The sequence below is a fragment of the Anguilla anguilla genome, chromosome 18 (genome assembly GCF_013347855.1).
Source record: "Anguilla anguilla isolate fAngAng1 chromosome 18, fAngAng1.pri, whole genome shotgun sequence".
Lineage (NCBI taxonomy): Eukaryota > Metazoa > Chordata > Actinopteri > Anguilliformes > Anguillidae > Anguilla > Anguilla anguilla.
The window spans coordinates 26,641,079-26,704,540 of NC_049218.1; the positions used below are offsets into that span (position 1 = coordinate 26,641,079).

At 45.6% G+C, this 63,462-nt stretch overlaps 1 protein-coding gene and 1 long non-coding RNA gene across 3 annotated transcripts; one reads left to right on the forward strand and one right to left on the reverse strand.

Annotated features, from left to right (window-relative positions):
* Nucleotides 1–15,960: 15,960 nt before the first annotated feature.
* On the reverse strand, nt 15,961–16,781 carry LOC118218305. The gene is made up of 2 exons (XR_004763396.1): nt 16,699–16,781; nt 15,961–16,432 (listed from the first exon to the last, which is right to left on the reverse strand). It is a non-coding gene; the product is annotated as an uncharacterized LOC118218305 (long non-coding RNA).
* A 13,288-nt stretch (nt 16,782–30,069) lies between these two features.
* On the forward strand, nt 30,070–60,582 carry sptlc3 (serine palmitoyltransferase, long chain base subunit 3). Of its 2 annotated transcripts, none has more exons than XM_035400886.1 (12): nt 30,070–30,319; nt 32,953–33,156; nt 34,444–34,598; nt 35,014–35,162; nt 42,405–42,529; nt 43,829–43,922; nt 48,133–48,238; nt 49,139–49,358; nt 51,264–51,390; nt 55,811–55,946; nt 58,626–58,755; nt 59,677–60,582. In XM_035400886.1, the coding sequence occupies exons 1-12, from the start codon at nt 30,209–30,211 to the stop codon at nt 59,788–59,790; spliced, it is 1,671 nt and encodes a 556-aa protein (XP_035256777.1). In that variant the 5' UTR covers nt 30,070–30,208; the 3' UTR covers nt 59,791–60,582. The 2 variants fall into 2 exon arrangements, with proteins under 2 accessions (XP_035256777.1, XP_035256778.1); XM_035400887.1 differs by having other exon boundaries at nt 32,956–33,156.
* Nucleotides 60,583–63,462: the final 2,880 nt, after the last annotated feature.

The following is a 63,462-nucleotide window of genomic DNA, read 5'->3' on the forward strand; positions in this document are numbered from 1 at the left end:
GGGTGGAGCCTATTCCATTACTATAACATAATGAGACAAATGAGAGACATTCTACACTGTATTAGAATAGGATATTTTCAACTTGAGTGAAGGTCAAAATGTAAACGATATTTGACAATATTTCGACAGAATGGTAATTTTTCATTCCTATTTTCCCTTAAAACATAAATGGGCATTGTATATTGATTTCTAAGGACTCAGACACAGAGGGCAGATCTGTGCAGATTTACCATGACACCAGCCATCTAGATTTCACAGGCAGCTTTTAGGGAACCATGCCTTGCATTTCAAATCCCTTCTTACATTCTTGGAGAAAAGAACAGATCATAAATTACATCTCCTGGACAGGTAGCTTCTCTGCAGAGGGTTATCCGATTTGTAATGGAAAGTGCCATCCAATTTATTTTGTCATAATGTGGGTGGTTATGTATGAAGTTAATAATGTCTTCTGAATCATGTTGCATTTATTTATCCTGTCAAGGGCTTAATTTCCACTTTAAAGCTTTTGAATTATTTTGTTGTTTTAAGCCGAGCGGCAGTGGAAACTGATTCATATTCAGCATTTTCACGGGAATCGTGCAAACCGTCAGATTAATTTAATCAGGCTCTAATGACTGATCACACAGAACAAAATTTAAGAGGTGCCGCTGATTTGGAAAGAATTGCATGAAAGAATAAAAGCTTTATTTGTGCTTCTTACGAGACAGGAAAATGACCTGTGCTATTCACGGTCATTTAGAAAGAGCTTAGACATAAGATCATACCTACGATTGCCAACAAGAACATTCCACCCCTGCCACCACCAAGCTACCTTACAATTTACAAGTTTTTGCAACCTGGTCAGGGATACAAAGGACACGAGACCAGGTTGCAAATACAGCTGGCCAACTTCCAAAGGGACTGGTTTACGTCAGCGCACACGATGAAGGCTATTTTAGATACAGCCTTCATCGACATTTCTGATGTGTGTAATTATGTGTGTAATTATCTTGCTTTAGCCGTGAACCTGTGAATGCCCCATACCAACCATTGTAAAGCCAACAACCTGTTGGCTTTACAATGGTTGGTATGGGGCATTCACAGGTTCACGGCTAAAGCAAGATAATTACACATCAAGTAGCTACCTCCAGAGCAGCTTGTACAGTCATGTTTTGCCTCCGGAGGTGTTTTTATTATCAAATAATTCTGCAAAAAAAAATGTACGTTTTATCCTATTTTTGGCTGGAATTATTTCCAGTGGAACATGCAACCAGAGACTGCTGTGCTCAAGAAAAGATGTATGGGTACTAAAAACTGGTCTTTATGTTTATAATTGTATATCAAGGCGATAAAATTAATCTGCTTGCGTATAAAGCCTCTGGAAACATAAACTTGCTACACAAGCTGCTTGGAACTTGCTGGTAAAGTATTCTCTTGCTTTGCATCACAAAATCCCTAATGCCCCCCATACCAGCCGTTATAAAGCTGGCTGGCTGTCTCCGGAAACTTTGGTAAGCCTCTAAGATATCCTTCGCTGCACATAAAACTGGGCCTGTTGAAATCACACAATAAAACTTAACATCAGAAACCCCAGAAAGTGAACTGTTCCATTAAGGACATGTGACAGAATATAGAGTCCTCACGTCTTCAGCTCATTAGGTTCAGAGTGGGAAGAAGTATGACTGACACAAACTCTCTCTCTCTCCATTTCTCTCTCTCTCTCTCTCTCGCTCTCATTTTAAATTTTTCCTCCTCTATTATTTGGTTCATAGAACAATTATAGGAAATGTTTGCTCCATATGGAATGTCACTGTTCTAAAAGCTGAAGATTCATTGTATGCAATAATATGTAAGAGTAAGGTTGGACCACGGATGGAACATATACATATTCCATATGTATTTATCTCTTAAGTGAGAGTGCAAAAAGTGAAAATTAACACATCAAAGAATTTAAATGATCTGAATTTAGAAAAAAAATGATTATTTATTTTTATTTTATTTTTTTAGAGTGGATACACAGCACTATTTTTGGGCTTTTCCCTTTTATAGAGCACAGAGAAGAAAAGGGAGAATGGAAGGGACCACAGAATGTGTCATGCCACTGGGGTTGGGCTGGGGGTGTTCAGTCCCTGCCCATGGAGTGGCTTCGCATTTGGCTTAAAGAACTACACCACTCATCTCACCCAAACATAACATTTTTTTACAATGTATTTCCTTTATTGTTTTTCTACAGCTGTCAGTTTCTGAAGAGAAATCCATAACCGCCCCTTTCCAGCCAAGCAAATAATCTGAGGAAAGCAGCACCTGTACAAATGAATCAAACTGGAAGTATTTTACACTGCTTCTCAAAGATTCTGAAGTATAAGTCGCTATGACTCTCTGATATTGCATTCCCTAAATATTTCAGTTCCCTCCCTGTCGGTCAAGAGGAGGCGTCACCAGAGCTGCTACAAGGGTTCCAAAATCTAGTGAAGTGCACACATTCACCCACAAGGCCATTGTTCCTTTAAATTAGCGACTATACCCATCCTGAACTCCTAAGAACCAGCCGTTTCCAGGCCAGCATTGACCATAGTATCTCACATTAAGCATTAAGCTCATGCCACCCCGAAGAGAAGCAGACGCGGCGCCATCGGATGATCTGTCGTCTTTTAGGTTACGCCATCGCACACGTCGGCAGATTGCTCACGCCCGTCTTTGTGCTAGGCGTTTCCCTGGCTACATTTTGCCTGTTTGGGGAATGGAATAGTGGTTAAACAAGCGCGAATCCGCAATAGCTGCGACCGCACACGCGCATGCATCCATGTGCGCATGCATCCACGCACACACCCTCACTCTAACACGTGACCTCTTCTTTGGCTCATGACCAACCTTTCCACAAAATCTTGTGCAAATCTATGAATCCATTCAAGAGTTATGCGCCTTTTTGTGATAGGCTACGCTCATCACCACGCCCCCTCTTGGTCAATCGGCCTGAAAGTTACTCTGCTCTACCTTCGGTCATGACCAATCTTCATGCCAAATTTCAGCCTCCTGGGGCCAACACTGTGGCTGCTACAGGGTGGGACACTTTTGTGGACGCAACCGACCGACCGACAGACAGAGCTATAGAGCTGGGGTCGCAGCTAATTAAACATCGGAGCAGTTTCTAGTCTCCATCAGCAGACCCCATTTATTCTTCAGTTCTTCTTTTAACACATACAGGAGTGTGCATCTAAACAGGACGGGCAGTGTTCTTGGATCTTTGATGTTTTTCCTTTCAAAAGTGTGTTTCTGTTCTTGATGCAGGGTTAATGAAATCTTGGTTACTGTTTCTCTGCTAAGACTTGTGGGCTTGCTGTCACCGAGTTTCTAAGTCCGAGATGGGACCAACAGAACTGGGTCACTTTAAAACCTTCAAAGCTGCGTTCTTTCTCCGTCTCCAAGTCATTCTTTTAATCTTCTGCATCTTAAAGCTCACATCTTCAGATATTTATAATGAGGCTGGGTCTTTCTGATGTCTTTTTAATGTGTAGAATCTAGAAATTCCCTCCGCATCGAACAGAGGGCTGTGTGACAGTCAACTGCTTTTATCCAAACCCACATAAATGATTGTTTCATAAAGGACATAGCACAATAATTTCCATCATTAACTCCACGTGGCTTGTACATCCCATAATCTGGCCAAGCTGGCTTTAAAGGACACCTACAAATTAAGTGAACAGCATATGGCATGAGACAGAACTTTCTGCTGTGTAGTCCCATTCTCATCATCACAATGTAAAGCTCCTTTCCCATTTACTCTGTCACACGATGACTTACATCAGACTGCAGAGTGGCCTCTGGCATCTTGCTTGCTTTCTCTATTTCAACACAAGGGAGTGAAGCAAAATGGTGGTACTGTTGAATCCAGGACTCCACTAACATAAGAAAGAACATGTCTAATTGGTTAGCCAAAGCATTACTGATGTTACCTACAAATGCAATCAAGGATGATCATTTAGCTTTGACTGAAATGTTTGTCCTTGTCATTGACTTCCACTGTTACTTTTTTTTGATAAAAAGTTTGGCAAGTTAATTTAGGTAATTGCCCAACTCATTAAACTTTTTTTCAGAAGACACAATTTTGCTCTTGCATTGAATCAAGATCAAGACCAGGCTTCATACATATCCACTATCTAATTGTACTTTAGTGGGAGGAAAATGGCAGGCATTGTTGGGCTCAACGGCCTGGTCTTGTCATCATGTTATGTTATGTTATGTTATGTTATGTTATGTTATGTTATGTTATGTTATGTTATCTTATCTTATCTTAACTCATCTTATCTCATCTTATCTTATCTTACTGTATGTTATGTTATGTTATGCTATGCTATGCTATTGTATGCTATGATGAGCCAAAGTTAGAAGTAAATGTGGACTCCATCAAGTCAAGTGGTGACATTTTTTTCCTTCAAAGAAATGTGCTCGTTTATGAGTAACTTAGTTTCACCATGCTTTAGAAAAATCTACAAGCAGTCAGACAGACACTCTACTTCCTTCCTCCCGAAAGAAATGACAAGAGACCAGGATAAGCCATCTGCTAATTAGTATTTTTTTTCTTTCACACCTTTACGTGTCTTCTGTCTCCTAGCGAACCATTCACTGCACAATTAATATGTGTGAACAAGGTATAAAGACTGGATCAACATCAAGCTCATTCTGTTCAACTGGCCCTTCTTTTGTGGAACAGAGGAAAGTGGCTTTCTGAAAATGTCAACTGCTGTTTTTTAACCTGTAGTTTACCAAGTTTACTAAGCAGAATGAGCACAGATGTCTTCATGAGGAATGAGGGTGGGGAAAAGTTGTGAAATGGGTAAAATAAATGCAGGTAAAAAAAATATGTATTTACAGTGACTTCAAAATTTCCAGACGTGGGCTCCAAAAACAGATATAAATTAGGCCGGTTATTCTATTCTAAAACACTAGAAAATGTCCAGAGTTTTGTCTGCGGGTATTCAGTAGCACCTTACACTGTCCTGATCTACGAGGCGTAACCTGAAAGCATTGCCGCATATGGTGTCTCAGCCAAACGTCAGGCTCACTATCCGCTTAATGCAGCACGCATGGGTTTAGCGGAAGTGACATACGCCTCGACACTTTTGGACGCCGATCTGAAATTCCACCGCGCCCCCCCCCCCACCTCGCTCTCCGATGAGCCGCCCCCCTGAGTGACTCCTCGCCGCCGTGTTTTTAATTTGGCCGGCACCGGCACGCCGCTTCCCCCCCGGAGACAAGCGCGGGGTTTACCGGCAACGCGGCGGTGACCCGAGACGTCCTTGCCCCTGGCTGCCCCCTCGCTCACGGAGCTCGGATGGCTCTGATTAGATCAGTCACTAACGATATTAACACGCTCATCCGTTTCCACTTTCATTTACATTCGCTTTTCTTTGTGCTCACGTGGCTCAACAGGATCGGAATAATAATATAATAATCCTTATAATAATAATAATAATAATAATAATAATAATAATAATAATAATAATTGAATTTATTTTTTGTTCTTCTTGTCTTTTTATTTTCATTATTACTAACATGAAATAATATCATTTGAAAATACCCAATAAGTATTAAAAAATCAATTCCACAGTCTAGGAGCATAAATGTAAATCTGTTCTTTTGCTGGAGTACCGAGCAGTCTAGCCTCTTCAGCCTCTTCAAGTTTTTACTGATATCTTTACAAAATGTCAGTGGTATACTTTGGTTTTATGCCATTTAGGGCTTTTAAAACTGAAATAATTTTGCAATCAATTGTCGGGAGTCAGTAGAAATGTGCATTACCATATTCTTGTCTGTCTGAGACAGACATGTATTAATTCAATATCAGATGGTGAAGCAAAGCACAAAAGACTAATGTTAATTACTTTATGCTGCTAAGGTGAATACTTTTTGTGGTGTTTCTAGTCTTAGGCTTTTAAAATGTAAAAAAGAAAATAGAAAAAGGATAAATAAAAAAATCCTCAAATAATTAAGATGCCCTCACAGCAAGCAAAGATGAACTCTTCAAAATGCTGTGCTACTTACCCAATCAATCACCAAAGATGATGTAAATGAGCAACAAGAACCAGGGTGCAACTCCACCACACCAGGACTGCCATTTAAAAATATTACAGGATCTATGACATCAGAGATAAAATAATGACTAAGAAGAAACTTGCCTGCAAGATATGCAAGCTGCAACTAAGCCTTCAAAGGGTGACATTTTTCTCCTCCAAATGAGTTCAGTAAGCGCAGATTAGTTTAAGTAAGCCATGCCATTGTTGTGAAATAATCATGGACTCATGCGTGAAATGTCAATTTTGTCTAATACTTCATCTGACTTTCAAATATCCATCCAAGCAGGATTTATGAATTCCGAAATTGTCCAGTTAGGTTTTACTCGTTCCATAGATTGTATATAAATTAATAGCCTAATACAGTATTGTGTGAACAGCATCATTGGCATTGTTATGATCTTCCCTGGTTTCATTTTAATAAAAAGATACTGTTGCCTTTTATTTCTTAGTTACAATATAGCACATTTCAGCTATTTAACTACAGGTTTAATGTGAAATTAAAACTGGGCCATGATAATTATGCATTTAGGCAATGTTTCATTGAAATTTCAACGGTAGAATATCCTAACAAATATCTCTTATTTATGAGATTCGTTCAAACTTAATTTGAAGAGTTATAGCCCTACTCTACTCCTTCTGCACAAGAACTCACGCACACTTTTTCTCAGGAGAGTATATCCTCGTCTTCCATTGCAGTGGCAGACCATGGAAATTGACAGTACACTGGTACACAAAGCACTCAGATCTTAAAGGGTATGAAAAGAGGGTATTTGATTGGCTCTGATTGAATCCAGCTGCAACACTCCCCACCTATCATATATTCAGCCTAACCCAGCCCACTTTCCACCTGTGCTGCATGCTTTGAGCTGAGTGCTCCTTGCCTCTGGTCAAGGAAAAAGCCAAGATTCAATAACCACGCCCATTGTGCCCATGTGCTGCACCATTCACTGCGCCATGCGCCATGCGCCCATGCACCATGCGCCCATGCAACATTTACCCGGAAAACAGAGCCTGATGTTTCAGCAGAGCCTTTCTCAAGAGGAGAGGGCTGGGCATTAAAAAAAAAAAAAAACAGCTTATAAATGAGAGATTTCATACTGTTCTAAAACGATGCTACAGGGAGAGTTACAAGCAGCTCTTCTTTAAGACAGGCTTCAGAACTGCGGTCGCCAGGTCAGCGGGGAAACCGGCACTTCAGTCGTCCTCCTCACTCGTGACACAAAGGGAAGCCTTAGCAGCGTCTGCTGGGGGCCGGACTCCGGTCCTCTCCCCAGCGCTATTAATCTGGCTATTAGGTTAACTGGACCACGCAGCGACGACTGCCTGGATGGATGAGGGAAGTCTACGGGTAATTGGGCCTTCTTTCTGTGAGCAGAGGTGCCCAGCACAGCCCACACGCAATTCAAACGGATGATGCCGGAGGCTACATCACCAGCTTGGGACTCATTTTTACCAATCCTGCCAGACCCATGCCACCCCCCAGTCCAACACACACAAACACACATTCTGCTCAGTTCTATTTTCATTTCTTCTAACATTTGGAACAGAGCACAAGATGCTTTTTAGAAATATTCACTCACCTTGATTCTTACTGTAAGTTGTATTGGGACAACAAACCATTTTGCACATCAATAACCCCTACACCAGGGATATTTTCACGTACACGGTTATTTATGCACTATGACTGTGACTTTGGAAATAGCCAGGCTCTCAAGTTGTTATTATTTTGAACTTACCCATACAGACATGTGATATGCTGATATATAAAGACTGAAATCCATACATACATATAAGGAATGCATATTTTAAAATGCTTATAGAAGAAAAGGCAAGATGAAGGAACACAGGGCCAAGCTACATTAATGAATGTGGTGAGCAACAGGTGGCTTTGGCATAGGGCTTGTTCGGTTTATGTGAAATGTCTGTGCAAGTTTAGTTGTAACTTGACATCATTTTGATATCAATAATGTGGTATGCGGACATATTTTAAGAAGTGTGTTTTTACAGCTGTATGAGCTGTATGTTTTGTCTCTGAAAACATTTTTGTTAAAAACACCTTTGAAAATATCTTTAACTGAGCTACATGTTCAGACCCAGCCTCTGTACCAGGCACCCTTTGAAAATAATGGAACCCAGACACCACAGTAACAGCAGAAAGAAACCGGGAAAGAGTGATGATGCTCGGTTCCTCTTCAGAATGCAAATTCAATATTCTAAACCCAAATCCCCACAGGTGCCAGAAATTCAGACAAGAAGTAGGACACATGCCACTGGTGGCTTTCTTCTCTTTGCGCAAAAAGTCTCAATTTCAACAGCATTGCAATTGATTCCTCCTGTTACGATTTGGAGAGTTTTTGGAGCAGACATTCGATGACCTGCTCCAAAATGGCACCTATAGACAAGAAAATGGGTGACCTGTTGGGGTATACTGACTGGGTGGAACAGCCTAGCCAGCTACCCAGCATGCATTTTGTAGAGAGTAGAGCAATGTAACATTTTTAGAGACTGCATCAGAGCAACGCTAGCTATTGTCGTGTGGCTTTTTTCTACCAAATATCAACCTATAACTGTTTTTCTCACTATAACGCATTCTAGGAAACTTTTGGAAACGTTCTCATTGTAAAATTCTCTCACAACCAAACTGAAACTAACCGGAGTGTTCTTATTACAGCTGGGCTTTTACTGAAGTGCAATTCTCAAAGCAAATATGCAAGTGGCTCATGCCTGAGGTATCCCCGTCCACAGCACAGTGCTTTCCAAATGCTGGAAGCATGGAAGAGGTATAGCGCAATCCATAACAGCAAAATCCCCAAGTCTGCGACTGGGCCAGCAGTCACCTTCTGAGGCAGAACAATAATACCCATACTTTCATCCATATTTAATGTACTGATATTAATGCTGCACAATTTAATTATTCTTTCTTTTTGTACTCTCAGACATGTAAACAATCACCTGATCGCACTTTCCAACACCCCGCTCTCCCTTCCACCCCTTCTCCTTTTTGCATAAAAAGGTCGTGCGTGACACGTCCACTGGCCTTTCCCTCCCAACACTGGTGGCCTTCATCAATAATTAAAGATTTAATCTGCGATATTTCCAAAGGTCAGTGCCACCAAGAGGCAGAAATACCATATCCTCCCCTGCACCGTTTCCAATAATCGCTTTGGACTTTCTTTCTTTTTTTTCTTTTTTTATGTGCAAGTTGAAACAGCTGAGGGGGGTGGGGGGGGGGGGTGCAGTGTGTAGCGTGCAGTGAAACCGCTGAAATTGTTGTTGTCAGGAGCCTGTCATAAATCATGTCCCCCTTCTTCAGGCAACGCAAAGACAACAGAACAATCCAATCCTCCAAACCTGACTGACTTTATGGGGGTCCAGGCGCTAAATCCAGGTGGAACTTCATCTCCACTATTAAAGCCCCCTGTGCATTCGCCAAACATTTGACGAGCGATTTAAAAGCGTTTAACACGCACTAGCCACCAATCTCCACCTTAATTATTCCCCATAATGCATTATCGATGATGCACAGGTTCCTCCAGCTTACCTCAAAGTAGCATGACGTCCAGTGCAAGTTAACTATATTTCAGTGCTGCCTAATGTTAACAAGCGCAATCCCTTGCAGGAGTAATTGAGTAGAAGAGGCTTGAAACGTTGACCTTCAAAGAGCAGGGTCTTCCAGATCCCTGTACTACAATTCTGTGGAGCCCATGGCATTCTTCCAGCCGAGCTGTACGGCTCAATTTTACAATTAACCTCTTAAGCTGTTGAGTACAACACCAGCTACATTAGAAAAACTTTCATTCATCATTATGAAGAGTGGTCCGAGAAGGATAGCAGTTCTCATTTAAGGGCAGAAGCTCAACTGACTCATCGGCAAAAGACATCAAAATGGACAAAAAAACATAAATAAGCATGCATGAGAAGAATACTTAATAAATAAATTCTGCTGCTACAAATGAAGTTGCTAATGCTACTAGCTGTGCTACAACTAACATTAGCACTACTGGTACTATAGATACTATTTCAACTGTTCTGCAACTTTTAGTGCAATTCAGTTGTTTATTGTAATTTCTAAATATTATAAGTAAATGTTATATTATATATTATCAGAATGATTTATAAATATCTCACCAAACCCAGTTTCAACACAACAAACATGGCTCCAGTCATTCTTGAGCTCAGTTTTGCCAACAGAAAAATCCAATCAGTTTAAAAGAGGCACTGTTATCAATAAAACATGTGACTTCTGTTCACAAAAAGACAGCTGTCAAAATTGAAATTAAATTAGTTTACTAGTCAGAGTTAATTGAGTAATCCCATTAGTCGGCTCCAGAATGGTTTGATTACTTAACATACTAATATACAACATTTGTGTTACCAAGACTTTATGTAAGCCTGACTGCATATTTAATGAACTGAGAAAAAACTGTCAGTTGGCACAATTCAGAGGAGACATTTGTATTCATCGGACGAGCCTGCAGTGCTGACTCATGTTTGTTCTTATGGAATGACTTTTCGATAAGCTGAGAGCTTTCTCTCGTCTCGCTTCCCTTGCAGGAAAATGCCCGGCTGGCAGAAATGAGAGTTTCTCTGCCTGTCACTCTCAGTCCTCTCGCCATTTCACCACTGTGACAGAAGAGCTAAATGTGAGCTGTGCCACACAGGATACAAGCTGGCAAGCCTGTTTTTGAGAAGTTGGTGTTGTTGGTGGTGGTGGGTTTTTTTGGGGGGGGGAGGGGGGGGGGTGTGAAAGTCTGGGATTAATGTTATTTGAAATCAAATTCTGGACTTTGAGAGACATCTGCAGCTATGTGGAACAAAGTTCTTGACGGAGGAGGGTGGAAAGTGAATACTAAATTAATGGAGAGGTTCGAGTTGAATCAGGATTTGAATCAGGAGTATGATTTGATCTTTTGGTGGGGGTGCATGCATGCAATATACAATATATTGTGATTGTCACAAGAATAATAATATCAGTAATAATAATATGATTGTAATATTATTTATATATATATATATATATATATATATTTTTTTTTTTTTTTTTTACAGTAAAAGTGTATATATCTTGCCTCAGCCCCAACGCTTACCGTTTCCCTAACCCTCACCCCAAAGCCGAACCCTAATTACTCAAACGTAATTTGAGTTCTGGGTCACCTCCCTCCCTCTGTGAGCTGCCAGGACCCGTCATAATTTCATAACTGTGCCCCTGTTTCTCCTGAGTTCTTCAAAGAAGTAAATAAATAAATAAATAAATACCTCAGGCGCTCCTGATTTTGCGGTTGCTGTGTTTACCCGGTGCCGAAGTTTGATTGCGAGTCCTCCCCTGTAACCTCGCCGCCTGCCTCAGACTCCCGAGTTAGCATCCCTGAGCTTTGTTACGGACGTCACCCGGCCCGCCTTCTCTTAAAAATTCATCAACTGCGGCGCCGTGCGGAGAGAGCGCCGAAAGGTCGCTGGAGGAATGATGCGCTGTCTGATCTTAATAACACAACACATCAGCTCTCCTCCTCCTCCGCTCCCCCTCCGTCTTTGTCTGTTCTCTACTGGGCTCCAGCAACTCCAGTAATAAACCAGCTAAAATGATCTCGCTGCTCATATTCAGCTGCAGAGTAGGTAGTCAGTACTAGCAGCTAGCATGGACCGTAGTTCAAGGTCTGTGGCACAAGCTTTGACAATAAGACCTGATTGATTAATTATTAATTCCCTCTCTGAATGAATTCACTCCACCTCTGCTTAGCAGTCACTTAGTCACCGTGTGATGAGCTGAGATTCATTACACTATGACTTTGATTCATTTACTGCTCGACTTTGTTGAATGCCCAATTCTGATTGGTCATTTCAGACATTCCACTGTCAAATATTTCTGAATAACGACCACTGCTATGGGTCACAACACGCCATAGCAAGGGCAGGACAGGTTCATGATTTCCAATGTTCCTTGAATAACCGCCACATGAGTTCCCAACAACAGGCTAGCAGTTGACACTCAGAGATATGCCTCTCTAGTCTTTCTAGAATAATCACCTGCAACAGTTTGTGGACTGGTATATATTATGTGACTGTATAAAGTCATATCACAGTTTTGCACATTTAAATGAGGTCCAAAGTAAAAGTATGTTTTAAGAATGGAAGCTGTGATTATGTCTAAGAGAAAACCCTGAAATCTGTGCTGTACACAACGTGCATAGGAAATGCCAATCCAATAGCAGATGAAGAATCCATTTACCCAAAAGTTTTTCTAAGTGCTAATTAAGGAATTTGCGTTCCCTATTGTCTGAAAATGTAAAGTTTTTTTTCTCGCTTGTGCCTGAGAATCCATTTGAATATTTTAGCACGTAGGGGATAAGTGTTTCTCGCTGCTTGAGTTAACACTTATACGTGTTGATTATTTACTATGTCTTGCCACTGAATGTCTCGTAGTATGCATCCGGTTAATTGTTGCTGATAAGTTGTGCTGCCCTAAAAAAAAACCCAAAGGTGTTTTAAAAAAATTATAGGAGTCCCTGCTTTTCTTAAGAATGACTCCCCTGGATACTGATCCTTACCTCTACCTGGGTGAAGAGAAGGATGATTCATTTACACCAGGATCCTCTTAAAGCAGCTCCTCCTGTCTCAAAGATTAATAATTAAGACAGGATGCCAATGCTGCAGTTCTATAAGTTTCAGTATTAAGCAGTGGCAGCTGGTGATAAAAACTTTTTTTGGGGGGAGGGGGGGGGGGGGGTGCAGTTTTGGGTGGGACAAACAAACTGAAGCAGCACTTCATAGCTCAGCAAAAAAAAAACTGGCCGGTAGCACTACTTGAACATATTTTGCCCTCCTTAACAATACAAAATAATATGCAGAGATGACAAAATGCCCATTTCACCTACATTACCTGAAGTTACCAACAGGCAACAGCTCTATTTATAAATATGGAACTACTAAAGTCATTTTTACTGCCACTGTTACTTTCTATGAAGTCATAAAAAGAGTAAGAAAATATTAGCTAACTCCAATGTCATTTATACAGCCTTCTGCTGCCATCTGCTGGACAAAATGTGAATATGTGAATGCTGAAGATTAAGGGAGGCAACAAAATTCACCAACCCACTGAATATCCAGGGATTATCGGAGCTCTCACTCGCTTCATGGCTACGCAAAGCCAACTCAAAGGCTCCACAAAATTTCACACAGTCTATTATTCTGGACAGGATGTGTCGATTTTGTCACCTCCTCGTTGTGCCTTCTAATGCCAATCCTGTAGCCTTCATCTAGCTGTTCAGCAATGCTAAACCTGACAAAAAAATTAGCCTCATACTATTTTCTAGATGGCTGCGGCTACTTTCGTGCCGTTTGCATTTTTCAGAAAGATGTTTTAGGTCTTGCACCCCCGTCGTTGTCCACAATGCTTCGGTGCCGACACTTTGAAATAGCAAACAGGGAAAGCAATAAAAGGCATTACTTACACCACACCCAGCTAGCCAACTCCGTTTGTCATAACAAGAGTGGGGGAAGACCCGGGTGTAGGCTCGTCCTCCATCACTTGCCTGCTGCTGAATTTGTAAATCGGGACGGTCCGGTCCAAGCCCCTTTATCCTCTTTTCTCTTCCAGTGAACGCCTTGTGAAAGGGTGTTTTTGTAAGGAAATAACAGAATTTTCTTTGATTTCCACGGTTCCACTTGAAGTTGCCATCTCCTGAAGTACCGGTCAGCTAGCTAAGGAGTGACAGTCGCGCATCCGTAGTTATATTAATGGCGGGTGAGAACATGAAAGATAGTGTCGAGAATTGTCCAATCACATTATGAGATCAAAAAAAACATAAAAACAATACCAATTCGCTGCCAATAAAAGTGAGTGTCTGGGGCGCAGAGAGCTGTCTATGGCTGCGCCCCGTGGAAAATCTGAAGCAACCTGAAGCAGCCAAAAGTTGAAGGACTTACATACACTCATTTGGCCGGCGCCCTTCACCCAGGAAGTATATGTGTTCACAGAAATTAAACAAATACAATTTGATTTTGGAACCATTTTTAATGAATGCTGACAGGCGCTGACAGACTACCAGGCGCATTGTACGAGTAAACCATTTTTATTTTATAATCATTTCGTATTTAGGGGGGCAGCGCCCCAGCGCCCTGCATTAATGAACCGCCACTGCACAAGGGAAGGACACTGACCCAATCAACACAAGACCAGTCAGGTACCCGGTGGGCTCTAGAGACCTGACCATTGCTGTTGTTTTTTTAAAGCTTTATGGGAATTAGGATTTTAAAAAACTCTCACATTAGCATCAACCTGAGCCGATGACAGACCCAGATTTTTAGGGAAATGGAGTCCAGATAATTCCAGAATCTGACTTCTTAATCCTTTGGCGTGGAATGAATTGTTATTCATGGTCATATCAATATTAATTGCACAAGTCACAAAAGGTAGTAGGTCGGAAAACTTACATATAACCTGTGCATTAATAAAGCCTCAAAACACACAATAATAATAATAATAATAATAATCAGTTTAAAAAAATTGTATAGTGCCTTTCTATTGCTCAGGGTCATTTAATAAGATTATAATGAGGGCCTGTGATTAGGACAGTTTGTTCATGTATACACGGAAATTGGAACAAAATTCATTTGTGGATCTAAGCTTTCATGAACATAGGGTGTCACGTTTTCCATAGCAACAAGGACCGCCCCTTCTAACACATATCGCTCAAGACATCATGTGTGCTTCTCAAATTAGGGTTTATTTTCAGGAACTTGTTCTTGTCATATTCTTATCTAACAGCTTTTTTTCCCCCCAGGGATCCAACTGATCGTTCTTTAATGTAAGTAACTTGCTGATGGTAGCATGCAAAAATAGGTACACAGTACAGCAGCCACCCTTTATGTTGAGGGTGTAAATATAGCTATAGTTATTACATGACGGTGACATTTTACAGCGTCATTCTTGTAGACATACCCTTCCAGGCATGTTAAAAAAATAGAGCTACCTCTTCCCATGTGCTTTTCCATTATCTGCATGTGAGTATTACACTTGCATGAGCGCATGAATGCAGTACTTTTCCGTACCCGACTCTATGGTACACCATACTGTCACAGTACATCTCCCATTCTTGATTTGTGTTCTTTCTTGTAGCCGTTCCCACTGGCACTTGAAAATCCTGTTTCCCTTGATGAGTTGCCCTTGATGAAAGCGTCTTCCTACGGCATGAGGATGACTAATAATTCCTCATTCAGTGTCCATCATCTGTTTACTCCCACAGCAGCGCGGGGAGATTGAGAGGTGAGAGAGAGGGGCAGCCCCGTTCATGCCTGATTTCAATTAACAAGCAGGCTTTCATGTTGTCCCTGGGAGCAAGAATTACACACGCCTGTGAGGCCCCCTCCAAACCCCACCCCCCCCCCCCCCCTCCTCCCCCTCCTCACCCCCTCCCCCACAATGCATGTATCCTTTCACTTAAATGTCTTCCGATTGTGATGAGAAGAGTCACAGCCAGGCCCAGTCCTCTGGTGACACGGGTTTCTGCCCCAGTGCACACACCCCTGTGACTGTCAGAGAGAGAGAGAGAGAGAGCACACGGCTGTTCTGGGCCTCTCCTTTGTCCATTACCAGCAGCACTCTGAGTGGGTGAGATTTTAGCACTTAAGTTTTTAGCACAGACAGTCAGTAACCCCCAGATACATCTGTGAAAAACTTTTGTAGGTCACTTTCTTTTTTTTTTTTTTTTTACCTCCCCTGTTCCCGTAAGATTGCAGCCTACTGTGGGCACTTGAGTGTATTTTAGTCCATTTGCAATGTATCTTGTGTAGCAGATGACTTGGATGAGGGAATTGTCATCGACTGTGGGTCAGAGGCTGTTGGTTTAAGGGCATGTGATCTTGAGTGCCCACAAATTGATGCGGTTAAAAATTAAACCGAGTTTAGCGGCGATACCTTCTTCTGATGTTTTTACCGTTTTCTTCCCTCTCTTTTTCGGAATGTCCAACCGCGATCGTGCGGCTAACCTCATCGTAGCCTCTGCTGTCATTTCAGGGGAAGGCAAACGAGCACGTACTCTCCTTCGGAGCCCGCAACATCGGCTGCCACTTCTTATCTCACCGCAGTTCACAAGTCAAGCCCACACAGAATCAGAAGGAAACAGTGTCCTCAGTCCTTTCAATCTTCAGAAGTGCAGAAGGCTGCAACTGCCAGCTGCTGAATCTCGTCCACTCTGCAGTCCACCAGCTGAGAAGTTGAGTGTACATCGTGTGACCAGAGAGGGCACTGTGGCACAGTTAGAACAGAGTGGGGAGTGTGACTGCACTGAGGAGCAGAGCTTTACCTGGATGCGCCGCCGGAGAGCTGACCATAGGCTTTTAATCATGACTGGAAAGGAAGCAGGAACCAGAGAAAGCAGAAGCTGGAGAGAAAATGAGTTCATCACTATTTCATTCAGCTAAAACCCAGCAGTGCTCTATTATCATCTTTCTACTTCATAATTCATAACTATTCCTCGACTTCCATACGATCAGGGGCTTTGATGCAATAATTTCTTAAAAATGCAACCTTTCTGACCCCCACCCCTGCATATCCATGTCAAGCTTGCCTCCAGGGACTAATATATGGGCCATACTGTATTTTCCTCTTTAGTCTCAGTGTTGCATGAATTCATGACTAGCTGCATACCCATATTAATGATGCTCTGGGAAGGGTGGAACTCCCTCCGCGCTGTCAGTGCCTTTTGACGGGTTTCCCTGTTTCTAGCGTCAGTCGTTCCTGCACAGAAACCCAGCCGAAAGAGACATTTTGAACGCGCGCCAGATTCCTCTGCCGCAGAAGCCGGTTCTTTGCCAGTGAACCAGACTACAAACAATCCTGGAGCTCGAGATCTGAATGCCATCCAAATTTAGACACACCTATTCATTCCTTTAGTGGCGTGACAGTTCTGAACTCGCGAAACAGAATCGGTTACATCCTCGGCGGCTACTTCACCGTGTACGCCTTCGCAATAGACTGGAGGAGTAACAGCCCTTTTTTAAATTTAAACAGTTACTGGACCACAGCTTCTTTCGCTCTGCGTTCAGCGTTGTGTGGACAGGACGACTGACAATGACATGCTTCCAAGGAACAGGCCCAGGCTGACAGCATTGGTGAAAAGTTATGCTACCTAGCAAATAGAACCACTGCCTAGCAACTATGTTAAAGACATGCCTAGCAACAATGTTAACTATGCTTCACCGTAACCTTAACATTAATATTTCATTCATAAAATACATATTACACATATAATTAACACAATGCACAGAAAAAGGGGATAAAATTGGTACTATAAACAAATATCACCCCTATCATCCCAGTATATAATGTCTGCTTAAATACAGTGAGCTCAATAATGTTTGGGACAAATACATCTATGTTTCTCCAGTTTTCGATTTGTAATCAAACAATTCTCATGTGGTTAAAGTGCACTTTGACATATTTTATGAAAGGGTATTTTTATGGTTTCACCATGTAGAAATTACAGCACTTCTTCTACATACATAGAGAAAACTTAAGGCAGCTAGCCCCCAAAACAAGTAGAAGCTGAAGATGGCTGCAGTACAGGCCAGGCAGAGCATTGCCAGAGAAGATAACTGGTGGTGTCTATGGGTCACAGACTGCAAATAGATGTAAAGGATATGCGACAAAGTACTAAACATGACTACGTTTATTGACACAACATTACTATTTCCCAAACAAGATGGTGCCCTGAAATGGTTGGGGTGGGGGGTGGGGGTGGGGGGGAGCTATGTCTAAAAAGTGCTGTGATTTCAACATGGTGAAACTAAAGTGTATAAAAATAACTTCCAATAAAAGCTGAGCATGTGCACTTTACATTATGGAGCTCATTATATATAACTGTATTCGGAGAAACTAATGCAACCTTACCTAGAAAGAACAAGCCAGTGCTTACAGGACTGAGCCGTTGTAAAAAATTATACTTTTTTCAGTTGGTGAAAAATGTATTTAAAACATTAAAGATATAATAGCAATATAGAAAATACACAGCTATTAATCTTCGGAATTAGATTTTATGTGAGAGTGCATCTGTTACACAGGCAAATCGCTTTTGCCAAAACATGCACAAAAAAGCCGCAGATCTGTTTTACACCATTTCCACATTTTGAGCCTTTAAAAAATACATTAAAATATTTTATCGCTGGTTTTAAATTAATTTGTTTTCGTTCTGCCGTGCTATGCGGAGCGCTTCGCTTTGGGCATACAAAATAAACGCATGATACATTAGCCGAAATGGGGGGGGGGAATATCGAATAAATCAGCTAAAATCAAGTGCAAATTGTGAGATATTAAAAATGCGGGAATAGCTCATATTCCGAACGCGCGAGCACATTAGAGAGAGTGAAGTAACGCTTCTTTAAAGATGAACAATTTATCAGAGTGCTTCTGCTTTCCTGAAGAGGAGGTGAATTTATAGCTTCGGCTGCTTTTGTAACAAACGATCCGGCGGCTCTTTTGTGAACGCTGGTAGCCCCTGCTATGGGCAGCAAGAAATGATCTCACTGTTTGCGCCAAAAGCCCACATCAATCCACTCTATTCGTCGGTCTGAAGGAAATATCCTTTCCCTGACCCTTCAGTTCAGTGCCCAGGCGTGAGTTCACCCCAGCGAGTGACAGTAGCTCATCGCTTCACTTTTGAGGGTATCTGCAACGCTTTATCAATTTCAACAGTAATGACCAAGGAATCAATAAATTAAAAAAAAAGATATTGCATCCAGCCTGCGATGGATTGGCGGCCTGTCCGGGGTGCATTCCTGCCTCCCGCCCAATGCACGCTGGGATAGGCTCCATTATTACAAATAAGACAGACGTTGCTTCACCATAAAGTGAACCCATTTTTTTTGTAAGTTCCTGTTACTCACATTTGGGATGAAGATACAGTGAGTGCCAAACGTTACTCTGCGTTTGGGTTAGGGTTAGGGTGAAGCCTGAATACGGAGTCTGAGGATGGAGAAGAAGGAAAAAGGCGCCTCACGAGTTCTTATCTTCAGCTTGGTCCAACTCCCTGCCTATACAAGACACTGAAATCTAGGCAGGCCTGCCTTCTCTGCAGATCCCCTGGGCCCAGCTTCACTCAATGAAATATTTAATCCACATTTTATTCTATTTCAGTATAATGAGCAGGTAGGAAGTCATTATTCCACTATAGATCTATACCAGGGCCATGCACTGACATTTTGTGGGGCATTTGCTCAAAATAAAAAAAGAGCACCTTATACCTTTGGTTAGAAAAAATAGCTGCAGGCCATAGAGCACATTTGCTGTTATCAGGGCAGGGGGCAGATATTTCAGGGCAGGGGGTAGATTTTTTACGGCAGGGGGTATATATGCCAGGGCAGGGGGCTGAAATTTCAGGGCAGGGGGCAGATTTTTTAGGGCAGGGGGTATATATGCCAGGGCAGGGGGCCGAAATTTCAGGGCAGGGGGTATATGTTTCAGGGTAGGGGGTCTATGTTTCAGGGCAGGGGGCAGATGTTTCACGGCAGGGGGTATATGTTACAGGGTAGGGGGTATATGTTTCAGGGCAGGGGGCAGATGTTACAGCATATGTTGATGACTATCTGTGCATGTGCCAGAGCTATACATTAGCTCCATCTCTGCTACCAGTGCAGTGCACATTAGATGCATCTTCACTTTAAACAAATGCAGTGTACATGAGATGTATCTTCACTTCCAACAAATTCAGTGTACATTATTCACTTTCTACTAATGCAGTGTACATTACATATATTTTTACTTTCAACACATGCTATATAGTGAAATACAAATATGTCTTCACTTTATACCAAGGCATGCATTAGACACCCCTATTGCAAAACAAGGCCAGCCAGGCCTGTTCCACAGTTCACCTGAGGCTAATGTTCCGCTAGCACTGGGGCCATGTTCTGCCCCATCACTTCCATGCTCAGAAGCCCACTGGGAAGACCGCTGTCATTTTTACCCATCGCAAGTGCCGCATGACGGAAGCACCTCTGCAAAGGGAAGCTTTTCCTCCACATCTCCCTCATACATATCAAACTAAGGGAAGGTGAAAGTTGGAGGGTTGGGACAGAGGTTATCCGACAGCACGGAGCTTGCATTTGAGGTGCGCAGCTTGATTTTATTTATTTATTTATTGTCTTTTAAGGAAAATGATGATGCTCTTCTGAACAGCAGCCAATGAACAGAGCCGCATGAATTTACTGTCTCGCATTCACAATGCTTCCTCCTCTTCTCTCTGTGAGATATTACAATGTGGCTCCAGCAAATGTCGCCTGAGTTATTTGCGTTTATGTTTATTAAAGGGTTTTTGTTTTTTTTAGAAGTGTCAGAGTCAGGGGAAATGATCGCCCGTCGGCTGCATAATTGATAGTTCACACCTCACACTCCCCCAACACCTGCAGTGTAACACCAGAGCCAGAGAACAGGAATGAATGGCACTCCCTCCATTAATCCTCTCCCTCCTTGCAAATTTGACAGGTGATGAAGTAATCAGTTTTACTCAGGACTCACCAGCCCTGACTGTGTGCGTGCGCTTCGACTGGACTGTGACATACAGCGCCACCTGACCACAGTGTCGCACCACACGGCTCACTGCTGACCCGCCCTTCTGTATCCTGGCAACTTTCTTCGACGTGGGGTGGGGGGGCGTGTCGTTCTTTGACCTTCCTGCCACCTCCCTTCCCCCCCCACCCACCAAATTAAATTTCTCCCAGGGTTCCATGGTTGCTGTGGATTATAGAATGCAATTCCTATGTAAGAGCCTTTGGAATGGTGATAAAATGCAGAAATTCAGTAGTACCCTGGGAAATTGGTCTGGCTTTCATTCTGGCACTCTGTTTCCCTCTCTCTCGTTCGTCGTAGCTTGTGGTTTAGCTGCTGAGGGCCAATGGGAATACCAATACAAGGCATGTCACACCAAATCATGGCGTTAATTCAAGCAATTTCTGCCAGACTGAGGTAAATGTGCCCGCACTGTATGTGAACAAAGAACTCTATTTGGAGTACTTAGGAAAAGAGAATGAGATTTTAATATAATATTGTATCAATGTGTATTAAATAGTTCACTATCCCTGATTTTCAAAATAAAACATTTTATATGTACAAATAAATTGCGGTTTACGTATGTATTGTCCCATTAGTTACTACAGTTCGTAGGTAATGTAGACAGCGTCTGGTGATAGGGGTACATAGACTGTTGGAGGACCTGACTCAGTTTGGGAAATGTTGCACTAGAGCTCTAGTGCGCCCTCTACTGAAATCAATGTAGAGGTGCAGCAGTGAGGTGTAAATTAAACCATGTTCCCGGGAACACACACAGACACACAAACACACACACACCCACACAGACACACAAACACACACACGCGCGCACACACACTAAAACATTGTGTTTGCCTGCCATGACAAAACAGCTGTTATGTTTCTCAGTAGGCACACAGAACCTATACGGCACTTTGGATGCGGGCCCTGGCGATATTAATACCCGAGTAGCTTGTCAACAAGTGCCAGCCCTCCTCTGCGGTTATAAATGACTTTGTCTCCGGCGGAATGGGTGACCGGGCCCAGCTTTTCACAGTTTGATAGCGGCTCTCCTCCCTTCAGGAATCCTTGAGCGAGAGCTGGACGGCAAACTTTTTTTCCCCGTGCTGTCACCTCTCGTCGGCGGCGAACTCCATCCATCTTCTCGGACGCGCGCGCGCGGCGGAGCGGAGACGGCGCCGTATCGCCGTACCCCGAGCCGAGAGAGACCGGCCCGTTTCTCAGAACCCCGCCCGTGAGTCGGGATCATATATCACCCCCGCCGCCGCCGCTCCCTTTCAGGGAAGTCTCCGCTTCGGGTGACGGAGACGAGCGGCTTGAATCTCCGCTCCCTCCCTTCCCCCCGAAATCGCGCCGGCAGACCCGGGCCTCTGCTGATGAAACGGGGTAATTACGGTCGGGGCGCCGCGGCTCTGTCTCCAGAGATGAGATGTCACGAGACTGATGAACTTTCCGGAAAAGAAAAAAAGGCCCTTTTGTTTTCCGTCCTGTCGCTGTGATTTTTATGAGCAAAGTAACGTGGGCAGGTCGCTCCAGCAAAGCGGATTAAAATCACCTCAGTCGACGAATGACGTTGACTTCAAATTATTAAAGTAGCCTACAGCAAATGTTTTGCTAAGCTCAGTTAGTTATGGGTTATTTACTTGTTATTCTCTCCAGATATTCTTATGGCAGCAGACATTGTCCCTGGATCTAAGCTAGAACACTGTGTTCGGTGGTAATAGTGTCCTTCGGCAATAGAACTAGTTAAAAGATAAAATATTTTCTAAAAGTCTTGGTTCCCAGTGGGTTTGTTACAGTAAGGCAGCGCTGTAGTGGTTGTCCTCGTTGTTGAAAACACATAAGGGACCTGTCTGTGTGTCTTTGGCTGCCTCCTTCAGAAGCTGGGTTTTGATGGGTGTTATTCGTCTAGTAGATGCCTGCAGAATTCACAAATAACCAAAAATCTCAAATAAATACATGGCCGCAAGCCATTTCTGTCCAAACCGCAGTTTCTCTTTCACTTTTCTCTTATGGTTTTGTCACAAAACCAGGCTTCCTCCTCATCCGTAATGAGCTCATAATGAGCTTCTAGAATTTAGGATCCTGAGAGAGTATTCATTAGGATGTTATAACATATCCTGTTCGTTCATTAGTTCATTACATATGTGATGATTGATATACAATTATCTTCTTTTGATTGATTCTGGTGAATAACATAGCTCTGATAAACACTGATATATAAAATGTACAGTGTGAATGCATGTGTAATTACAGTAGCCATTTGTATGGAAGGGACCATGCATTTTTTCATTTAACTTTTAGCGATTTTCCTTTAACAGGTTTGACTCCTCTTGCTTGCAAATATTTGATAGATCGGTGCTTTACGGTTGGTGGGGAGTGAGTCCTTACAGCCCCCCCTCCCTACCCCCCCCCATCTTAAGAGACACTTCACCCTGCCTGCACAAAATTTATATTTGAGTTTAATATCTCTTTTTATTTTGTGCTTCTGGATTCAGTCTTGGAAATCAGGTCAGGTCCCAGTGATGAAGAAGCAATGCGATTTAATGGCCCCATAGGGCAAATATAAATATAGCTGAAGCCTGCCACTGCGTTACTATGAGGCTGTGTGACAAGAACCTTACCCACAATGCACCGAAAGGCAGCCACGCACAACTCGCTTTGCTGAGTCTGTGTGTGTACATGTGCACATCTAAATATGCGTACGCTCATCACAACATCTATAGTTCCTATACTGGCCCCGAATGACTCTTTTACTGACAGTGGGGAAAAAAATAGAATATGGATTCATTTAAGATAGTCAAATTGCCTTGTGCATATAAACAGAAGACATACTAGTCCATTTGTTGCAATGATTTTCATTTATAATGTATAATGACAAAATCTGAAGCATGTTCAGTGACTGGAGAGCACTGGATGAGTTAAGTGTACTGAATAAGTAAGTACAAAAATGAGACTGCAGTTTAGCCCATTGCCATTAGGTGGAGAAGCAACTCTTTTACTAGTATTTTAACATGCATTCATCTCAATATTCAATAACAATTCATACAAACCATGCATAGATTCAGTAATAATAAAAATAATAATAATAATACTATTATTATATGCATGCATGTGATTAATATGAACTAAGTGAAATATAAATAAAATGATCATTTGAGGAAATATTTTCTATGCACTGGGCTAAAGAAAAGCAGTATAAAAATACACAGCCAAGAATCAATTCATATGCAGCTTCTTTAGCCTAATGCATTAAGAAGAAAGCGCTCTCCAGCTGTGCTCTAAATACAAGTCATATCCTTCTCTGATTATTCTACACACAAGACCTCATTCCAGCTATTGATCTGTCAGTTAAATGAAGCACAGCAAATTTAATTTAATTTGTTCAAAGGGACGACTGTATCCTGGTTACGTAACTGTCTCTATTCAGTCTATTCACAAAGATAAAAACACGAACAAAGGTCATGATAACGATCTCATATTTGGAAGAAAAAAATATTGCCACTGCACTTTGCAAACCTTTCTTCTGAGCTCTCTTTAAAAGAAAGAAAGAAAGAAAGAAAAAAAAAATTCTAATCATGTGTTAAATTTAAACTTTAAAAGATCAGATTAATAGGCTGACCTTTTAAGGGAAGTGTGTGAGGTATTTTTATTTGTACAATCACTGCTGGGCATTAATAGTCCCCTGGGAGTGTTGTGGTTAAATGGCATGCAGGAAACAGTAGTGCATACTCACAAGCTGAAGCTTGCCTTGAGGATTTCTCAAGCATTTTTGTTCTCTGACTGTGGTCCGACAAACTGAGAACTTCCTTAGAAAGATATCTGGTCAAGTTCTAGTCAATATCATATCCAAACTGGGCACATTCCCAATTTATAGAAATAAGTGCGCAAGGCCCATTTAAATATACTGGCGTTTACGGCTACTCATGCTAACAAGTAACGGAGATGATTTTTACAGGGGAAAGAAACATTTAAAAATATAAAACACAAAGCGCTTATTCAGAGCCATTGAGCATTACCATGCTATATTAACTTTGATAGTTGTGTTTTAAGAAAAGACGTGGGGGAAAAAAACCAAAGGAAGAATAATGTTCTATGCAAAGGGCTGCCTAATTGTCCTAATGAAGCTTGACGTATCTGGGCTACATCGACGCGGCGCAGAAGGGCAGTCTTGCGGTTCCCCTTCAGAAAAGTGAACGCGGGGGTCACGCGCTTCGAGCCTGTGCCGCATTGGGCCAGAGGAAGCCGGGGGCGGTGTCTAGAGGAGGTGCGAGCAGAGGGATCGCCTAATTAATGCTGACACCCCTCCCCGGGACCTGTGGTGGTATGACAGTTGTGGGACCGAATTTAGTTTCAACGACAATTGACCCCCCCCTTCCCCCCCCCCCCCCCCAACTGTGATGTGAGGTAATTATAAACCGATGCACCATCAGACACACAGCAAGCGCTAAAATAATTATTAATGGTGTCTGTCACAATTCCCTCCTGCTGCACATCAAAACAGGAAGTACAAACATCAAAGGGACGTTTGCACCCTCAGTAATCCAGGCAAAGTTTGGAAGGGGAAGCATATGGTGCGGGAGGGAAAGCAAGTTACTGCATTAAATTATACTCATGTAGAATAAAAGCAATCCCTTGTGCAAAAGGTTAGGGGTTTGCTTTGATTCACTTCTGTACTCTTAAGGATTTTACTGCTATACACATGACATCACTGCCTGCGAGAATGTGTGGATTGCTATACTACTGTAATAAAGACACTAAATACACCACAGGCATTCCAACAGCTCTGTCCCTTCAAGCTGCATAAACGTACAAGTCTGCTTCAAACTGGCACGCCCACCGCACCCACCTGATAAAATCTTACCACACATCCCCGCACTCTACCCCCCGCCCAAAAACACACAGACATGCACCTGGGAGTGCATGTCCCTCTGAGCAAGCATTTCATGAGGTAGACAAACAACTTCCAGATGCACTCTAAACGGATGCAGCAGTATTGATATAGATCAGCTGTGGTGTAGGGGATGCTGCAGTGTTGGTGTAGATCGGCTGTGGTGTAGGGGATGCTGCAGTGTTGGTGTAGATCGGCTGTGGTGTAGGGGATGCTGCAGTGTTGGTGTAGAGCAGCTGTGGTGTAGGGGAACCAGCAGTGTTGGTGTAGATCGGCTGTGGTGTAGGGGATGCTGCAGTGTTGGTGTAGATCGGCTGTGGTGTAGGGGAACCAGCAGTGTTGGTGTAGATCGGCTGTGGTGTAGGGGAACCAGCAGTGTTGGTGTAGATCGGCTGTGGTGTAGGGGATGCTGCAGTGTTGGTGTAGATCAGCTGTGGTGTAGGGGATGCTGCAGTGTTGGTGTAGATCGCCTGTGGTGTAGGGGAACCAGCAGTGTTGGTGTAGATCGCCTGTGGTGTAGGGGATGCTGCAGTGTTGGTGTAGATCAGCTGTGGTGTAGGGGAACCAGCAGTGTTGGTGTAGATCAACTGTGGTGTAGGGGAACCAGCAGTGTTGGTGTAGATCGGCTGTGGTGTAGGGGATGCTGCAGTGTTGGTGTAGATTGGCTGTGGTGTAGGGGATGCTGCAGTGTTGGTGTAGATCGGCTGTGGTGTAGGGGATGCTGCAGTGTTGGTGTAGATCGGCTGTGGTGTAGGGGAACCAGCAGTGTTGGTGTAGATCAGCTGTGGTGTAGGGGATGCTGCAGTGTTGGTGTAGATCAGCTGTGGTGTAGGGGATGCTGCAGTGTTGGTGTAGATCAGCTGTGGTGTAGGGGATGCTGCAGTGTTGGTGTAGATTGGCTGTGGTGTAGGGGATGCTGCAGTGTTGGTGTAGATCGGCTGTGGTGTAGGGGAACCAGCAGTGTTGGTGTAGATCGGCTGTGGTGTAGGGGATGCTGCAGTGTTGGTGTAGATTGGCTGTGGTGTAGGGGATGCTGCAGTGTTGGTGTAGATCGGCTGTGGTGTAGGGGAACCAGCAGTGTTGGTGTAGATCGGCTGTGGTGTAGGGGAACCAGCAGTGTTGGTGTAGAGCAGCTGTGGTAAAGTGAGGCAGGCAGAAGAACTGCTCAGCTCATTCACCTCGCATGCAATGCTCCGAAACTCCCACCCATTCGGGAAGTATGCCCCGTTCTGGTGGCCAGCAAATGAACGCCATCTTACTGCAGCTTCAGTCTGCCCCACTCACCTGTGATTAATACATTAAATATTGACACAATGTCAGTGCCAGACAGTATTTGAGCAGGGCCACTCCCCTCGGCCTATGTGGTTGGGATCTTGGGCATTACCTCGCTGCTGTGCTTCTGAAGAAGGCACTCTTCTTGAATTGCTTTAGACAACAATAGACCTCCAGAACACTGCATGAGCGCTGGGAGAAAAACCTTAGCAATGAGAAGCGCGTGTCTGATATTTGTTTTTCTTAGGTTTGTCACGTAGTGTTAGGATGCCAAACAAACTTTCATGTTCTCTCTATTTTATGAAAGTTCAGGCCAATACGATCCTAAATAAAATTTAAAAAATGATTCCAGCATTAAGTGTGTGTCATTGGCGTTGGGGTATAGCCATTAATAACAATAATAATTGAACGGCAAAGCTTAAACTTCCTCACCACTAAGCTACTAATATGAATATGAATATAATATGAATGCCATCACACAATGAAGGTTACTTTGGTTTAAAGCTATGCAATCATATGCTATCACTTTTTCTTATATTTAAACTGTCCTATAAGCTACTAGAAAAATATATTTACTTTTTGTTTATTTACTTTTTTAAACAAGAAAAAAAAAAGTCATTTTTATGCGCAGTATATTATTTCTGGAGGTCTAACACAGTTCTGTAATGAATATTAACATCCAGTTCACTTCCGATAGACAGCACACTAAACAGACGCACTGCTAATTGCCTGATGTAAATCAACATACTGCCTGCATAACCAACATGACAGACTAGCCTCTCGTGTCAGGCTCAATACTGAGCCAAGCAAACTTTGTACTGAAATGTGGAATTACACCACGACTCCAGGGATGTGCTTAGCCAATAAACCAACAGAGCGCTAATGCTTATGATGAATCCAAAATCTTGTACAGGTGGATGACCAACCCTACTGCAGAAACCTTTGCAGAACACAGTGACAGAACACAGTTTCTACCCGTGGACACGATGATTGATTCTTCGCCATTAGTCACAAGTTAAATTCAATTCAAATTAGTCCTATCCTATGGGGAGTCTTGATTAATCCATTCTTTTTTTATCTTGTGATCTTGACATAATTCTTTTTTTTTTTTTTCCAAGATCACAAGGTATCTATGTCACGATCAAGAGAAAGCAGTCATTTGGCAATATTGCAATCCTGAATGAAGTAGCTTGTAATCACAACATAACGAGCTGGTATGTCAAAATCCTGAGATTGCAAAGCAACCCGTGATTACAACATTAACAACTGCGCCCTGTCTCTTTGCCTCCTTATCCCCTTGTAGGTAATTCCTAACCTCCCCTACCTCTCCTTGTGCACTGCACAAAACATCGGAAGTGGACAAGGGGACAAGCCACGCAGTACTGGACAAAACAAAGAAGAAACAGACCTTCAGTTATAATTCTCCATGGTCATGAACACTTTACAAAGGCAAACTAAGCTAGAGAATCTAGTATCCCTGTCAGAGTTCAAAGCCATTCGAACTACTGCACCCATTTTCTCTGCACTACTGTGAATGTTTCAGATTGTTTGCATATTCTTTAGGCCTGAATGCAAACTGCACTTGCAACCTAAGTTTGGTGTCAAGTTTTCGTTCCATATCTCTCCAGAAAAAGAGATCCCTGTCGGAATAGATCAATTAATGGAACTGAATAATGTTCTGGAAAGGAACAGGGAAGGAGGAGGCAGGACACCGCTCTTATTCGTTCCACCTCTCTGCACCAATAAAGAGAAACGGTTCTGGTTTGCACCTGTTACAATGGAGGGAACCTGCAGGCCATTTTGCATAAGTGCAGAAAACTCTGACAGGGTGCCAGCGCAGTCAAGACTATGTTCCCCCTGAACCTGTAAATAATCAACTCTTGATGAACGCTCCCTTTAAAAAACGTCTTGTGTGGCACTTTTTATTTGGTCACCCTCCAAGAACATTTCTGTCTGCCTTCGTGCTGCATTGCAAATGCAACTGATTTAATATGAATGCATTCAAGACACCATTCACTGATAAAAAATAAAAATAAAAAAAACAGATTAAGGTTCCATACAAGAACAGTTTCCATGTCCTCTCTCTATGAATAGGAATCTGACCGCACGATGCTGTCAAGCTTTTCATTTCTAGGTGAACAGGTCATTAAAAAAATATCCCAATGTCTCGACATCAAACAGTTGACATGTTTTGTGAGAGGGACAGGGATGTGCTCTAAGCCGAAGTCAGCTTAACTAGGCATCTACCCTGTAGTTTAAAAATCATTGTTTCACATTTTCCAGTGTCAACTGTGAAAAGTTAAGTTTCGTTTTGCCTCTCGAAACAGTTGGGTAGCTGACCATTCATGCACAGGAAGGATATGTCATTTGTACAAGCACTGCACAGTTAAATTGCAGCAACACATTGCAAAATGGGTATTGATATGAAAAAGGGGTCTCTCTGACATTAAGAAGATCCAGTTGATATAAATATATAATATATTGGGCTGTGGTAATGGCATGCTTCTGAAATGCTTACTATTATGCTATATAATCATGCGTTTATCCATACACAAGACACCCGTTTATGACTTCCAGGTCAAAAACAAAAAAGAAAGGTACTATGGACAGCAAAATATAAATAGCATTCTTGGGCCTTCAAAGTGTTTATCTTAAAAGATAAGCGTGACACGAAGGTTTATCTTATCGCCTCATTTGTCCATAAGACTTGTTTCCAAAGCTAATCGGGGTCATCTTTTTTTTTTGCTAACTCAAATCTCAGCTTTCTGTTCTTGGTGCTGGTGAGTGGTTTGCATCTGGAACAGTACAAGCCAAAAGTATTTGGCCACCTGTAGTTTTTTTTAATTAATTAATGTTTTTACTTAAGGTAACTCCAGTTAACATTACTGTCCTATAATATAATATCATATAATATTTTGAGGGGACTATGTCTAATAAAGGCCTGTAATTCCTTCACAGATATGGACGTAAACACCCTAAAATTAAAGCTAACAGCCAGCACTTAAGCCCCATTTTAATTGTTTTATTTAATACAATATCCAATGTGCTGGCGTACAGAGCCAAAACAACAGCAACAGCAAATATAAAATAAAAACCCACTGTCAAAAGCTGTTTTGGAACAGGATACTTTACATTCTACGGAGATGAATTGCCCAGGACAGGACTTAATCTCCATAGAAGCCATAAACAGGTAGGCTATCTATCAAATACTCTTTTAAAAAGGTAAACCACGGAGCTAAGCGACTAAAGCGTGCAGAGCTGCCCTCTGGTTATAGGTTAACACGACACTGATTTGAAATTCTACGGCATGAGTAAGCGGGAGGGTTTTTTTTACTAAGGAAGTCAGTGCCATAATTACCCAAACAAACCGGTTCCATACCTGGGATTCAAAGAGGCGAAGAAACACTTTGCTTCCTGCATTTTCCCTCAGTCGTCTCTTTTCACAGAGCAGGTATGACAAGAACTGCGGATCCTGTCCATAACATAAACGTGAAGCCTCCCTTCAGCCAGACCAACTTGAAGAGTGGCACAATTAAGAAAAACGGATTCCACAGAAATGCTCAGGTACACGGCGTCACATTTTTCACGATCATTACGGAGAAATAGGGAGTGTGACGCCCATGCTTATCAGTCTAAAGACTATCTTTCAGTCTTTCCACTTGTAGAAATTGCTTGCAAAAGTGTGAAACTACGCGGAAACTGGGTTCTTGTGTGTTGCAGATTTTAGCACAAAACTTGAATTGGAACATGAACATGGAAATATGAATCTAAGTTACAGTAACGTAACCAATTTCACGGAACTCGTAACCAAGTCATAGTAAACTGAGCTGGGTATACAGTGACAACACTGACGTTCTTCCCACTTGTTGCTGTAGCGCTAAAACGTAACGCAGCCATTAAACGTCTACATTTTCTGTATGTACATGCATTGGGAAATAAAGCGATTTACTGTTGCTGTCGTACATTTATGATTAAATATTTTTACCCAGTTTTCCCTGTTACAAAGCCTGACTCTGGCGTTGCGAAGATTTACAAATTGTAACCTAGGGGCACAATACACATATACTTAAGCACAACATTGAGGATTGATGCGATTGTTAGGCTAGCAACATTTACCTTGGGGGAAAGCACATGCTCTATTTAGGTTCAGTGTACAGTTCTACGGGACGGTGGAAGCTACATTGTCAAAATCACCTGTGAAGCGTCAACAGAACAATTCACTGCTGCATGGTCAGAGATAAGACTCAGTGACCCGAAGCTGTATTATTAACACGCAGACCATAAAACAAATATCCACTGGATGTGTTCCGCTCAAATACAGTAGCCTAGGTACTCAAATACTGTAGGTGCGACGAAGCAGGTGTGATTTGTGCAGTGACCACTAGGAGCAGAGTTTTTATGCAAATGCGTCGAACTTTATTAGCAAACAGACCACTGTATGATGATCCAAACGGTGAAATGTAAACATAAGGATAAATCGATACCCTTCTCCTGTCAACTATATAACGATATCAGTACGAATTAAATGTATTTTTCACGCGAGCAAGTTCTGTGACTTGGTGTTTTAATTCCATGCAACAAATAACTAGATAAGAAAATAAAGAAACCTCAGATAAATGCGTTCAGATAGGTCGGGCATTGTGTAAATGTTGAGCTTCAAATGTCACTCCCTTGAGTGAAGCAAAAAAACATATTTACCTTTGCTGGCTACATATTCAAATCAATAGGAAGTAACCCTGGCAAATGTACAACCAATAGGCCTACCTGTCACAGGTAACATTACTCAATACAGTGTATTTTAAAGGTTGCTATTCCAACGTAAGTATGCTTTGTTCGGTCTTGTTTTTGTCACATGAAAAACAACGGTAATATGTTGTAGCCCTCTTTGTGTACCAGTGTAGAATACTGATTATGTAAATGTTATTATAAGTCTACACTCACCGGCCACTTTATTAGGTACACGATGGCACCCCGCTGCTGTAGCCCATCTGCTTCAAGGTTCGACGTCTTGTGCGTTCAGAAATGCTCTTCTGCATACCTCGGTTGTAACGAGTGGTTATTTGAATTGATGTTGCCTTTTTTATCAGCTCGGACCAGTCTGGACATTCTCCTCTGACCTCTGCCATCAATAAGGCATTTTCGCCCAGGGAACTGCCGCTCACTGGATATTTTCTCTTTTTCGGACCATTCTCTGTAAACCCTAGAGATGGTTGTGCGTGAAAATCCCAGTAGATCAGCAGTTTCTGAAATACTCAGCCCGTCTAGCACCAACAACCATGCCCCGTTAAAAGTCACTTAAATCACCTTTCTTCCCCATTCGGATGATTGGTTTGACTTCAGCAGATCGTCTTGACAATGTCTACATGCCGAAATACATTGAGTTGCTGCCACGTGATTGGTTGATTAGATATAGCGTTAACGAGCAGTTGAACAGGTGTATCTAATAAAGTGTCCGGTGAGTGTATATTCTCAAACAGAATCTTAGGTACGGGTCATCAATATTTATTACGCCATTTTCAGTTTCAGTTGGCATTTTAGACATTTTTATCACCAATAATTTATTTGCATAATATTAAATTCTACTGTATAAACAACTCGTTGAAAATCAGATGTACAGTGTGTAAGGTTTATGAATAAGATATGTGCCAAACACAGGGTAACATTTATTAGCATAATTTACTGCCGTACATTTACTTGTCCAGGGCCACTCGCTGTAGGGCTCTGAACATGAATTCACAAGAGTATGTATAAAAATGTAAACAAACGATGAAAAAGTAAGCAATAATAAGCTTAATATAAAAGCAGTTCCAACACAATGTGCATGAATTGTAATTCAGTTACATAGCTTAATTACTCATCCATTATGACTGCATGTGTGTGTGTGCGCGTTTGTGTGTGTGTGTGTGTGTGTGTGTGCTCGTGTGCGTATTTGTATATGTGTCTGTGGAATGGTGTCTTAAGCAGTGGTCTTAAACCCAGAAGGATATTCCTTTGACTTCCTTGCGCATTTGTGATATGTAATGCATATGCAGTCCACGCGTATCATTCTGGCTGGCTGTAACGTAAGAGCTCCTTACTTGAGTGTGTACACGTGGGGAGAGTCGGACTGGTTTCACACTTAGTTCCTGCAGGGCAGGGTGAGTTTGGCTCTAAGGCTCCTGACCTGAAATGTGTTTGTGATTCTTGCTTTGGCTCAGAAGAATGGCACCAAGAAAGTGGTTCCCAGGGTTGTGGAGCCAGGAGGCAGGGACAGAGACGGCTTTGAACAGGCGCCGCTCTACGTGGCGGTCATGACGTACCTTGGCTTCGGGATAGTCACCCTGTTCGGCTACTTGAGGGACTTCCTGAGAGCCGTTGGGCTCGAGAAGTGTCACCTCGCCCAGGAGAGAGAGGAACAAAAGGTAACACCGCCCCACGCACCACGCCCTCCACCCTCACCCTCACCCTCACCCTCACCACCCCCACCCCTCCCCTGACCCTACCACACCCCTTGAAAGCCACCCTGGCCGTTCATCCCTTGTTTTGGCTCAGATTGGAATCGCCATTGTTTCAGCTTAACCAATGCCGCCATTTACGGTTGGGAGTTTGGAAGCAGTTTGTGTGGCTTCCGTCGATACCCAGCGTGAAACTGTGATTATGACGGGCTTCCAGCTGCAAATGTTTGTCATTCCCCGTGATCGACTGAAGGCTGGCTCTCTGTTCTCTGCCCTCCCATTGTATCCCAGAAGCCGTTATTGGCTCATTGCTGTTGTTTAAGACAAAAGCTGTGGGGGAAATTAAACGGGGGATTGAACTGCTTAAAGACATAATTAATACCCTGCAGGGCTGAGATGATTGTTCTGGGCTGACTGCGCTTCGCACTGCTTCTCGGTGTAAGCGGTCCTTAAAGACTCCTCGCCAGGTTTCTTTGCTTGGATTGCACAATTAAACGGCTGCGCTCAGACTACGGCTGAAGGAGGCAGTTTAAAGGACGTTGCAATCAACGGTGAAACCTTTGAAAAAAAAGAGCAGTTTTATCTTGGGGGGGGGGGGGGGGTAAAGAAATCTGTTGTCTTTCTGCTTTTTGTGTGGTGCTCCGTAAAACAAACGATTTTCTACTCTGGAAAGAAGGAGCAAAAGGAGCAAAATTTTGGTTTTCCATAATCCTGTACAAGAAGCATTACTTGTGATCTACAGTAATCTTGATTAGTGTATCCCAGTGTCCCAAACGAGCACAGAATGATTTATCGAGAGCGCAGTTTTTGTCTAGGGACAACCGAAGGATGATATGACAAATGGTAATGGTGTGCCTCTGAGGCGTTATACAGTGGCGGAGTGGCGGGATCTTCTGTCTTCCACAGTATAATCACAGTAGTTCTGACATTTGTTGACATGCTCCATAGTAACTACAAGCACTTATGCAACAGCGAGCAGCTTTAAAAGCCAGAGCTGCTCGTGCCTTCCAGTGTGTCATGCCCCGCGTGCCTTGTTTTCTTCGTCCTAATGAGCACTTCAGCTCCGCAGTCAAGGCCCCAGTGCGAGGATGGTCATTAGGAAGCACATACGGAAAGAGCGCGTTGTTTGTTCTCACGTGCTTTGCCGTCCCAGAATTCACTGCTGCCCTCACGACAGGATTAGACGCGCTGAACGCTGCTGAACGCCGAACGCCACATCTAACGGCCGCTTCCTGCCAAACTGTCCGCCCGCAGGACTTTGTCCCACTCTACCAAGACTTCGAGAACTTCTACACGCGGAACCTGTACATGAGGGTGCGGGATAACTGGAACCGCCCCGTGTGCAGCCTGCCCGGGCCCGTGTTCGATCTGATGGAGCGGGTCTCCGACGACTACAACTGGACCTTCAGGTACCGCCACCGCCGGTTCTGCAGAACACCGAAGGTTCCATCTCCCTACCGCTACCAAGCCAACACATTTCAGCACCGATCTTATGGTTTTAAAAAAAATTAATGTCCAAGGACAGTACTGTAGCAATGGATGTTTAATCCTAGGCACACCTTTTGACTTATATTCAAAAACTGTAGTATAGCACTGGGCACTGCTTTCGTGCTATCAACCACAATGTCCTGTTGCAGGAAACAGTGGTTGGTAGAAATGCAGGAGAGGGATATCTGGTTTTTCTATAGAATCCATGTCACTTACCTCCAGATCAAGCGTAAATCAGAAAAAAAAAACTGAATGAAATCACACTAAAAATGTATTTAAGCAAGGTGGAGGGAGATGAGTGAACAGGCAAAACAAAAAGGTCTTCTTGCTTTGCAGGTTAACAGGAAGAAGCATAGAGAACGTAATAAACATGGGCTCCTACAACTACCTGGGCTTTGCCGAGAACAACGCCAGCTTCCTCAGAACTGTGGCTGACACCACAGACGAGTACGGACTGGGGGTCTGCAGCACCCGACAGGAAATGGGTCAGTTGGCGGTTGGCCTACATGCGCGCCCTCTCTTTGTCTTTCACTATCTCTGTTTATTTACTCATAACCAGTGTGCGCACTTACGCATCGCAGTGTCCTCATTTTATCGCTGTTTCTTTTTTTCTCAGTGGCACTTTGCTTATATTCCAAACAGTAAATGGTTGTATCCATGGCGATGTTAATCTAGCCTTACCGTATGCACCCTGTTGTAGGTTATTGTGAATGAGGGCATCTGCTGAGTGAATAAACGTGAATGTACGTACCCACAAAGCGTGGCAGGATTGGTGTCAGGTTTAATGAGGCTGCCCTGTGGATCTTAAGCCTGTTTGCCTTAGCGACCTGTCCGGCGCTGGTGGCAGCCCACAGCTGGTCATTTTGAAAGTGTGCCCCTTTATAGTCGACCTTGTCACAGCTTGGTGCTCTAATGGGCCGTTCTTCATGCGATACGCGTTGCTGAGACGGTGACCCTACTGTCCTAGCAGTTTATGCGCGTTTATACTTTGGATCAGGCGAAATCGCTTGCTGTAGACATTGAACGAACGATTGGCCTTTTTCGTTCAGTCATGTGATCTGCTGGTCTCTGGCTTCTGCGCAGTCCTAAGAGAGGAAGCCGCCGGTGTGCGCTTGCGATTCGCTGCTGCGAGGCTCGGCTTTGCGTGTCCGTGGTTACCAGTTTGATTGACAGAGTCAGCAGGTTCCTCCCTCGTTGGCTGGCAGGTTCTAACTGAAATGTGTGGTCAAGCTGAAACACTTTCAGAATGAAGACGAGCGTTTTCACAGGAAATGGGAATGGAACTGAGCGAACCGTGGGAAAGGGGTGTGTTGAGCAACACTGCTTCTATGGAAGCCTGCGTTTCATGGAGTATGACATGCGTTATTCGAAGGCTACACTCCTTAATTGCCCCACCCACCCTGGCAGCCATCTTTAATGAATTATTAATTCTTTGTTAAATTACGCTGGATGAATTACAGCGCAGGTCACAGCTCACAAGTGCAGCTTGATAAGTCACTGTGGACTATGAACCTGAAAGCTGAGAGAGACCACAAGCAGATGAAGGAAACTGTCCCCCCGCAGTACAAGTGAGAAGCCATTTCGGCTCCTGAGAGTGCTACTGAACTGAGTCTTTACACCGACTGTCACAGCTTTGAGCCTGGCGGTCCCTCTTGAAATCAGAGCGTACTTCTGTCAACAGCAGTGCTGTCTCCCGGCCAAAACCCGAAAACCGGGCTTCCTCTCTAAGCTGTCCCTGAAGACAGAGCTGGTGTGTGCGCTGCGGTATCTGAGCTGTTTCTGTAGTAAACATTGGCCGCGGTCTGAAAGGTATGCCTGAAAGCACACCGGCCTTTTTAAGTGACGTGCCTGAATGCGCACATTAAGTTCTGCAACTGAAGTACAGGAGCGTCTGAGGCTGTTTCCACCTAAAAACAACATCACCCAGTGAATACCTCAGGCTGGACATGCCAGGTGCTCCTCAATCTGAGTTTTTAAGGCTGCTTGGTTATCTGAGTATTTGCTTAACCTCAAATGCCTCTTCCAGTTCTCCCTCACTGTTCTGGTTTTAGCATTCAAGTTAATCCTTAGAATCCTCTAATATTTACCTATTTACACGCTGAGTGCAGTTTCTGATTCGCCCTCAGTGATTAGCTTTACAATACTGTGCATTACTAATATTGGCTCAAAGACATTGCCTAAAACCGCCCTGTATAGTGTGCGTGTGTGTTTGTAGGTGTGTGTGTGTGTGTGTGTGTGTGTGCATTTGTGTGTCCTTATGAAATCAAATGAGCAGTATTTTTCCAAGGACAAATTTAGTTGGTAATTAAAACTGGGGACTTGAGGGGCCGCTTGATGACGTGGCCATTCCTGTGTGATTTAATGCACGTAATGTGCAGCCAAAAGGATTTATTCCTGTAGTTTACATTCAGGGGAAGAATGGGTGTGTTTCTCTGTGTTATTTGTGGTTTTTGCCTGCACAGTAACTGAAATATTAAACCAGAGCAACAACGGAAGTTTTATACCCTTAAAGGGTTTGAATGCGTCCTGAGTTTTATATTACAGGCTCACCTGACATTGTATATACTTCTGTTGTCTAATCACCAGCTCTGGGAGCGTCGGGCTGAAAGTGTGACGCTCCTTTGATGTCTTTATGTTTGTTTCCTTCGAAAATAGGTTTGTTTCTGTGTGTATTATTCCGCGCGCTTTGTTGTCTTCCTCTGGCTCACGGTGAAGAGCGAAGAATAACAAGTGCCGCGGTGTCTCTCGCGGGGCCTTATTAAACGCCAATAATTCATTAAACCGGAGTTAAGCGTTTGAAGTGCGATGCTACGAGCCCCCGCGGCAGAGCGCGTACCAGTCCGCCGGTCTCGCTTTAGTTTCGGTTTCTTTTCCGAATGTGTAAATTTCAACAAATGCGGATTACTACGAGTTAACAATGCGCAGGATATGAAAAACTCGGCAAGCCATTTGCAGAAATCTGGATAGAAGGAACTCAGGTGCATGTTATCAGGTGCTCTGCTTTGCTCCTGGTGTGGCCTAAAGATAATAAGAAATAAGGTTTCATATTCCGAGTTTGGGTTTTCCTGAATATTGCGAGTGCAGTTCAGCTGTAAAATTCCGTGAGATGGCAATTGCTAATTGGATACTTCACTTGATGGGTGTTTTTGAGGGAATGCCGGATTCAGTGTATGTTTTGATTGGACCTGGCAGTTTTTGCATGTGATGAAGGATATTTCACGTACTCACAGAAGTTACTGATGACCTCCCGGACTTCACAGTGGCCAGAAATGGGATATTCCGGGTTTTATGATTTAAAGCAAAAAAATTAATAAATAATATAACTCCAAAGCTACTTATACAGCGCATGTTATGTTTCCAAAGGCTACTTATACAGCGCATGTTATGTTTCCAAAGGCTGTATATATGAGAACATTAATTTTATAGTTTTTATTCACAATTATAATACATATAAATATCAATTTTTATATTGTGTTGGTACTTCACAGTAAAATGAACTGTGTTAATTCACCTCTAACATATGAGTACATTAAGGGCCATATGTACTCTGTGAGAGTTGATTTAACACTGAACGTTTTACCGTGTTCTTTCCTTGAGTGCAGAGGTTGCATTTACCATAAGAAATAGTTAAAAAGAAAATAAGATTAAACATAATTGTAAAGCCGACTGGTCAACAGGAACCACTAAATTAATCTACTACCCCTTTAAGTGAGATGCATGACCGAATAGTTAATTAAATGTTATTTTACTGAAGGAGAAAAACCGAATCAATTACATTTGCTTTTGGGCATGTTTAAATTATTGCCCTATCAATTATTAACGGACATGAAGTCATTACTTTGTGTATGTATGTGTGTGTGGGTGGGTGGGTAGGTGCTTGTGTGTGTGTGTGTGTGTATGTATGCCTTTGTGTATGTGTATGTGTGTGTGTGTGGGTGGGTAGGTGCTTGTGTGTGTGTATGTGTGTGTGTGTGTGTGTGTGTATATGTGTTTGTGTGCGTATGTGTGTGTGTGTGTGGGGGGGGGGGGGGGGGGGGGGTAGGTGCTTGTGTGTGTGTGTATATGTATGCGTTTTGTATGTATGTATGCGTGTGTGTGCATGTGGGCGTTCGCGAGTGTGTGGCCTGTACAATAATTAACAGACAGGAAAGAAAGAAACATCCAATGGTTAACTGACCTGTTAAGATACAATATATGATGTGTTTTATGCTCCTATGTTAACGGTGGACTGAAGGATCCATTTTTCTTGAGGAAATAAAGACCTGTAGGGGCCATTAAATGAAAGTACGTGCATGAATAACACCCCCACCCTGTGGTTCCTCAAGTCATGAGCAATTTGCCGAATGACCCTGAGTAACCTTGACAGAACAGGTAGTAGCTTTTTAATTTAAAGGAATGATTCGGACAGATCCTAGTAATCACTACAATAGAGACGGTGAAATGTCAGTTCTCACCAAAACCAGCTCTACGCAGAAGCAGTCTACTCTCGCAACAAAACTCTTGCAGTCTACTACTGTACTCATATTTGTTCTGCTCCTCTTATTGTATACCTTATTGTACTCCCAAATCTCTTTAGAAAGGCCAGTAATTTGTTTACCACCGTTTATTTGGTTTAAACGCATTACTGAGTGCAGGCGCAATTTCTCAATTAAAGGCAATGAGCTCTAGTCTGGGCTCCAGGTCTCAGCTGCTTGACAAAAGTGAAAATGTTTTTTTTGGTTTTTTTTTTTCATTTTTTTTAGTTCTTCTTTTGTGGAGGCTCAGTAAAACCGCTGAACCCATAAAACAGGAAATACAGTCCAGGTCTGAAGCAGAGTGTTTCTGTGCAGACTGTTTGCGACCTTGCCTCCTGAATTTATTCATGGTCCACACCTCTGTTACCTTCTTTTTCTTACTCTTGTGCTCGGGCTGTGAGTTCGGTTTGGCGTGCTTGCTTGACCGTCTTTCTGTACAACTCTCCACGGCAAAGGAGGCTCGGTAATGTTTTACTTTTAGGGGTCAATATGAAAATAAACAAGCAAGGCATAACTTAACATAAACCAGGGCTCCCCAGCTACGAACCTGGAGACCCACAGTGTTCAGTGTTTGTTGCTGTTCACTGCTTAATTTATCAAAGCATTTAATTACACAGTTAACACCTGTTTTTATGTCTAACCTATGTTATACAGAAGGCCATTTTGCTGTCAGTGACCAGGGTTGGGAATCCCTGATGTAAAACCTACATAAAGCTGCTCTCATACCCTCCATCAATGCACTCGTCCGTGAGCCAGCAAATTCTCCCCACAATAGAAGCCGCACAGCGTACTAGAGCAAAACTAACACTGGCATGATGAGGAGATGTGTGCTTCTGCTCATGGAGTCATCTTTCTGAACCTAGGCTAGCCTGGAATTTTTTTCCTGCTGCCACAGAATCATGTTTGTAGTCTTCTTACAGCATAATCCGGACATAAGCTATTTAAGGCTACACAAGCACTTCATTTGTAAGAATTAGGTTCTCCATTGATAGGCGAAGCTAGCTAACATTAGCTAGCAAGGTTTTCCAAACGCGAGACAAATGAACGTCAGACGCGGTAGCCAAATTCAGCGCTCTGTAATTTGAAACTAGCGTGTTTAGCTAGATAGCCTTTAGGGCACAGGCTTTGCTGGCAGTGAGTAGATTTGTGGGGCATTCCAGAGCCAAAAACATTCTTTGAACTGTGTCTGTTGTGTGTGTAGACCGCAATTTCACAATCGCCTTGTAAAAATAATCACCTGACATTTTCAACTGCTGTGCTCACTGAAATGACTTGACAAAATATTGAACAATTCAATACCAGTATTTTCCAGTTAGCCAATAACTGCAAAAGATGAATTCCTTGCATGCAACCAACTATTCTGATTCTGATGATATTGAAGTTCAAGAATTGGATCACAATTGTGGCTTTCCTTGCTTTTGCTTTTCGGTATAATCTAGTTGCCATTTATTCCACGCCAGATAGATGTGTGGCCAACGCCAGCCACAAACAGTTTTTAATCTGACCTGAGTTAATCTGAGTCAGCCATATCCCCCTTCATCTTCTGTGATGTCATTCTTAATGAGACTGACCCTTGGAGCAGCAGAGCGGAGCACTCATCTGTGTGTGTGTGTGTGTGTGTGTCTGTGTGTGTGTGTCTGTACGTGTGTGTTTGTGTGTGTGTGTTTGTGTCTGTGTGTGTGTGTGTGTGTGTGTGTGTGTGTCTGTGTGTGTGCGTATGTGTGTCTGTGTGTGTGTGTGTGTGTGTCTGTACGTGTGTGTTTGTGTGTGTGCGTATGTGTGTGTTTGTGTGTGTCTGTGTGTGTGCTTGTATGTGTGTGTCTGTGCGTGTGCGTATGTGTGTCTGTGTGCATGTGTGTGTGCGTGTGTATCTGTGTGTGAGTGTGTGTGTGTGTTGCTGGATGGTGTGTGTTAGATGGGCCTGTACCAGGTCTGCTGCACTCTCACAGTCAGACCGGCTCTAGCAGCCAGAGCATTGCTACGCACAGGTGGCTTTGGTCATTTTGTTCTGGGAATAGCACATTCATTAAAGGAATTCCATCCACTTTTTTTTTCCGGGGTCTCATTTACTTCCACATTCCCTGTGTATCCGTGCGCACAGACCTGAAGTGGGACGCTGTGGAAACGCCTCGTCTTATTTCACAAATAGAGTAGAAAAAACGTAATAGGAGTGGAGCAATATCTCATCCGTTATCAAAGTAATGCAATGTCACTTTTTTGTCAGACTGGGTTATGGTCAATTGCCCTGTCCTTCATTGTTACAGGGGAGCAATTCGGCAGCTAACCCCTCCTCCCACGGCTCCCTTCTCTCCCCTTTTCTTTCTCTTCGACAGACCGTACCGACAGGGTGCGGGCGGCTAAAAACGTTGAAGTGGCAGAGTGTCTTTCTTCGACTCGGGCAGTGTAAGATTTAAGGCGGTGCTGAGCAGCGTGGTATTGCAGGGGGGAGGGGGGGGCTACGGTGTTCTGGCGACTCGCTCGCGGCGGCGTATGGACATCACACTCTTCCTCAGGAGAGAAGAGGCTGCCTCTGGGGTTAGAGCTCGCAGGAGGTGTGTTAACGCCCCCCCCCGCGCATTCTGAACTTTGCACACCGGAGGGCGCGGTGCGCGTAGGTGTTTGCCGGGAGGGCGTGGCACTGTTTGCGTTCATCTCGGGTGCACCGCGCCATTTCCTGTCTTCTTCCCAGCAGCCGGGGGGGGGAGCGGAGTCGGGGAGAGCAAAGGGGAGGGCCCTTGCCGTCGCCGTTCAGTCATTGGGCAGCCAGGCTGTCCGTCAAAAGCGGTCGTAACCACTGAATGGAAATAATATTAGAGATTTGTGTTTATTTGAGTACAGCAGGCTAGGTTATGTCCAGCAGTATGCGAGTCCTTGCTTCGACCAATCACGGTTCCTGTTCCCTCCTGCTAACTCATTCAGAGTTTTGGGCCTAACAGCTGTCAAAACGGTGCTTCCTCTGTTTCACTCACTTCTTAATTTAGAAGGTTCTCTATTTCTCAGTCTATTTCTCGTAATCCATTTTCATATGGCTTTCCATCCTGCGGCCTAACAGTGCTTTACAGTGAAAGGGGAAACTCATCTGAACCGCCACCAATGGGAAGCGCCCACCGCATCATAAATGCGCAGCGTCAGTCAGCTGAGGTTACGCCAGCCGCAGATCGGGGGGGTGTGTCCTCGCGCGCACTGAGTGACGGCTGCTCCTCCCCCTCCCAGGTAACCTGAGCATCCACGCGGAGCTGGAGGAGCTGGTGGCCCAATTCGTGGGGGCGGAGTCGGCCATGACGTTCGGGATGGGCTTCGCCACCAACTCCATGAACATCCCGGCCCTGGTGGGAAAGGTGAGCGGTGGAGGAGCAGGCGGCCTCCTGCACATACACCCCTGAGGAGCGTCACTCTGAGGAGCGTCACTCTGAGGAGCGTCACTCTGAGGACCGGCTCCCTTTAGCCAGCTCCCTCTGGGCAGGCAGAGTCCCTGAGCGTGTGTCTGTAAAGAATGGGCCTTCAGAGGCTGTAGTAGAAGGGGCATGTGTGTATGCTCCGGCTTTGTAATAAAAAACGCATTATTAGTTTAATGCAGAATAACATAGAAAAAGAGAGGTGGGCAATAATCCCACTGCAAACTTGTAGTGACGGGGAAGCAGTGTCGTAGCCACCGCTTCAGCGCACCCACTCTGCCCCCTGGAGGTGGAAGTGTGAAGCGGCAACGCACCGTCGAGACGGGCATCCGGGAATCGCCGCCGGCGATTCCGCGACGCTTCTGTAGCCGGCGTCTCCGAACGAGGGGAGGGCGTGGCCTGAGGGCGTGCCGTCAGCGACGCCGTGCCGGGCAGCCCCTCGGACCCGCGGGCGCCCCGTCCCGCCGGTCTCACCGGGACAGCCGCCCGAGTCGCGGAGCGTCGCGGCTGAGCCGCTGTGACAGCTGCCGCTCGCGGTCCGGGGCCAGCCATTGGGTGGCGAGAGAGAGCAGTATGGCTCGGGGCTGCTTTTTGAGCAGGCAGCGTGATGGTGAGCAGCTGTTGTGCTGGTTCACCGATTACTACATCACACGGATGAGCAGAGACTGGACATCGGGGCTTAGGCAGACCCATCCGTATGATATAAGCAGTGTCTTTTTCTGAATTGGCACCCCTGCAGAGGAGCAGATTTACTGCCCTGGAGTGCTCTCAGTGGCTCCTGAGAACCGAAACAGCGTGAGACAGGAGAAGAGTGATTCCCGCGGTGAGATGAGGCCGCTGTGGAGCTGGCGGCCACAGGAGATGACCGTTTCCTGTGCTGTCCCTCTGACAGGGTTATCTTAGCCCATAGGTGATGACCATTTCCTGTGTTGTCCCTGTGACAGGGCTGTCTTAGCCCACAGGAGATGATCGCTTCCTGTGTTGTCCCTCTGCAGCTGATGACCGTTTCCTGTGTTGTCCCTCTGACAGGGTTGTCTTAGTCCACAGGAGATGACCGTTTCCTGTGTTGTCCCTCTAACTGCTGATTACCGTCGTCCCTCTGCAGCTGATGACCATTTCCTGTGTTGTCCCTCTAACAGGGCTATCTTATCCAGAGGAGATGACCATTTCCTGTGTTGTCCCTCTCTCAGGGCTGTCTTAGCCCACAGGAGATGACCGTTTCCTGTGTTGTCCCTCTCTCAGGGCTGTCTTATCCTCAGTGACGAGCTGAACCACACGTCTCTCATCCTGGGAGCCCGGCTGTCTGGCGCCACCATCCGGGTCTTCAAACACAACAGTGAGTAGCCTGGTGCCTGGTGCCCGCTTACTATCACACAGGGGCAAGGCTGGCATTAGCCCTCCTGTGCAGCTGACTGACTGACTGACTGGCAGGGGTGCTGACTGTACCTCATTCAGCAGCACTGCCTACACCAGGTGCCAACCGCCCCCAACCGTTTGTGATGATAAACAGTCTGGAGACGATTTCAGGGAGGGCGAAATTGACTGAATCTGCTTTTTAATGGTAGAAATCTGCAAGGGAACCAACGGGGAAAAGCTGTGAAAGGCACCACAGCATACACTGGATAAACAATTTAAAAAACAACAATGCGACAAGTCGCATTTCAGAACATAATAGCCTGCTGACTATAGCAGGCTGTTGTGTTAGTAGCCATTACCAGCCTACAATAATGGTAGCCATCATGATTTTGGCGGTTACTGTTATGGACTGTTTGGAATAAACTAAGAAAAATGTAACAATTGCAGAATATTACTTAGTAAGTAATCACAGAAAGAAGCAGTCGCAAAGTGCATTCCAGTTATATCGGGGCTGATCCTGGTTTCTCCCCTCTCTGGGCCCTGCCAGAGGAAGCACTTTAAAACGCCGCGCCGACGCGTCGCTTCACGCAGTGAGCCGCACGCTTCCGCTCTCTCTTCCGCGGCGCTCCTCGGAGCGCGCTCCGCCCGTCTTTACGTTCTCCCTCGCCGCCGAACCGAACAGCCGCCATATCGACCGACCGGAACGAGAGATCCGTCCGGTTTCCGACTCGTTTCATTCCGCGGTTAAAACTGCCCGGTGGGTCGGCCTGGAATTTCAGTGAACTGCATGTTGGGGGATGCCCTCCGCAATGGCAATAGAAAGTGAGTGTGACCGGTTTCAAAATGCGTGCAGATTGCTGTTCGGATTTTTAACTCTTCTCTTAGATAGCTTATGCATAGGGCCACCATTTTTGTCTCCAACCAGTTGACCTGCTGGGATTTAAACTTGTATTTCAATGGTTATATCCTCCAGGGGTCCCCAGATGTACTCCAAATACAATTGAGTTTTTACAATTGAGACGTTTATAAAAAAAAATTGTTGATAAAGTTTATCGAATATGGGGAGAGTCAGGAAGGAAAGTGAACATGGATGGAGGTTTAAATGCTATGAATACTACATTACATTACATTACAGGCATTTAGCAGACGCTCTTATCCAGAGCGGCGTACAACAAGTGCATTAGTTCAAAGTGCAGAGGTGCAAAAGAAACATACTAGAGTGAAGTAAAGATCGTAGTGCCAGAAGTGACCACATAGATTAGGACTCCAACCCTGTAGAGTAACCTGTTCAGCAAACAAACAATCCTGCCAAGTACAAACTAGCACTGATAGCTACAATACTAGCCTGTCTAGCTACAACACTAGCACTACAATACTAGCCTGTCTTTGAGCCAGTGGTCCTCACTTCCTGGTCCTGGGAGAGCCGAAGGGTCTGCTGGCTTTCGTTGTTACTCAGAACTTGAGTGTCCATGTCCACGGCGAGTATTCAAACCGAATTTAACGCGCGTGTCGCTCGTAAGCATCGCCGTCGATCATCATCTGTGCTCAATTAGCGGCAGTTACTCCATCATCTCAGATTACTGAGGTGGTGCAAATGGGATTATCGTTTGAGAAGTGGCAGAGGACTGAAGTACACAATGCAAGAAAACGATTGGGTTTTCTTGGGAGACGAACCGGTGGGCCTACTTGTGCAGCACAAAGACTGGATACAAAAGCAGAGCCCCAGAAGCAGAATTAGCATAGGCACAACAGGCTTCCCCCCCCCCCATATATAAAGGGAAATACGATATTAATCTGTAGTCTATGCACTAGAACTATGCGCCAGACACTGCCTGCACTTCTTCCTTTGTGTTGGCGTGGTCCCTTTTCCAGTAGAGGGAAATTGTACCATTGTGAAGCTATCTGGTTTGGGATCTGACTTTGGACTATCGCACAAAAGGCAGGCACACATGCAGCAGCCATTTGTGCATCAGGGCTTTACAGTGCTCCCATTCTAGGAGCATTTGCTACTGAAAGCTGATAATTTAGGAGCACATTTACTAGTAGTGCGCTCCTGAGTCTTTCAACGTGGGAGCAACTGTGCTCCTTTGAAAAAATGTCTTAAGCCCATCTTACACCCCAGACCTTTTGTCTTCCACGCACAGCCTTTGTGTGTGTGTGTGTGTGTGTGTGTGTGTGTGTTATGTGTGTGTGTGCGTGTGTGTGCATGCATGCGTGTGTGTGTGTGTGTGTATGCGCATGCACATGTGTGTGTGCCCAGTGTCCGTTCCTCCTTCACCTTGCTCCCTGTTGCTCAGATAAACCCAGGTCAGGGTAACCAGTAACCAGTAAGGCTGTACAGGTCCTTCAGCACAGCTACTACTGAGCTGTACAGGTCCTTCAGCACAGCTACTACTGAGCTGTACAGGTCCTTCAGCACAGCTACTACTGAGCTGTACAGGTCCTTCAGCACAGCTACTACTGAGCTGTACAGGTCCTTCAGCACAGCTTCTACTGAGCTGTACAGGTCCTAGAGCACACCTTATACTGAGCTTGAAATTCCTCTAGACAAACCGACCCAACCGGCTAGCCCACTGAGATCGCACAGCTGAGATTTCAGCTGCATTTTTCACCCTGGAATCCTTCCTGCTGAGGCGTGTCCTCTGCTGTCAGGCATTTGTGTTGTCTGGGGGTGTCGTGGGCGGGGAGGGGGGGAGGGATAGAACGCCATGGGGATATTGGTGCCTCTCCCAGACGTTGTTTACCGTCTCTGGGTTTGGTTGATGTGTGCCGGCTCGTCAAACGCTGAGCAAGAAGGTATTTCACGAATCCGGACTTGAATGGTCCGTGACAATATCGCACGTGGAGAAGTCTGTCACATTCGCAAAGGTTTGCGTTCCTCCCGTGTCTGACGCAATCCTCTCGCAGAACAAACCAAAAAATATTATTGTGCATAAGTGATTCTCAGCCACTGGCCGTTTGTCAGTCGTTGTATTTCTGTCAGCAGTCCTGCTCTGTGTCTTCGCTCCAACATTCTGTGCCACGTTATTTCTATTTCCCCTTTACAGTGCCATCTGAAGCGCTAAAGTTAGAGTCTCAGTTTGCAGTTGTTCAATAGCTCCATCTGCTGGACACAGTGAAGAAACACCAGCTACCACAGAGAGCCAGACTTTAAATTATCCTCATTTTGATTGAATTGCGATTGAATTGCCGAGTCTTCTGTCTTGTTCTTATTATGGCACAAGAATGAAACATATCAGCGGAACATATCTATTCAAAAGGTACCTGGCCACCAGTAGAGTATCAAGATTACATACTGGAGGAATAAGGAATTTTTTTTTCCTGTTTTTTTTTTTTTTTTTTACTGTCATTTATACACAGCCAGTCTTTTGTTGGAGTGTGAATGAGTTCTGGGAATCGGGGGTGTGCCCGCGCACAGTTCCCAGAGATAAACGCGTGAGCGAGCCGTCGGAGGGCGAGACGCTCCTCCGCTCTGTAATTCACACGTTCCGCAGAGGCCGGGCCACAGGAGACGGGAGAGGAAAACGCAGCTCCTCTCGGCCGAGATGCGCCTGAAGAGAACCTTCTAGAAGAGAATTATCCTTTGTGTGACGTCCACTTTGCGCATGCTCAGTGCAGCGTGCATTCTCTACAATTCACAGAGGGCACAGAGGTCAAACCTACAAATGCAGCCGTGCTTTTCTAAACGTTACGAAAAGTTAATAACTAAAAAGACAAAAGAAAAAGTTTTGAGAAGGAGGAGTTACCGGGAGAGGGATTGCGTCCTGTCACAACCAAGAGACCGCAGACCCTGGAGGAATTTCCCAGTAGCTCAGAGAGTGGTGTTCGTCCTGTATGGATTAGAAAGGGTGAAAGGCAAAAGTTTTGTTTTTGTTTGTTTAACGAGCACTCTGTCTCTGTTGGCCAATTAAACGCTGGTGGAAAATCTCCCTGAGTCCAGCTCTTCTGTCCCTCCCTGGGGTGTCACCAGAGGAGTGACACTCCCCCCCCCCCCCCCCCCCTCGCTGGGGGCCGTGTCTTTCGTGGAGAGGGGGGAGGGGTATACAAGCACATGCTCCATTAATCCACAGGGGGTAAAACGGTCACCTTGAGGAGCGATAGGGAACAGGCTGATAGACTGCCCCCCGCTGGTGAATGTGCAGAGTACTCTGAGGGCGGAACCATGCGGTCGCTGTCCTGTGTTTCCCCAGACATGCAGAGCCTGGAGCGCATGCTGAGGGAGGCGGTGAGCTCCGGCCAGCCTCGCACCCACCGGCCCTGGAGGAAGATCCTCATCCTGGTGGAGGGCATCTACAGGTGAGCCCCGCCCCCGGGCCCCAGCCCCGCCCCCGCCCGCCGATGACCGGGTCAGAGGCGCCAGCGTTCTGGCCCCACCCCCCCGGGGGGTAACCTGGGTAACCGCTCTGCTGTCCCAGACGCTGATTATAGACGGCGGCACAGCGGAGGTGCGAGGAGAGGGCGAGCTGAGATTCGGGGATAGCTGAGCTGTCTCCTGTCTCTGCCCTCCTCTCTATTATCCCCCAGAGCATTACACCGCCAAATCGCCCATCCACTCTGCCTCCCTGTCCGTCTCCTGCACTCTTCCTCCACTCTCCCTCCCTCCCTCTCCGAATGCTCTTCTCTTTTACCTCACTGTTCATTTGATGCAATTCACTTCTCTTCCCTCGCTCGCGATTGGCAGGTTAACTCAAACGTTTTCCATCGTGAAAGATCGCAGGTCTGCCGTACAGACCCCAGAGCTCCTTCCGTCTTTATTCACGAGGTCCAGTGTCCCGATACCAGTGACTCAGTCCAGACCAGCTTAAGGGGACTTAAGAACACTCGTACCCAGGAACTGTCAGACCGCCTGGATAAAGAACAGAGCGCGTTGCAGCCGCAAAGGGGCGGTGATGGATGTGGTGCTTCCCAGCCCTGGTGAGGACGGCTGACGTTATTGCCGGTGTAACCTGATTTAGGTGAGCTGCAGAGGTGCTTAACCGGAGCGGCAGGCTCCGCGGAAGGCCCTCCGGCAGTCTCCCTGCAACCGACGCGTGCCGGGGAAATAAATTTAACCGGCTGGGTGAGACGGGGGGAGGGGTCGCGGGAGGAGGTGGAGGTGGAGGTGGAGGTGGAGGTGGAGGAGGAGGAGGAGGAGGAGGAGGAGGAGCTGCAGGGTCAGAGGCCTGAGGCACGGCTCCCTTTGTGTCCCCCCTCCAGCATGGAGGGCTCCATCGTGCGCCTGCCCGAAATCGTGGCGCTGAAGAAGAGGTACAAGGCCTACCTGTACCTGGACGAGGCGCACAGCATCGGGGCGGTGGGCCGGACGGGCCGGGGCGTGACCGAGCTCCTGGGCGTGGACCCCTCGGACGTGGACGTCCTCATGGGCACCTTCACCAAGAGCTTCGGGGCCTCCGGAGGGTACATCGCGGGGAAGAAGGTAACGAGCGGCCCCCTTCTGAAATCCTTACCCCCCCCCCCCCCCCCATCGCTCCCAAACGCGCCCCCCAAATGTTCCTGCCACCATCGCCGTGGCCTCCCCTAAATTATTATTTGCCAATTAATAAGCGAGCGTTAGCGTGCGACCCGCATCATGGATGCCGCGGGCATAGAGGGCGGATGCCCATGCTTTCTGAATTAGGCGTCTAAGGCGGTGCCCATCCTGCCCAGTCCCAGTGCTTTAATAAAGTGACGGTGCTTGGCGCCGTGCCAGCGTCTTCTCGCGGAGAACGCTGGAGCGTGTTCCGCGTTTCCCAGCATGCCGTGCGGCAGGCATGATAATGAGTGGAATGTTAACAGAGCTGCTTCGCTGACAGCTGTTGATGGTAAACGCTCGGTAGGGGGGCTTTGTTCATTTGAAACGTATTTGTTCTGTTATATTTCAGCCGTTGAATTCTTCAGATGTGCTATATAAATTCAATAGAAAACTTACATAAAATGGTCTTTCAGTAAATGCTTTTGTTCTGGTGACATCCTGAATTTTTTAAACGGTCGAAATTGTCATTTTTATTGGGTGGTTGCCAAAGATATGTTCTTATTAAGTTCCGTAGACATTCTGCTGATGTCATCAAAATAATTTAATTCAGCCCTTCGTAAAGACACTGTTGTTCCTGGACATATATTCTCCCACACGCACACACATGTACACACATGCACACACACATGTACACGCACGTACACGCACACACACACACACACACTCACACAGTGTAATTAGATGTCCTGTTCCCAGAATGGACTGGAAGGAAGCATGTTTGTTCCACCCTAAAGCTGGGCAGACAGCAGGAGAGCTCAGACCCCTGCAGGAGAGAGAGCCGGGACCGCAGTGTGTGCTGCTCTCTCTCTCACCCCTCCCTGCTCACATCCACAGAGCGCGTTTCAGAGTGCAGTGTGTGCTGCTCTCTCTCTCACCCCTCCCTGCTCATATCCACAGAGTGCGTTTCACACACTTCCCCTCATTCTGCCAGCTTATCTGCTCTGTCCCACAATGCAAAGGCGCAGCCGTAAACCTCTGGGCCTGAAGTGAAAGCAGATGCTCATTACGTCCCTGCGTTTCCCCTAAACTAAACCTGCCCCCCCTCACCAATACACACACACACACACACACATACACTCTTACACATGCACATACACACACACTCATAAACACACACACACATCTGGACCCCTGTCCCCCTCACCAATACACACACACACACATCTGGACCCCTGCCCCCCCCCCCTCACAGGGGCTCAGGAGGAGGCAGATGGCTGCAGAATGAGCTTGTGCTCAGAGAGGGGCTTCATGCTCACGCTGACCATCAGCTGCAGATCACACACAGAGCGCTTGTGCTAAAGACCAGGAGAACACCAGTCGCGTTTTAAAAACTGTCGATTTCATTCTTTTTTAGCTCAGAGAATTTTAATCAAATGCAGGGGCTTTAATTAAACAAAATCTACTGCGTTATATTTACTGGTTCAGTTCAACCTGTGATTAAACCCACTGAAAGCTGTTTAAAACTCAAACTGAGTTACTGCAGATGTAGGGCACTCATCAGTTCACTGTGCCCCCTCTAGTGGAAATGATGAGCAACTGTCCAGGAACAGCAGTTCCTGTCATAAGGGACAGGTATTGTAGTATCATTTGTCAAAAAAAGATAAGTGCCCAGCTGAAATCACCCTCAGATATTCCTTTATCATTATAACCAATATAAACGTTTGATAATAATTGAACATATTATCTCTGTCTTTAAGAGTGTGGCTGTGAGTAAGCTGTGAGTTCCTGTTTGTGCTGTTCTCATTGCTCAGTGCTCATTCTTGTCTTCCTCTGGTTTAAATGATCTCTGTATGTGTGTTCTTGCCGCAGGAGCTGGTGGATTACCTGAGAGCGCACTCCCACAGCTCTGTCTACGCCGCGGCCATGTCCCCGCCCGTGGCCGAGCAGATCAACCGGGCCATGAAGTGCATCATGGGATTGGACGGCACCACGATAGGTCAGAACCCGCACAGGCACTCGCTCTCAGCGTCAGGCTCTGAAGCAGTCACAAGCCAGGCTACGCACTCCTGGAACACAGTCCTGCTGTCCTGTGGAAACATGCTAGCTATTAAAGAGGTGGGGGTGCTGGTGATGGGGGGGGCGTTCATTTGGGAAGGGAGCAGGTTTAACTCCAAGCACACGTGACCCCTGGTTCTGTGGAAATCAGTTTCATATGCTCAAGGGTAGCCCTGCTTTTCTGCCTCACGGTCTAGCAGCCCCTGAGGTAACGGCTTTGGGCACCGTGCAGAAATCGCCAAGCTCACAGACCAGCTCTTCTCCGCAGGTCGCTCTGTTAAGGGTAGTCACCGATTAGTCGAACGCAATTACATTTCTAAATATCGTCATTAGCAAAGCCGACTAACATGCTAAAGGGCTTTTACCACAGTTTCACATGCGATTTAATGGCGCATCCAGGGAACCAGGCAAAACGCGCAACAGGAACATTCACCCTAACTTTCCAGAAATGTCCAGGGAGCCAAAGATAATTCTATGGGAGACACTCATAAAGATCTGCAGGTTCAGCTGTGCCTCTTTGGAAGTGTGCCTCAATGTGTCAGAACACATTATCAAACAAACGTCACCTGCTTCAGTCCATCGGCATCGGACATAGATACACTGTACGCACGCTGAAACATTTCATCTAGGAGAGATTAAAATTTACTAAGGGGAAGATCATGGTCAAAACATTGTGCACGTTGTGAAGAGGATTATCGAAAAGCCCGTTCTGGAAACGTGCGCTATATTGGGAGCGCTCAATGGCGGGTTACGGTCCAGATGTTGCGCGGTTCTCAGAGGCGGTGATCACATCCGCGCGCGCGGCGCGTAGGATCCGCGCTTTGAGACGGGACCTGTCGGAATTACGGGGGGATTTACATAAAGCCGTTTTACCGCCAACATCTGCTGAGAAGCGCGCGAGGGCGAACTGGAGTGAAATTAGTTTAGTGTCTTAATATGCCGAAAGAACTTAAGAAAGCGACATACTCATTATTGTGCCGTGTGAGACAGAACACAGAGTAATGGCTGACTCAGAAATACATTATTATTATTACTATTGATAATAAAAGTGATAGAAATAAATGAATGTATTCATAAATTTGTTCTTATTCAGGCTGTCTTGTAGTACATGGCTAATATGGCCTGTGCTTTATTTGCTAGTCAGACACCTTCTTCCAGCCCAGTGTAATAACACTCACATGCAGTATATACCTGGATGTTCACTGAAGTGATCTAGGTTGCCTTTACTCTGGATCAGGGATCTTTAACTCCGGTCCTGGAGGGCCTCAGTGTCTGCTGCTTTTTGATGAGCTCCTCCACTTAAGCGCTTCATTTGAGTCACTGATTGGCTGAAGACTCCGAACACCTCGTTTCCCTCCAGGACTGGAGACCCCTGCTCTAGATTACAGAGTGGCAGAACCTCAGTTGGGAATGAACCAATCTTCCAGATGGGCCAGTGGCCAGAGCAGCCTGGCAGCGAAGCAGAAACACCTCTTAAACAAAATAACAGGGATGGTGGTGGTGTACTCCAATTTTACCCCCTCACCTGTCTCTGCAGTCACTGCCCTGTGGTGTAGAGCAGTTCCTTTAGTTTTTCTCCTCTTTTTTATTTGTTTTTAGCGGAGTGGTGACTGACCAAATTGGGCTTTTTTTTTTGGCTGGTGGCTGTTACATTGTTTGTGTCCGTTTTATATGTCTGAAGTAAGGGTGTGTGTGTGTTTGTGCACATGTGTGTATGTGTGTGTGTGTGTGCGTGCGTGCCTGTGTGTGTGTGCGTTTGTGCGTGTGTGAGGGTGTGTGTGTGCATGCATGCATGCATGCGTGTGTGTTTGGTTAGACCCTTTGAAATACCTGCCAGTCTATTTCTAAGCAATTAAGAGGAAACAGAACTCAGTATCCAAGGCTTAATCTGGGCCAAAAGGCCTCAGAGCAGAATGGCCTGCCTATTCCTATTGATTTGTATTTAATTACACTTACCTGAATCAGACCAAATACCTGTCTGCTCTGAATTAGGGTCTTACCATGAAAAATCCATCACATCCTGTTTAAAAGCAGCACATGCGTCAGTTAGCCTGACAAAACTAAAACGTCTGGCACTGGGTAGCGCTTGCACTCTTGTGTTGTGGGGACCCCAGGCTGGTTGCTCTTGTGTTGTGGGGACCCCAGGCAGGCTGCTCTTGTGTTGTGGGGACCTCAGGCAGGTTGCTCTTGTGTTGTGGGGACCCCAGACAGGCTGCTCTTGTGTTGTGGGGACCCCAGGTAGGTTGCTCTTGTGTTGTGGGGACCCCAGGAAGGTTGCTCTTGTGTTGTGGGGACCCCAGGCTGGTTGCTCTTGTTTTACAGTTTTTCACACAAGATGACTGGAACCTTAGAATTAAAGTTACTCTGGTAAACGCTAATATTAATTTTGTATGTTGTTAAAAAAAAAAGCAATCCTCAGTTGTTGATGTAATAAATAGGCCTTAGATGTATATTATACACAGGGCTGCATGTTTGGAGGTGAAGGGGGTGGCTATAAGGCTGGCGTTTTTGTGGTACATTGTTCATTGGGGCAGGTAGAGAAGCCTCCTGTGTGTCAGTGCTGATGCCCTGTGAGAATGCCCTGTCTCTCTGCCATCGGGTCAGTGCTGATGCCCGTGGGAATGCCCTGTCTCTGTGCCATCGGGTCAGTGCTGATGCCCTGTGAGAATGCCCTGTCTCTGTGCCATCGGGTCAGTGCTGATGCCCTGTGGGAATGCCCTGTCTCTGTGCCATCGGGTCAGTGCTGATGCCCGTGGGAATGCCCCGTCTCTGTGCCATCGGGTCAGTGCTGATGCCCTGTGTGAATGCCCTGTCTCTGTGCCATCGGGTCAGTGCTGATGCCCTGTGGGAATGCCCTGTCTCTGTGCCATCGGGTCAGTGCTGATGCCCGTGGGAATGCCCTGTCTCTGTGCCATCGGGTCAGTGCTGATGCCTGTGGGAATGCCCTGTCTCTGTGCCATCGGGTTAGTGCTGATGCCCTGTGTGAATGCCCTGTCTCTGTGCCATCGGGTCAGTGCTGATGCCCGTGGGAATGCCCTGTCTCTGTGCCATCGGGTCAGTGCTGATGTCCGTGGGAATGCCCTGTCTCTGTGCCATCGGGTCAGTGCTGATGCCCGTGGGACTGCCCTGTCTCTCTGCCGTTGGTGGCTTTTGGGTCTTCTGAACCCAGCGTCTCTGGTTCGCATTAAATGGCCAGATGGTTGCGCTCTCAGTACTGCGCTGTGGGCCAGTTTAAAGCTTCTTGTGGCTTTAACTGACACAGACGATTTAAGATGCGTAGAAAATGTTTTAATCTGCTCTATGGCACAGAGTTATCCTAAATATCGTTTATGATGTGGCAAGACACAGATGATCACATCATTATTGCATTATTCTTTCTTTCCTTTATTTCTTCCTTTCCTTCTTTCTTTCTTCAAAAAGAAACCACCAATTTTTAAGAGCAATTATGGTCTCATTTGTGTAATTTTTCAGACAGCCTGCCCCCTCACACACACATGCACACATATGCATGTACACACACTCATTAAACTAACAAACCTCACTCGCCTTGGGGAAATGTCAGCGTTCGTATTTGACACTGAAGCACATCGGTTGGAAATGGAGAAAACAGTGTTGGCACTTTTTCCTCGCGTTTTCTTTTTTCCCATTTGATTTTTTCACGTTTGTTTGTTTGATTGTATCTCCTTGTGCCATGGCTACCATTTTATGCACGGGTCTCCGGGCCAAGAGGAGCAGGCGTTGAAGCAAACGGAGCTGCGTGTTTGATGAGCACGAACGACTGCCGCTACACTTTTTATCATTCCATGGTTGCATGACTCACCTGTGGAAGAATGCCTCGGAACACCTCCCTGTCTCCAGCCCCAAGGCGGGGGGGTGGGGGGGTGGTTTGGGGGGGTTGGTTCCTGGGGTTCCTGGAGTCCCACGTGGGGCTGCATCCGCCTTTGCCCACATTTCCCTGAATACTCGTCATCTGGAAACAGTGTGGTGGACAAGGGCAGATCTCTTAAACAGGGTACCTACCAGCAATTGCCTCAGTAAAGATCCAGCTGTGTGAATCGATTATTTGTTCTAAAATAATAATGGTAAGCAGTTTTTGTTGCACTGAGCAAGCTCGTCTGCTAAGCAGAATTTTATTAAATGAATAACAGTTCATTAAATAACATTAATCTAAAACGTGGTGACGTTTGTTTTCCTTTTACGGACGTTCTTTAGAAACGCGTAAATGTTGAGATCTGGAGGAGAAAAGCGTATTTCGCCGAACTCACTGCCAGGGCAGAGGTCTCTGCACACTGCTCTCACCGAGGCCGAGCGGCGGCAGGCCTCCTCACGGCGGTTGTGTTTCTCCTCCTCGTCGGCTGCAGGCATCGAGAGGGTGCGCAAGCTGGCGGAGAACACCAGGTACCTGCGGCGGCGGCTGCAGGAGATGGGCTTCATCATCTACGGCCCCCGCGACTCCCCCGTGGTCCCGCTGCTGCTCTACATGCCCGGGAAAGTTGGGTAAGCGCTGACCGTCGCTGGCTGCAGGTGACTGTAGCTGCCTGTAGGTGACTGTAGCTGACTGTATGTTACTGTAGCTGACTGTAGGTGACTGTAGCTGCCTGTAGGTGACTGTATGTTACTGTAGCTGACTGTATGTTACTGTAGCTATGTTACTGACGGAGTGTAGCACAGTGGGTAAGGAGCTGGACTTGTAACCGAAAGGTCGCAGGTTCGATTCTCGGGTAGAACACTGCCGTTGTACCCTTGAGCAAGGTACTTAATCGAAATTGCTTCAGTATATATATCCAGCTGTATAAATGGATACAATGTAAAATGCTATGTAAAAAAAGTTGTGTAAGTCGCTCTGGATAAGAGCGTCTGCTAAATGCCTGTAATGTAATGTAATGTAGCTGACTGTAGGTGACTGTAGCTGACCTCAGGTGACTGTAGCTGGCCCTGGCTGACCGTGGTTGACCGCGGTGTTGCCTCCGGCCCTCCGACTAAGAACACAGCAGGAATGCGTGTAAAGTGCTAAGGGGTGTGTTAGGCTATACTCTGCGTGCGCGTTCCTGAACACCGGACTGGAGCTACAGCACCTGCACAAACTAACCACCCGGCCTGGACCTCGTCCCTGGTGCCGCTCCAGCGATGGGCAAACACACGCTCTGCCCTCCCCACTCCAGAGCCTTTTCCCGCACGCCCGGGCTTTCCACGTTTATTATTGTCCTTATTCATTTACGCGCAAAACGAGATCTTCGTCTTAATGAAAAAACGTAATGTTTGGGCTCAAAAAATGCAGAGACATCTTTGGGTTTTCCCGAGCGTGAAAGTTTGTTCCTCAGGCTCTTGCAGGAGCAGTTGGTTTTTTTTTCATCTGCGCGCAAGAGAGAGCGTGATCACACCAGCAACGGCGATGAAGGAATTTCCTCCCGAAAGAGGAGTGATTCGTTTTCCCCCCCGGGGCCGTGTCGGGAGAGAGCCGGGTCTGTGGACTCCGAGTCCCATCATGCCCCGGCAGAGAGGGCTCTGACACGCGAGGAGCTCGCCCCGTCGCGGGCATTTCGGCCCGCGTTCCAAAGATAACAGCGCCCTGGCGCGGCATCAAAGGCCCCGGCCGCGGAGGAGCCCTCCTCCAGCTCCGCTCTCCGCCTGTGAAGTTTTCTTTCTTTTTTTTTTTTTTTGTTTGTTTTTTTGCTGTCGTTCACTCCCTTCAGATCTTTTTCCCCTCTCCTCCCCTCTGTCCCGTCCGAAAAAAAGGGCGGACGTGCAGCTGTTGGGTTCTGAAGGGGAGGCGGGAGTGAGGAGATAACAGGGGGGCACAGAGGGGCGGGGGGGGGGGGGCATGGTGGCATGAGAGCAGTGTGAGACAGGGTCCTGGTGCTCATGCATGCTACATAAAGCAAAAAATATTTTTTTATTTATCTATCCATTAATCTGAGCTGCAGGGCCTGGCTGGTGTTTGTGTTCAGTGCCTTTACTGGGAAAAAAAAGAAGTCAAAAGTCATTGGCCGTGATGTCACCTGTCAGTTAGAGTAAGTGTGCTCTGGTTAGCATCAGGATGGGCCAGCTGGTGACTGTGAGACCAGCAGAGGTGGACAATCCAGGTTCAGAAAGTAAAAGTTCATCCCAGGATTTTGTTCCAGTCACCTGGATTTGCTAATGAGCAGCGTTCTTCAGCCAAGAGGTAGAAATAAATCAGCTGGCTGAGTTCAGGGGTGGATGAAATACACGGCAGGACTTTTACTTTCTGACCCCTGGAATGTCCACCTCTGTGAAACCAGGGCTGGGCACAGGGAGAGGAGTGGCAGGGACACACACTCTGGCTGCATGCCGTTACTTGTGGCAGGGACACGCACACACACACGCTTGCTGTGCGCCGTCATGTTTACCTGCATTCCAGTCAGAGCGCACTCCAATTACGGTCTGTCATAAACTGCATTCCAAACGGCAGGCGTGCAGACAGCAGGTATGCGCTTACACCCTTGCGCGTGTTCTTGGCGGGACTGAAACTGTAGAGTGCGCATCCGTTCGTGCTTGTGCGCGCGCGTCGTTAGCAGGGATTCATGTTAGCCACCGTCCACAAAACCGCGCGGCGGTGCAGCCGTGCGGCGCGGTCCGTAGGCCAGCCGACTCGGCTAGCCGTGTCCGAGTCTCCCTGCCCCGCCGGCGGATTCGTCCGGGCCGTGATCCCTTCTCCATCTGCTACCTCTCCGCTTTCCCCGTCTGAATACAGCCACTGAGGCAAAACTGACTCTATAGCGAGTTAATAATCTTGTGTTTTTTTTGTGTGATATATTTCTGATATATACAATATGTTCCATATACCATGGATCAACTGGTTGTAGAAGGTGGACTATTCCTTACAGGAGGTTTTCGGACTTCCTCCTCCTCATTTTGAAGCTTTTTGTTGTGCAAATGTTTTTTTGTTGAATTGCAACACTTCTTTAACAAAGACAGGGGCTTGTCACAAGCATAGTTAGTGCGGTAGTTAGTTGCCATAGCGACCTCTGAACTCTCCAACCTGTGTGGAAAACAATGCTTGCATGTAACTGCCAGTCAAAGACAAGGGCAGATGTTAATCGAGTCCCAGCCCCATGAGTTGAGTTGGGCGCTATGGAAACGGAAGGGGGGGGGGCGGGCCAGGTGTCGTCGGTCGCGTGACGGACAGACGTCCAACCCTCCTGCTCCTCTCCTCAGGGCCTTTTCACGAGCCATGCTGGAGAGGAAGATCGGCGTGGTGGTGGTGGGCTTCCCGGCCACGCCCATCGGCGAGGCCCGAGCGCGGTTCTGCGTGTCCGCCGCGCACACCAAAGACATGCTGGACGAGGTGAGCTTCCCCCCCGCGCCGGCCCTGTCCCTGTCCCTGTCTCCAGGGCAACCAGAACGCCCTCCCTGGGTGTTCCACTCTCCCTCTTGTGTGCTGGGCATTTCCTGGTTTTACTTCCCTTTTCCATGAAAAGGATACAGCACCATCCCTGAACCTAGAAGAACCAAACGCAGGGCACAGTAATGTCTCCACTGACACACATGCATGCAGGCACAAACACACACACACACACACACACGTGCACACACTCACACACACACACATATACGCACACACACACGTATACACACACACCTACACACGCACACACATGTATACACACACACGACCATACCCTCCTCAGGTGTGTGATTTAGTGAGTGCTCTACCTTTCTCAGGTGTGTGATTTAGTGAGTGCTGTATCCTCCTCAGGTGTGTGATTTAGTGAGTGCTGTATCCTCCTCAGGTGTGTGATTTAGTGAGTGCTGTATCCTCCTCAGGTGTGTGATTTAGTGAGTGCTCTACCTTTCTCAGGTGTGTGAATTAGTGAGTGCTCTACCTTTCTCAGGTGTGTGATTTAGTGAGTGCTGTATCCTCCTCAGGTGTGTGATTTAGTGAGTGCTGTATCCTCCTCAGGTGTGTGATTTAGTGAGTGCTCTACCTTTCTCAGGTGTGTGAATTAGTGAGTGCTCTACCTTTCTCAGGTGTGTGATTTAGTGAGTGCTCTACCTTTCTCAGGTGTGTGATTTAGTGAGTGCTCTACCTTTCTCAGGTGTGTGATTTAGTGAGTGCTGTATCCTCCTCAGGTGTGTGATTTAGTGAGTGCTGTATCCTCCTCAGGTGTGTTATTTAGTGAGTGCTGTATCCTCCTCAGGTGTGTGATTTAGTGAGTGCTGTATCCTCCTCAGGTGTGTGATTTAGCGAGTGCTCTACCTTTCTCAGGTGCTGAGTGCCCTGGACGAGCTGGGAGACTACCTGGTCCTGAAGTTCTCCCGCCGGACCCACTCGCCCCGCCCCGAGTTCTACGACGACACAGACTTTGAGCTGGACAGCTGATGGAACTACTGACAGAAGACTGACCAACTGACATTCTGTCTTCTCTCACTTAATTTATGGGTCAAGAGACAGGAGGGCAGTTCAATGCTCTGGTCTGTTTTGGTCACTGAAGGAATGGCATTTACCTGATATGACTGCAGAATAGGTTTGTAAGTCTGTAAATGTGTTAATAGTAAATTTGGTACTATTACTATTTTAACAGTTTTGTATTTATTTTGTATTTTCTTCTTTTTTAAATGAGTGTCTCACATAATGTACAATGTCAATCAATGGCAATGGTTTAATAATAATACAAATAAAATAAAATAGTAACAATAAAAATATAATTATTATTAAGTCTTCTATTAACCATGTGCTAGTGCCAGCACTAACTGACTGGAAGCTGTGCTGCATTGTGCATAATGGAAGTCACCAGTTGCTGGACTGCATTTGAATGCCATTAGCTAGAAATTTAAAAATGATGGATATCATTTGGTTCCTAATGAAACGAGAAAAACAAGTTGATGATTAACTCTTTCAGACTTGCACAGCTGAAGCTCTGCCATCTTGTCATTAAGAAATGGATTTTGGTTTTGAAAAAACATTTTGAAATGTTTCTTATTAAAATTAAATTCAATATGGGTCCAAAAATGAATGGTGCGTACATTGGTCAACCATACAATACAACCGTGCAATAAACTGGAAAGCATTTCCACAACAAACTTCCCAGAAAGTAAGTTTTTGCTGGTTGGTTCGCTAGCTTGTGGTCATCCCATGTTTTGAAGCCATCTTGAATAAATGACTTGAATCATATTCATGAATGTGAACCATTTGTCATATATAAGATAAAAAAGCATTTTATTATAAACTAATCTGTGGACCTCATCTTCATACACAGTACCAAGACAGAATCTGGGTGCTTCATTTTTAGCTGCATGCAATCGTGTTTATTTTCTTTTCATTTACTCAAATTGATATTTTACTGATTTTTTCACATGATTTCATTATGTTATGTTGGCCGTGGCAGTCCCCCCTTTTTTTATTGAGTCTATAGGAGAGCATATTTTGCTAACCTTTTGACAGAGCATAAATTGCAACAGAAAACTCCCACAAGAATTTCAAAGAGTAGATACTGGAGAAGTCCTCCCCGTATACAGTATTTCATTTTAGGAGATAATTTTGTCTCTTTAGAAATCCAAATCATAAATTTCAGTACATGTAGCAATTACCTCTGTGAGACAAAATCAAATTCTTAAAGCCCTGAGCAGTATAAAATTGATGCTTTGGCCTGTACTTTGGCGACCCCCTTTAACTGGTTGTGACTGCTTAATTGTTGTACTTTTAAAGAACCCGGCACCCACACAGAATGGCAGGCATTTTGAGAATGCACCATAAGAGCCAAAGTTAACTTAAACCACCAGTTAGAAAAGTGCTCAAGATTATCCAGGAATGGCGTTTAATCGTTTAATTGATACTTGGAGGAATTCGGGCCTGCAACGTATGCTGCGATACCCGTCAGGATTGCTTCTCGTCTCGTTTCGTCTCGTTCTGGTGTCACGGTTTGTGTGCGTTTTCCATCACACATACGCCTGTCGTGTCGCCATAGCGATAGCGCTTAGCTCAGCCGAAGCTAGCTGTGCGCCGTGCCATTCTTTTAATATTTCGCTTCTGTTCCAGTCGGGTCGGTAAAGCCAGTCTGAATCCACGCTGAATCCCTTAAACAACCCCCCCCCGTCCCCCCGTCCTCGCGAACCCCCGGCCTACCTGACACCGTGCGGGGGAGGCTCTTTGATCTGCAGACGGGGGGGGTCCCTGGTGTCCCAGATCTCACCTGCTGTCCCGGTCGGACCCGGCCGTCTGATCCAGCCCTACCCCCCCCCATCCCCGAGGAGAGGAAGGACAGGATAGTGCTGGCATCCTGCCCAAACCGGAGGGGGGGTGGGGTGGCTTCACACGTCTCCCAAACCAACATTATCTCGTGGCGTTTGCTTAAGATGGCTCCGACTGTTAAATGGCCTTCGGTTCCTGATCGTCGTTTAAGAGGCCTGGGAATCGGAACCATTTTCCAGATTTTCCAACTTCGGATGAAATGTTTCTTTTTCAAACTCCCTCTGTCCTCTGTGAATCGCTGAGTGAAAACCTGATTGCCTCTATATAAGATAAAGACGCTTTCCGTCGTTGAATGAATCGCTATGGAAAGAGGAAAGTCACATGGGGACGGCGGAGAAAGGCCATGTTCTGAACGTACTTTCAGAGAACCGTTTCAACGAAAGAAAGAGTGCATTGACTTGTAATGGGATGTGACTTTTAAAGCAGGCTGCTGGTGCGAAAGAGAGACAGAGAGAGAGAGAGAGAGAGAGATAGAGGGAGAGATAGAGAGAAAGAGAGACAGAGAGAGATAGCGGGAGAGATAGAGAAAGAGAGAGAAAAAGAGAGAGAGAGAGAGAGAGAGAGAGAGAGAGAGAGAGAGAGAGAGAGAGAGAGAGAGAGAGAGAGAGAGAGAGAGAGAGAGAGAGAGAGAGAGAGAGAGAGAGAGAGAGAGAGAGAGAGAGAGAGAGAGAGAGAGAGAGAGAGAGAGAGAGAGAGAGAGAGAGAGAGAGAGCCTGGTGCCACTGCTGAGGCCGTCCTGGGCAGGGTCGTTTCTGTGAACCCAGTAGTGTTTGTGTTTTCGTCTGGCCCTTCTCTCTTTCAGCACGTTTGATATCCCACCGCCCCACCCCTGAAAGCTGGAAACGGGGCGATGACTGCAGTCGCCATCTATATAAATATTTTCTCCCCTCTTTCGCTCTGCCCAATGGGGGCGGCCCTCGGAATCGCACAGCTGAAACTGGGGGAAAACAAACACGGCTGATTGGTTACTGTCGCCAGCCTCTCACTGTTCAGGTTCTGCCTGTTCCCCACACTCTGAAAGGTCATTACTTGTTCAAAGTGGATGTACATTTGTACATTTCGTTCAGGGATTTAGCAGGGACTAAACCATAGTTTTCTTGGAACAAAGCTCTCATGATATTGTGTACCCATATGAGCACCTGGAATTGGGGACAGGTCTGCAGATGTAGCTGCAAGTACAGAGAAAAGGAGGGAAACAGGGATTTTTAAATCTGGCCCTTGAGGCCAGTAGCACTGCTGGTCTTATTTTCTACCTGATAGTTAACTGACCAATTAATGGCCTTGATTGGCCAGAGATTTAACTCATCTGGTGCCCCAGGTTTAAATTAGTCCCGTTTAGAGGGGAAGAATGAAAACCAGCAGTACTGCTGACTTTGAGGGGCAGATTTAAGTATCCCTTGTATAAAAGATCATAGCCTAGTGGAATGTGATTTTTTTCTTCTTTTTTAACCACGCAAAGTAAGATGGAAAATCGTGTAGGAGGCAGTTTGCTCTTTGCACTCCGTTCTGAGGCCAATTGAACCCAAACCCATCAGTGGCTGGATAATGATTTTTCTCTTCTCAACAGTGCGCTTTGTTCTTATCTCTTTTATCGTGATGGTGTGAGGGTGTCTCCCAGACTTTCTGCGATCAATTTCTGAAGTGTTCTTTCCATGTTACAGAAGCTGCTGACCCCTGTTTCGCTGCTGTACTGCTTTTCTGAGTAAGAGTAAGCAAGGCATGTGGCCAATGAGGTTAAAGGTGGGTTGGGCCAGGGATGGTAAATGAAAGACCCAGCCGTAATACCCTACCACCAAACACAAA

What these genes read in the sequence shown, in the direction of transcription:
- sptlc3 (XM_035400886.1), top strand. Translation starts at nt 30,209, where the DNA reads ATGACAAGAACTGCGGATCCTGTCCATAACATAAACGTGAAGCCTCCC. An exon ending in GGTACATCGCGGGGAAGAAG is followed by an intron (nt 49,359 to 51,263) that starts GTAACGAGCGGC and finishes TTCTTGCCGCAG; the next exon opens with GAGCTGGTGGATTACCTGAG. An exon ending in ATTGGACGGCACCACGATAG is followed by an intron (nt 51,391 to 55,810) that starts GTCAGAACCCGC and finishes CGTCGGCTGCAG; the next exon opens with GCATCGAGAGGGTGCGCAAG.